The sequence below is a fragment of the Nicotiana tomentosiformis genome, chromosome 5, assembly GCF_000390325.3.
Source record: "Nicotiana tomentosiformis chromosome 5, ASM39032v3, whole genome shotgun sequence".
Taxonomy (NCBI): domain Eukaryota; kingdom Viridiplantae; phylum Streptophyta; class Magnoliopsida; order Solanales; family Solanaceae; genus Nicotiana; species Nicotiana tomentosiformis.
This window is the reverse complement of record NC_090816.1, coordinates 106,659,121-106,731,209: the sequence shown is the minus strand read 5'-3', so window position 1 is coordinate 106,731,209 and position 72,089 is coordinate 106,659,121. Positions and strand designations below refer to the sequence as shown.

The 72,089-nt window shown below is 39.4% G+C and overlaps 2 protein-coding genes across 2 annotated transcripts; both read left to right on the top strand.

Moving 5' to 3' along the window:
* The first annotated feature begins 13,449 nt into the window (after positions 1-13,449).
* On the top strand, positions 13,450-14,193 carry LOC138892951 (uncharacterized). The gene has a single exon (XM_070176712.1). It carries the CDS (start codon positions 13,450-13,452, stop codon positions 14,191-14,193), a length of 744 nt encoding a protein of 247 aa, XP_070032813.1.
* A 32,844-nt stretch (positions 14,194-47,037) lies between these two features.
* LOC138892950 (uncharacterized) lies at positions 47,038-48,419 on the top strand. The gene is made up of 3 exons (XM_070176711.1): positions 47,038-47,131; positions 47,308-48,141; positions 48,253-48,419. The coding sequence occupies exons 1-3, from the start codon at positions 47,038-47,040 to the stop codon at positions 48,417-48,419; spliced, it is 1,095 nt and encodes a 364-aa protein (XP_070032812.1).
* The last annotated feature ends 23,670 nt before the right edge of the window (positions 48,420-72,089 follow it).

Below are 72,089 nucleotides of genomic sequence, written 5' to 3'. Positions count from 1 at the left end.
TGGCTGCACCGCGTGGATGTCTTCGGCCTCTACTCCAGACCCGACCTCTCGCGGCTCTAATAGGGAGCGCGGGTGTTCGGTCATTTGATCTAGTTGTACGTGTCCTCACCATTTATGAGAGAATAGAAATACAAAAAATTGGAATCCGAAGTCAAAATCTCGCACGATAAGGAATCAAAGGAGTGAAGCTTTTCCTAACAGTTTCATTGCCTCCCGAAGATAAGTACATACGTCTCCGTATCGATCCGCGAGACTCTACTAAACCTGCTTGTGACTCATAACACCTATGAACCTAGAGCTCTGATACTAACCTGTCACGACCCCAATTTCCCTCCGTAGGATGTCGTGATGGCACCTAGTCTCTAAGACTAGGTAAGCCTAACAATTTGTGGAATAACTGAATAATAAACTGAACTCCAATCTCAAAACATGATATAAATAGAAACTGCAAATAAGTCACAAGCTTCTAAGAGAAAATACTAAGTCTCTCTATCCATCAAAGTCTAAGAGAATAAGGGAAACAACATAATAAGGATAGAGGGGGACTCTGAGGTCTGCGGACGCTGGCAGATATACCTTGAAGTCTCCATATACGGTCCAGCTCACTGATACCTGGTCTGGTAGGAAGAATCTGGATCTACACAAAAAGATGTGCAGAAGTGTAGTATGAGTACACCACAGCGGTATCCAGTAAGTGCCAAGCCTAACCTCGTTAGAGTAGTGACGAGGACAGGTCAGGGCCCAACTAGTTTAAAAGATAAGCAAGGCAGAAAATATAATAATATTTTGAGATGACTGAGAATTTAAACAACGAGAAGTTTCAGAAAATAACCGCACAACAAATAGAGGTAAACAACAGGGGCGCTCCCGAGGTATCACCTCATAAATCCAAATGTAAATGCTCAACAAAGGGATCTCCCGAGGTACCGCCTCGTAGTCCCAAAAGTAAATATGCAAGCAGGGGGATCTCCCGAGGTATCGCCTCGTAGTCCCAAAGTATATATGCAAGAAGAGAGATCTCCCGAGGTACCGCCTCGTAGTCCCAAAGTAAATATGGAAGCATGGGGATCTCCCAATTTATCGCCTCGTAGTCCCAAAGTAAATATGCAACTCATAAATTATGGAACCATGAATTTACGGCAAGGAATCCTACAGTTAAATACCGAATACGATAATAAAGGAAACATGTAATTCAACTAAGCATGTTGCACGAATTTCAAGTAAGGTTAAGACACGTAGACATGCGATACTACGCTAAACATGATAGCTACACATGTTAAGTCAACTTAGTTAAAGGGTTTAAAACAAATCTACTCAGCAAGAATAGGGATTTTAACAATTAGCCCGTATACGCACTCGTCACCTCGCGTACACGACGCTCACATAACACAAATTGTTACAACAATACCAAATCCTAAGGGAATTTTCCCCGCATAAGGTTAGACAAGTCACTTACCTCAAACCTTGCTTAATCAATCGATAAGGATGCCTTTTTCTCAATTTTCCGACTCCGAATGGCCCAAATCTAGCCAAAAGCAATTACATAAGATGAAAACAACTACAAGAAACTTATTTAAATCATAAATCTTTGACTTTAGCAAGGAATCGAAAAATCACCCCAAAACGTCAACCCGAGCCCACGTCTCGGAATCAAGTAAAAGTCACAAAACACGAACACCCATTCGATATCGAGTTCACCAATACCAAAATTACCAAAATTCGACACCAAGTCGCCACTCAAATCCCCAAATTAAACTCTCCAAATCACTAGCCTCAAACTCCCAAATTCCACCTTAAATACACACAAACTAGATGGGAAAATCAATGGGGAATCAAGATTATTGATCAAACCTGAGTACAAGAGACTTACCCCAAGAAATCCCTCGAAAATGCTCTCCAAAATTGCCAAGACCCCATCTCAAAATGTTTAAAATGAAGCAAAATTGTGAACCCTTGTATTTAAGTGTTCTGTCCAGCACTTCTGCTTCTGCGGAAACTTAGCCGCATCTGCGGCGTCGCATAAGCGACAACTTATCCATTTCTGTGGTTTCCCTCGCCCCTGCGGTCTCCTCATCCGCTCCAGTGGACTTGCTTCTGCGGGTCTCCCAGCTGCTTCTGTGGTCCCAGCTTCCTCATCAATTTCCACTTTTGCGGTTCAAAGACCGCTTCTGCGAGTGCGCATCTGCGCAAACTCGTCCGCTTCTACAGAAAGGCCTCCCAAGCACTCGTTCGCTTCTGGGATCACTCTTCCGCAGAAGAGACTCCGCTTTGGTGGCCTTCATGTCGCATCTGTGACCACTGGCCATTTCCCCCATCCCCACATCTGCGCCCTTTTGCTCGCTTCTGCGGGCTCGCACCTGCTGTCAATCTTGCGCGGGTGCGATTACACCTGAACTAGTGCCTTCCGCCATTCTCACAAGTCCAAACTAGATTCGTTAACCTTCCGGAATACATCCGAGGCCCCCAAGACCTCAACCAAACATACCAAAAAGTCCTAAAATATCATACGAATTTAGTCGAGCCTTTAGATCACATCAAATAACGCTAAAATCTCGAATAGCACATCGATTCAAACCTAATGAACTTTAAAATATCAACCTTCTATATCCGATGCGGAAACCTACAAATCAAATCCGATTGACCTCAAATTTTTCACACAAGTCATAATTAACATTGCGGACTTACTCCAACTTCCGGAATCGAAATTCGACCCCGATATGAAAAAATCCACTCTCGGTCAAACTTCCCAAAAATCATCCAATTTTCCCACTTTCGCCAATTGACGCTGAAATGACTTACGGGCCTCTAATTCAACATCCAAACATGCTCCAAAGACCAAAATCACCCTACGGATCTATTGGAACCATCAAAACTCCATTCTAGAATCGTCTTCACATAGTTCAAACTACGGCCAAATCCTACGACTTAAACTTCCATTTTAGGACTATGTGTCCCATTTCACTCCGAAACCAAAAATAAATCCTCCCGGCAAGTTACGTAACCACAAAAATGAAATAGAGGGAGCAACAAATAAAGGTTCGGGGCTAATACTCTCAAAATGACCGGTCGTGTCATTACAACAACTCTACACGAATGCGATCTCTAGGTCGCGAACGCGATGAAGACTGCACCAGATACTAGATCAGCATTTCTATAAGGCCAAAATGAAGCCGAACTTCATCTAAATCACCCCCGAGGCCCCCAGGACCCCGTTCGAATATACCAACATGTCTTAAAATACGATACGAACTTATTCAAAGCCTCAAATCACTTCAAATAATATCAAAATCATGAATCGCACCCAATTCATGCCTAATGAACTTTTGAACTTCCAACTTCTAAAATCGATGTCGAAACCTATCAAACCAACTCCGATTAACCTCAAATTTTGCACACAAGTCATAAATAACACAATAGGCCTACTCTAACTCCCGGAACCAAAATCCGAGCCTAGTATCAACAAAGTCAACACTCGATCAAACTTCTAAGCCTTCCAAACTTTCAAGTTTTTAACTTTCGCCAATTCAAGCCAAAATGACCTACGAACCTCCAAATCCATATCTGGACATATTCCTAAGTCCAAATCACCATACGAAGATATCAAAACCATCAAAATTCCATTCCAGATCCATTTACACATAAGTCAACCTCCGGTCAACTCTTTCAACTTAAGCTTCCAACCTTGGGACTAAGTGTCCTAATTCATTTTGAAATATTCCCGAAACCTAACCAACAACCCCGGCAAGTCAAGTAACCACAATTGAACATAGAATAAGTAATAAATAGGGGAACGATGCTACAATACATAAGACGACCGGCCGGGTCATCACATATTTGCTATCATAAACCAAAGTACCTCTGAACAATCTCGTCCATCAATCATGCCAATATTGAATAAAGGAGGATTTTATTACATTTATTGTAGCTAAACATTCCTTGATCAAGAAGTCCAATATAACCAAATGACATAGATCAAATATGAATGTGTAGCATGAAAATTACATACAATGTGATCCGAGCATGCCTATTTCTAACTGGTCCAACTGAAAAATAAATCAGAGTGAAATTAAACTAAATACTTTATTTCTGCAGAAATAACCTCAAATATGCTTAAACTAAAACCATAACTTGAAACCTTAAATTGAAAGCTAAATTGTGTCTGTGAAGAACATTTAAATGGTTACAAACTCCCACTAAAACTCCATATTCTTAAATGACATGAAACCTATATGAGCAGTGTGCCCATGCAAGACCTTGGGTGGTAGTCCCTTAGTAAGTGGATCCATAACTATGGAGTTTGTACCAATATGTTCTATAAACACCTAATCACTCCTAACTCTTTTAACAAATAGGAACTTCACGTCTATGTGATTTGAATTTACTTAACTCTTGTTGTTATTGGAATACAAGACTGCTACCTTATGGTCACAAAATAATAGAAGTGTCCTTTCAACTTTATCCATAGATTCGCAGCTAGTGACAAAACTCTGCAGTCATATTCCATAATCAGACTCTACATAATATGTTATAAATTAACTGCCATGGTGAAAAGATCTATGAGTGTTTGTTTAACACTCTTCCTTATATAGCTCATCAACCAAGTATGTCATATTATATCAGCATCTAGTGAAGTCGATATCCAAATACCGGATTATCTTTTACTTTTTGACTTTCTTTATGTGAGCATAAAATATTTGTTCTCTGTAATTATCTTCTGAACCTTTAAGGTGCTTTTAAACATAAGTTTATAAATTATTCAAATATCTAACAGTATCCCTAAATTAAATGAGATATTCAAACGCATACAAAGCTGATCATACATTAGACAATAAAAGATATACTTACTCCCACTAAACTTGTGATATACACAATAATTAACAAGATTTATCTCGAAATCAAATGAGACAATAACTTGATGAATTTAGTAATATTACTAATAAGACACTTTCTTTAGTACATAGATGATTTTCTTTATTGAAATCTATTCTTGTAGTTGTAGAGTTTGTTCTTTGAAAATTACTTCTTGAAGGACGGGTTGAATGATATTGTCTTTGATCTGAATTTACTTCTTGAATAATGTCAGGTATAAAAAGGCATTCCTGAGCAATGACAATAACAATTAGAGGAATATAAATATGTTCCTCTTCAAAGACAAGGTCTTGGACTCTCCCTCCCCTCCCCCCCCCCCCCCCACAAACTCAACATCCTCAAAAAATATCATATTATTGGAATAAGTGGTCTTAGTTGTCTTATTATTGGATAGAAGTCTCTTAATTTTCCTTTAGAGATATGACCTAATATTTGGTGCAATAGAAGTTGACTACTGGATGGTTAATTTACCCTTATTACCAGTTATGTTAATATGTAAGGTTCATTGAACGAAGCAATCATATCAAGTAAGTATAGATTATTGTAACCTGATAAAGAACTGAGACCAACTAATTTTGAATTACGAAAGAGACTAATTGTTTTATTTCCAAATAAATAAAAATAACCAAACTTGTGAAATACAAAAGTAGCAATCAAATTCCATCTAAACAGTGGTGCAACCTTAGTCTCGTTCAAATTCAAATAAAGTTGGTTCTTAACAATAATCTAAAAGTTTTAATTGTTTCAACTTACACCGATTTGTTGTCACCATCATAGATGTATCTTTCACCATCATTAGGCTTTCGATAGTTCAGGCAACCTTGCACAGACACAATGATGTAAATTGTTATACCGAAATCTATACACCATCTGTGTCTTGGTACCAAAGTCAAATTAACCTTAGAAAAAATAAAATTAAGAGGTTTACCTTTCTTTGCACGACATGTGTGATAGTTGGTACAATCCTTTTTCTTACGTCTGGACAACTCACTGAATCTGATGGCATACTCTGACACTGTTATAGTACCCTAGCGCAGCGGCCCAAACTCCGCGCGCCATGCATCGCGAAGAGTCCGGGAAACAAACTCTATCAAGAAATCTCTAAAAACTGAGTCCATATAAGTGAAGTTGCATCGGATGGGCTATCCTCTTCGTAAGCCCGTCACTACTGATATGCTACTCCCGACAGCTGGAATGTATTTAAAGCAATTTCTCTCATCTCCACAATACCCATGGTGCGGAGAATATGGTGTCACTTCTCTAGAAAACCATGTGCATCCTTTGTAGCTAGGCCGCTATAAGTACGAGGATGATACTTCTTGAACCTTTTAAGTCTAAGTTGCTCCTCCACAGATGCCACTGCCCTAACCTCGGGCTGAACTAGAACAATAGGTTATGCTGGCATAACCTCTGGGACCTGATCGACACGGACTCATTGCGCTGAAGTACGGGCCGCGGGAGTCTGAGCTACTCCCCCAGCCTGAGATGTGGCTAGTGTAAGTGGAATCAACCCCGCCTGAGCTAGAGTACCGAACATGCCCATGAACTGTGCTAGGGTCTCCTGAAGTGCAGGGGTGACAACAGGCACCTTGGGTGCCTGCCCCCCAACTGGAGCTACCGGTGGCTCCTCAGTCGCTGCTCAGGCAGGTACTCTAGCTGCACCACGTGCCCCTCCTCATCCACTGCCCCAGCCCCGACCTCTCGCTCTAGTAGGGGGTGTGACTGTCTGATCCAGCAGTGCATGTCCTTATCTTCTGTGAGAGATTTAGAAAGACAAAGATTCAGATTTTGAAGTCAATAAATTCGCATGATAAGGAATAAAAGAAGTGGAGTTTTCCTAACAGTTTCGTAGTCTCTCGAAGATAAGTATATATGTCTCTGTACCGATCCACAAGACTCTACTAAATCTGCTTATGACTTGTAACATCTATGAACCTAGAGCTATGATATCAACTTGTCACGACCCCAATTTCCTATCTTAGGATGTTGTGATGGCACCTAGTCTCTAAGACTAGGTAAGCCTAACGTTTAATAATAACTTAATAGAAATAACCAAACTGATATACTAACATAAAATAGATATACTCATATTAACCTCCAAAATAGAACCTCAACAACATAATTCTCAACACCGGTGGAACTGAGTCATAAGCTCTACAGAATTTTCTAAAAATGTCTACTACAACACTTCCTGATAAAGGAAACAACAATAATGAGAAAATAACGGAAGGTGACTCTGCGACCTGCAGACGCCAAGCAGGTATACCAAGTCTCTGGAAAGCAGCTAACAAGTCAATCACCAACGTCCATCACGGGCAGACGTACCTGGATTTGCACAGAAGATATACAGAAGCGTAGCATGAGTACACTACAAAGGTACCCAGTAAGTATCAAGTCTAACCTCTGTAGAGTAGTGACGAGGCCAGGTCAAGACACCTACTAGGACATGATAACAAAACAAAAATATAATAGCGAGAAGTAATAGAAAATGGAGAATAAATGATGACGAAGCAGTTTAGTAAAGTAAACTAATGACAGGATTATAAGCATAAAGGTAACAAGAAGAAAGCAATTAATGAGAACCACAAATTGTCAAACACAAACAAAACTGGTAAGACAAGGATGAAATAAAATTAACAAGATATGTTCAACCAATAACTCTTTTCAATATGAAATACACTACAAGAATCACAACCGAGGTACCCTGTTGTATTCACATTTCATAATTTCAATCACAATCTTTCCTTATACCGCCGTGTGAGCCTTACATTTAGATAGTTTTGAAATTATTTTTTTTCGAAATAGCTATACGCACTTTAGCCCAACTTATATCATCATGTAGCTTCAAGTAGTTCCCTTACTAGCAACACATATATAAATCCCACCTTATGCCACCACATGCACATTAACCCTTATTCATATACCGCCACATGCGCATCAATATCACAACACGATAATAACTCGCACCACAAGTGCCCATATGCCACAACTTGCCAAAAATCAACAATATCAAAGTTTCCACTACAATAGCCTATGTCTCAACCACAATGTGCACAAGAATCCCAACAATAACAAAATAAATGTGAATTGCTCAACATGAAAGATATCTCAATAATTAAAAACTCCACCTCAATATGATAATGGCTTTCACATCTTCAACACCAATAACTCAACAAGAAGATATTTCACGAAATAACAACTTCAAGTAAAGGTGAGTCAACAATTAAAGATGCAACAAGGCAATAAGGAAAGCAATAACTTCAACTAAAGCATATAAGAGAAAAATAACTAGTAAGAGGTACAACAAATGTTAACAATGTCAAATAAGCATGTAAGGATAGTTTAACATGTAATAGTTGATTAACAATAAGGAATATAACATGCTATGACCATTAAATTAAAGGCATGGAAAGAGTCTACATAACCTAAACCGGTCAAACACCACATATAACCCGTGTACCCACTCGTCTCCTTGTGTACAAAGCTTTCACATAACATAAATAGCACAATCAATCCCAAATCCTAAGGGTAGTTCCCCTACACAAAGTTAGGCAAGAAACTTACCTCAATTAGGCCAACTCAACCCTTGGAAATAGTTTTTCCCTTAAAATTTGAATCCACATGGCTCAAATCTAACCAAAAGTGACTTAATATCATCAACCAATGCAAGGGAAAACAATTACTATAGATAAAGCTTTGATCTTTATAAAATTCTCAAAATGTCGACAAAGGTCAACCCATGGCCCATCCACTCAAAACCTAGGTCCAAGGGTAGATTTTGACTACCCATAACCATATGAGTCCGGGTACATGATTTGTTTTCAAATATGAGTCCAAATCACCTCTCAAAACTCAAGTTCTCATTTTTCAAAAACTTGCCAAAATTTCGTAATTTTTCCTCTTTGGTTCACATAACTTTGATGTTAAATCTAAGATATAATCATGAAATACAGTTGGTAATTAATTAGAATCACTTACCCATTGTTTGTAGATGAACATTCCCTCTCTAAATCATCTCGTACCGAGCCCAAGGTTCTAAAATATGATAAAATGATATGAAATACCGACTTTCTAACCTTTTGTTCAGTTGCAGATTTCGCAATTGTGACACTGGGTTTGCAATTGCGACCTAGGAATCACAATTGTGGTACCTGCTATCTCCCTACTAAGGTCGCAATTGTGACCCTGGTGTTTGCAAATGCGATACCAGAGGCATCAGCACACTGGCATTTCAGATTCAGTCCAAAATCATTCTGTGACGCATCTGAAACTCATTTGAGCCCCCGGGGCTCCAAACTAGACATCTAAACAAGTCTAAAAACATCATACGAACTCGCTCGCATGACCAAAACATAAAAATAACATCTAGAACTACAAATCAGACACCAAAACACATGAATTTCAAAGTAAACTTCTAGAACTTCTATAATTGCAACCAAGCATCTGAATCCTATCATCGGACACCAAAACGCATTAATTTCAAGGTAAACTTCTAGAACTTCTATAATTATAACCAAGCGTCTGAATCCTATCAAATCAACTCCAAATGATACCAAATTTTGTAGACAAGTTCTAAATAGCATAACAGACCTATTCCAAGTCTCAAAATTCAATTTTGAACTCGATAGCCAAACATTAACCTACGGTCAAACTTCTAAACCTCAAATGGCCAATGTTTGGCAAAACAACTCAAATCAACCAACAGACCTCCGCATTCGATTCCAGCCATACGCCCAAGTCCAAAATCACGATACAAAACTATTAGAGGTAACAAAACACCGTTCTGGGGTCATTTTTACCAAAGTCAAAGTTTGGTTAACATTTTTGACTTAAGCTTCTAAGTCATAAATCAAAGGGTCGAAATTAACCCGAAATCATCCCGAAATGAAATTCATGAACCTCGCAAGTCATAAAACCTAAATTATACATGTGTGAAGAATCAAAAGAGAAAACGGGGGCACAATAACATAAAATGACCAGTCGGGTCGTTATATTCTCCCCCTCTTAAAACTAACGTTCATCCTCGAACGTGCATAAAGACATACCTAAAATGATGAAAAAATGAGGATAATGAATCAGCATGTCGTGCTCCATCTCACTGGTCGCCTCCTCAATCGGATGACCCCTCTATTTAACCTTCACTGAAGCAATATTCTTTGATCTCAACTTCCGGACCTATCTGTCCAAGATAGCCATTGGGTCCTCAATATAAGTCAAATCCTTGTCCAATTGGACTAAACTGAAGTCTAATACATGGGACAAATCACCATAATACTTCTGGAGCATAAAAACATGGAACACCGAGTGACCAACCGATAGGCTGGGTGGCAATGCGAGCTTGTAGGCCACCTCCCCCACTCTCTCAAGGATCTTATACCTAGGGCTCAACTTGCTCTTCTTTCCGAACCTTATATGTGATGAAAATAAGTTGTTTTGAGATTTATCCTTCATTTCTATGTTCTGAGACTTCGAATAGCTCTGTTTATCACTTCTCAATTTTCGTGCACAGTCCGTGTCTTTTTTTGAAAAGTGTTTCTGCAAAAAATTAAAGAAAATATGAATTTTAACCTTTAAAATGATTTGATTTAACTACGATCAAAATTTTGAGTAAACTAACTCGGATCAGTATTTTAACAGTCCCTGTGGGTCCGTATCATGATTTGGAACTTGGGCGTATACCCGGAATCGATTTCGGAAGTCTCTAACTTGATTTATCGTGATTTGTTGAAAACTAGTAATTTGAAGGTCTAAAGAATTTCTAAGTGTGACTGTAGGTTGACTTTGCTGCTACGGGGTTTGGATTTCAGTTCTGGAACTTGTAATAGGTTCGCTTTGCCATTTATGACTTGTCTGCAAAATTTGGTGCAAAACGGAGTTGATTTGACTTGATTCGGACGTCCAGTTGTAAATATGTATGTTCTTGAGTTTCTTTGAAAATTTCATATATTTTGACATCTGATTCATAGTTCTAGGTGTTATTTTGGTGTTTTGATCATATGAGCAAGTTCATATGATATTCTTATACTTGTGTTGATGTTTGGTTTGGAGCCCCAAGGGCTCGGGTGAGTTTCGGATAGGCTACAGAGTGATTTTGGACTTAGAAGAATAACTGATGACCCTCTGTTGCTGGTGTGGTCTGCAGACCTCGCAGTTGTGAGGTGGGGGGTCATATTTGCCATGTTTGGCCAAGTCTGTAATGTTCGCATTTGCAAATATTTTGTTCACAATTGCGAATAGGGCCTGGGAACAACAGAGATCGCAATTGACATCATTTGATCGTTTTTGCGAAGTTCCAGTGCTTGCATTTGCAAACAGATTATCACAATTACGATGATAGCAGAGATGTGAGTTTCTTCGCATTTGCAGAGTTCATATTTGCGAACCCCAGGTCGTATTTGCGACATCTGCGCCTGGACAAAAAGCTGAGAAAACGGGATTTAGCTCATTTCTCACAAACTCTCAACCCCAAATACCTTAGAGGCATTTTTATAAGAGGAGTTTCTTCCCAAAAACATTGGTAAGAAACTTTAATCTATTTCTTTTCAATTACCCATTACTTTCCAAGTGTTTTCAATATCAAATCTAGGATTTTCATGGTAGAAATTAGGGATTTGGGTAGAAATTGGGAATTTTGTAAAATTGAGATTTAGACCTCAAATTGAGGTCGAATTTTGAAACTAATCACATAATAGGATCGGGGGTATTGGGGTTTGGTTCGAATCTCGGGTTTTGACCAAGCAAGTTTGGGGCTGACTTTTGTTGACTTTTTGGAAAAAGTGTAAAGATCTTTGCTTTATCTATTGTAATTGATTTCCCTAGCATTATCTGATGTTATTAAGTCGATTTTGGTTAGATTTGGTTTTGAGCAAATTTTAGAGGAAAAACACCAATTGAGCTTTGATTTGATTGCGGAGCGAGGTAAGTGTTGGGTCTAACCTTGATTTGAGAGAATTAGGAACCCTTGAACTATATATTATGTGAATTGTGTGTGTAACAGTGTTTATGCGAGGTGACGACTGTGTATGCGCGGTCTAAATAACAGAGTTTTCTCGTATTTCATGAATTAACTTATTCAATGTCTTAACTGTTAGATGCTTTAATTGCTTTTCATGATGTAACTTGTTACTTCTCATTAATTATTCTAGTATTGAAATGTTCATTCCTTTCATGACTCTGTGATTAATTACTACTTGCCTTAATTGTCTTACCTATACACTTTAACTGTCATATATTTGGCTTGTCTTGTTGCTTTTGTATTAATTATAGTATTCCTTGATTTGGTACGGGATTCCTTTATTACTTTGCTTTCATATTATTTAATCGTAGAGATTCTTGTGAATTGAGCTGTTAGATTGATTAGATTATTGAATTTGTTTATGGATCGGGTTGCACGCCGCAACGGTTATGATATGGAGGAATAGGGGAGGATTTTGATATTGATACGGTGGGATCGGGTTCCGCGCCATATATGATTACGATATTGATATGGTGGAATAAGGGAGGATTTTGATATTGATACGGTGGGATCAGGTTGCACGCCGCAATGGATTTTATATGTGATTTTGATATTGATGTGGTGAAATAAGGGAGGATTGTGTGTGTACAGTGGGATCGGGTTTCATGACGCAATGGATTGTGTGTTCTATATTCATTGTCATTATTGTGTTGAATTCCAGTGTTGTTACATGAAATTATGAGATCGGTTATTCCGGGTTCTCTGATTTCAAGAATTGAGTTCTTTTCATAAGTTAACTACCTTACTTTTCCAGTGTTTATTTTCTATTTTTATTATTATACCGCGTTCAGGTTATTGTAAGTGACCCCCCCTTAGCTTGTTCACTACTTTGTCGAGGTTAGTCTCGGCACTTACAAAGTACATGAGGTTATTCTTGTTCTCTGTAGCCGGCGAGAACACGCACAACTTCTGTAGCCGGATAGGAGCTAGAGCCCCCAGTGGCAGCTACTACTAGGGGCAGAGGTCGAGGCCGAGGCAGAGGCAGAGCTCAACCTAGAGCTCGAGCAGCAGCACCCGCAATGTAGCCTCAGATTGATCCTAAGGAGGAGGTTCCAGCTCAGACTGTACCCGTCGAACTAGCTCAGGTCCCAGAGGGGTTCATAGCCACTCTAGTGCTTCACCGCTACTCACACCTCAGAGCAGGAGGCTCATCTGTATTAGACTCCAGCAGCCCCGCCAGTTGGGATGGTTCAGTCGGTTGTTGTGGCATAGGCCGGTGATAGGACCACCATATCTTCTGAGGCATTGTTTAGGCTGGACAAGTTTACCAAGCTCTTCCCTATTTATTTCAGCGGTGCATCTTCTAAGGACCCTCAGGATTACCTGGACCATTGCCACGGGGTGTTGTGCAACATAGGTATAGTTGAGACCAATGGGGTCGATTTTGTAGTGTTTCAGATGAATGGTTCCGCCAAGAGATGGTGGAGGGATTATATGTTGACTAGACCAGCTGGTTCACCTGCACTTACCTGGGATCAATTCTCACAGCTATTTCTTGAGAAGTTCATTCCTGTCACTCTGAGAGAGGATTACCGCAGGTAGTTTGAGTGTCTTCAATAGGGTATATGACTGTTACTCAGTATGAGACTCAATTTATGGACCTAGCTCGCCATGCCATTATCTTGCTCCTTACTGAGAGGGAGAGAGTGAGGAGATTTATTGATGGGCTCACTTTCACTATCAGGCTACAGATGGACAAGGAGACGGGAGATGATATTACTTTCCAGAGGGCCGTAGATATTGCTAGATGGATCGAGATGGTTCGTGGTCAGGAGAGGGGGCCGATGTCTGATAAGAGGCCTCGTCATTCCAGTGGTTTTGGTGGTGCCTTATCTGGAGGCAGGGGTACTTTTGGTAGAGGCCATCCTCCTAGGCCATTTCAGTTAGCGCTTCAAGCATCTCACAGTGCTTTGGGGAGTCATGGTCCTTATGTATCGCATTCTGGGCAGCCATCCTACAGCGCACCATCAACTGTTATCAGTGTGCCTCCGATCCAGAGTTGTCACCGTGGTTATTCAGCCCGTTCGGGCCAGCTTCAGCTTCATCAGCCACAACAGCAGGATGGGTGTTTTGAGTGTGGGGGTACTGGTCACATCAGGAGGTTATGTCCGAGATTGTTGAACGGCATACTACATCAGAGTTCTCGTGCCATGGTCTCGGCACCGGTTGCTTCACCTCTCGCACAACCAGCTAGAGGCAGGGGCAAGGCAGCTAGAGGTGGAGGTCAGGCCATTAAAGGTGAAGGCCAGGCCATTAGAGGTGGAGGCCGTCCCATAGACGTAGGTCAGATTAGTGGGGCCCACCCCTAATTATATGCTTTCCCATCTAGACCTAAGGCCGAGTCATCTGACACCGTTATCACAGGTATTGTTCTAGTTTGCCATATGGATGCTTCAGTTCTATTTGATCCGGGCTCTACTTATTCCTACGTGTCATCCTATTTTGCTTCATATATGGTTCTGCCTCGTGATTCTTTGAGTGCTCATGTGTATGTGTCCACGCCTGTGGGAGATTCTATTATTGTAGATCGTCTTTATCGCTCGTGTGTAGTTTCTATCAGGAGCCTTGAGACTAAAGTAGATTTTATACTTTTTGATATGGTGGACTTAGATGTTATTTTGGGCATTGATTGGATGTCACCTTATCATGCTATATTAGATTGTCACGCCATAATGGTAACCTTAGCCTTGCTGGGGTTGCCTCAATTAGAGTGGAGGGGGACTCCTGGCCATTCTACCGGTAGGGTTATTTCTTATGTGAAGGCTCGGCGTATGGTCAAAAAGGGATGTCTAGCATATTTGGCATATGTTCGTGATTTGAGTGCGGAGGTTCCTTCCATGGATTCGGTACCAGTTGTGCGTGAAATTCCAGAGGTGTTTCCTACAGATCTGCCGGGATTCCACCCGATAGAGACATTGACTTCTGTATTGATATGGCTCTGCACACACAACCCATTTCTATTCCACCATACCGTATGGCTCCGCCGGAATTGAAGGAATTAAAGAAGCAGTTGCAAGATTTGCTTGATAATGGATTCATTAGACCTAGTGTCGCGCCTTGGGGTGTGCCCGTGTTGTTCGGGAAGAAGAAGGATGGCTTTATGATGATGTGTATTGACTATTGGAAGTTGAACAAAGTCACTATTAAGAACAAGTATCCATTGTCGAGGATTGATGACTTATTTGATTAGCTTCTGGGTACCTAGGTATTTTCGAAGATTGATTTGAGGTCTGACTATCATCAGTTGAAGATTAGGGCATCGGATGTCCCTAAGAAGGCTTTTCCGACTCGGTATGGGCATTTTGAGTTCTTAGTGATGTCATTTGGGTTGACAAATACCCCAGCAGCATTTATGGATTTGATGAATCGGGTATTCAAGCCCTATTTGGATTCTTTTGTGATCGTATTCATTGATGATATCTTGATCTACTCTCGCGGTCGAGAGGAGCATGAGCAGCATCTTTGGATCGTACTTCAGACTCTGAAAGATAGTCATTTATATGCCAAGTTTTCAAAGGGTGAGTTTTGGTTAGACTCGGTCGCCTTTTGGGGGCATGTTATATCGGCAGAGGGCATAAAAGGGCATCCAAAGAAGATTGAGGCAGTTCAGAACTGGCCTAGAAACCCCTTTAACATTGCCGTGTTGTATCGAGTCATTAAGGATAAGCAAATGGGGGTCGTCACACTAACGCTCTCTGATGCGATCATATAAAGAAGACCAAGAAACAATGCAAGAAAGAACCCGATTGGCTCCGAAACATCCAATCTCACAAACTGATTAGCCAAGGCCTGAACATCCAAGGCTAGTGACCTCTCTACTGCCAATAGATATGCCAAACTACCCAAACTCTCCGCCTTTAGACTCATGGCATCGGCCACCACATAGGCCTTTTCGAGATGACATAAAATAGAGATATCATAGTCTTTAAGAAACTGTAACCATCTCCACTGCCGCAAGTTAAGTTCTTTCTGTTTGAACAGATGCTAGAGACTCCGGTGGTTGGTATAAACCTCACATAGGACACCGTACAGATAATGCTTCCAAATCTTCAATGCATAAACATTAGCTTCAAATTCCAAGTCATGGATCGGATAATTATTCTCATAGACCTTCAACTGCCGAGACAAGTAGGCAATCACCGTACCATCTTACATCAACATTGCACCGAGCCCAACAAGCGACGCATCATAATATACAGTGTACGACCCTAAATCTATAGTCAACACCAACACTAGGGTTGTAGTCAAAATAGTTTTGAGCTTTTGGAAGTTCCCCTTACACTCCTCTCACCATCTGAAAGGACCACCCTTTTGGGTCAATCTAGTCATAGGTGCAGCAATGGATGAGAAACCCTCTACAAAACAATGACAATACCCGGCCAAACCAAGGAGACACTGAATCTCAGTAGCTGAAGACGGTCTGGGCCAACTCTGAGCTACTTCAACCTTCTTAGGATCTACCTCGATCTCCTTACTCGACACCACTTGACCTAAAAACGCCACTGAATCAATCCAGAATTCACACTTTGAGAATTTTTCATACAACCTCTTCTCCCTCAAGTTTTGGAGCACGATCCTTATATATTGCTCATCATCTTCTCGACTGCGGGAGTACACTAAGATGTTTTCAATAAACACAATGATGAATGAATCAAGATAGGGCTGGAATACACTGTTCATCGGGTCTATAAATGATGTTGGGGCATTGGTCAGCCCAAATGACATCACAAGGAACTCGTAGTGACCATACTGAGTCCTAAAAGTAGTCTTCGGGATATCCTTATCCCGAATCTTCAGTTGATGATACCCTGACCTCAAATCAATCTTTGAGAACACTCTAGCACCATATAGCTTGTCAAATAAGTCATCAATGCACGATAATGGATACATTTTCTTCACTATAACCTTGTTTAACTGCCGATAGTCAATACACATACGCATATAACCATCCTTCTTCTTCACAAACAGGACCTGAGCACCCCACGGCAAAACACTAGGCCGGATGAAACCCTTATCAAGCAAGTCTTGCATATGCTCCTTCAACTCTGTTGGTGCCATACAAAAGGTGGGATATAAATGGGCTGAGTGCCCGGCAACAAGTCAATACCAAAATAGATATCCCTATCGGGCGGCATGCTCGGAAGATCTGCTAAAACAATCTGAGAAGTCTCTCATAAAGGCTAGATATGCATCAGACACCTTCTCATCTATTCGATGAGCCTTTAGAAAGGACACAGTCCTGTTAGGAACATAATCCAATATACCCCTCCACTCTAACCGCAACAAACCTGGCATAACCAGTGTCACATTCTTGGCGTGACAATCCAGAATAGCATGATAAGGAGACAACCAGTCCATGCCCAAGATCACATCAAAGTCTACCATAATGAGTAGAAATAGATCACTCTGGTCTCAAAACCACCAATAACAACTAAACATGACTAATACATACGGTCCACAATAATAGAATCTCCTACAGGCGTGGACACATAAATAGGAGGATTCGAGGAATCACCAGATATATCCAAATATGAAGTAAAATAAGATACCACATATAAATAAGTGGATTTCGGATCAAATAAGACTCATGCATCCTATGATAAACCTAAACCATACTTGTGATGACTGCATCATATAAGACTGCCTCCGTCCTACCCAAAAAAGCATAGAATCTGGCCTAGCCTCCCCCTTAAGGCGACCTCTACGCGCCTGACCCCCACCTCTAGCTGGTTGTGCGGGTAGAGCGGTAACTGGAGCAACAACTATGGCCTGTGAATTCTATGAACCATGTGGAATCCGGGGAGCCTGAGTAGCCTATGGACGTACACCCCTCCTGAGCCTGGGGCAGTCCCTCACCATATGTCGGGTATCACCATACTCAAAGCAAGCTCTCAGTGGGTGTGGTTGTTAAAACTAGCTCTCACCTGGTCAGTTAGACTGACCGCTGAAGGCACCCCGTGCAGGAGGCGCACTAGATAGTGGCTGAGCAAAATGGGCAACCTGAGACCTCGGATTAGCCAGAGCATCACTAGAAGATGGAAGTTCTAAATGAACTGGACGGCTCACACAGCCTCTATGATGGGATATAGCTGCAGCGTGGCCACCAGCAAATTCTCCAGTACCTCGAGGCCTTTTGGCTTCCCTGTCCTCTCTCTTTCACGGCCCTCCATACCCTCCAACCTCCGTGCAATATCTACCACCTACTGATATAGGGTATTTGTCTCTAACTCCTGAGCCATGCTGAATCTAATACTATAGTTGAGCCCCACGATGAATCAGCGGTCTCGCTCTCTAAGTATAGAAACCAAGGCAGGTGCATGTCTAGACAACTGACTGAATCTGATGGCATACTCTAACACTATCATAGTACCAAGGTGCAGCTAATCAAACTCCGTGTACTATGCAACACGAAGGGTCTGGCAACCAACTCTCTCAAGAACATCTCTGAAAACTAGGTCCATGTAAGTGAAGTTGCATCGGCTGGGCTACCCTTCTCGTAAGCCAGTCACCATTTATATGTTTCTCCTGACAACTGGAATATACTAAATGCAACGCCACTCATCTCCACAATACCCATGGTGTGGAGAATACGGTGGCACTTCTCTAGAAAAAATTATGCATCCTCTATAGCTAGGCCGTTGTAAGTAGGGGGATGATACTTCTTGAACCTCAAGTCTAAAATGCTCCTCCATAAATGCCACTTCCCTAACGTCGGGCTGAACCGGAACAACAGGCTGTGCTAGCATAACCTCTAGGACCTGATCAATATGGACCCGCTGCTCTAGAATATGGGTCGTAGAAGTCTGAGCTCCTCCCCCAGACTGAAATGTTGTTGGTGCAAGTGGAATCAACTCCGCTTGAGCTAGAGTACGGAACATGCTCATGAACTGTGCTAGGGTCTCCTGAAGTGCAGGGGTAACAACAGGTGCCTCGGGTGCATGCCCCCCAACTGGAGCTACCAGTGGCTCCTCAGTCGCAACTTGGGCAGGTACTATAGTTGCACCACGTGCCCCTCCTTGGCCTCTACCTCGGCCATGGCCTCTTGCTCTAGTAGGGGACGTGGGTGTCTGATCGTCAAATCCACCAGTGCTTGTCCTACAAATATGTGAGATATTAGAAAGATAAACATTCAGATTTCGAAGTCAGCAAATTCACATGATAAGGAATCAAGGAAATGGAGTTTTCCTAACAATTTTGTAACCTCTCGAGGATAAGTACAAACGTCTCTATACCGATCCGAAAGACTCTACTAAACCTGCTTATGACTCGTAACACCTATTAACCTAGAGCTCGGATACCAACTTGTCTCGGCCCCAATGTCCCACCTTAGGATGTTGTGATAGCACCTAGTCTCTAAGACTAGGTAAGCCTGACATTTAAGAATAACTTTACAGAAATAACCAAACTATGATACTAAAGTAAAACAAATATACTCATATTAACTTCCAAAATAGAACCTCAACAAGATAATTCCCAAAACCATAAGAATTAAGTCATAAGCTCTATAGAATTTTATAAAAACGTCTACTACAACACTGTCTGATAAAGAAACAACAATAATGAGAAAATAATGGAAGGTGAATCTGAGACCTGTGAATACCAGACAGGTATCCCTTGAAGTTTACAGAAAGAAGCTAACAAGTCAATCACTAATGCCCATCACGGGGCAGACGTACCTGGATCTGCACAAAAAGCAATGTAGAAATGTAGTGTGAGTACACCACAATGGTATCCGGAAAGTATTAAGCCCAACCTCAGTAGAGTAGTGACGAGGCCAGGTCAAGACACCTACTAGGATGTGATACAAAACAAAAATATAATAGCGAGAAGTAACAGAAAATGGAGAATGAATGATAACGAAGAAATTTAGTAACGTAAACTAATGACAGAATTGTAAGCATAAAGATAATAAGAAGGAAGAAATTAATAACAAAACACAAATTGTCAAGTACAGACAAAACTGATATGACAAGGTAGAAATAAAAATAACAAGATCTATTCAACCAATAACTCTTTTCAATATAAAATGCACAACAAGAATCACAACTGAGATACCGCCTTGTATTCACATTTCACAATTTCAATCACAATCTTTCCTTATACCGTGCCATGAGTCTTATATTTATATAGTTTTAAAAATATTTTTCCCGAAATAGCTACACGCACTTTAGCCTACCTTATGTCGTCGCGTGGCTTCAAGTAATTCCCTTACTAGTAACACGCACAAAAATTCCACCTTATCCCACTGCATGCACATTAACCCCTTATCCTTATACCGCCGCATGTGCATCAATATCACATCAATATAACAACTCGTACCACAACTACCCATATGCCACAACTTACCAAAAATCAACAATATCAATGTTTTCACTACAATAGCCCATGGCTCAATCATTGTAACGACCCGACCAGTCGTTTTGAGCTCAAGCATGTCATACAGTGGTTTGAGACCCTGAGCAGCTTCACTTCCGATATTATGACTTATACGCGTGGTCGGAATTTAATTTCGGGAAGTTCAGAGTTGATGTGGAAGAAAATTCTAATTTCGGAAGCTTTAACTTGGAAGAATTAACTAAGGTTTGATTTTTGAGTAAACGATCTCGGAATCGGGATTTGAAGGTTCCAACAGGTTCGTATGATAATTTTTGACTTAGGCGTATATCCGAATCGGGGTTTGGATGACCCGGGAGCGTTTCGACGCCTATTGTGGAAGGTTGGCGTTTTGAAAGAATTTCATAAATTTGGGTTGAAGTGAATTTCAATGTTATCGATGTCCGTTTGGGATTCCGAGACTGGGAATAGCTCCGTATGGAAATTCTGGTATTGGGAGCGCGTCCGCAAGTGGATTCGGAGGTCCGTAGGTCATTTTGGGGTCATTTGGCGAAAGTTAGAAACTTGAAGGTCTATGAGAAGTTTGACCGGAAGTAGATTTGTTGATATCAGGGGCGGATTCTAATTCTGGAAGTTGGAGTAGGCCCATAATGTCAATTATGACTTGTGTGCAAAATTTGAGGTCAATCGGACGTGATTTGATAGGTTTCGGCTTCGATTGTAGAAGTTTGAAGTTTCAAAGTTCATTAAGTTTGAATTGGAGGGTGATTCATGTTTTTAACGTTTTTTTATGTGAATTAGAGGCTCGACTAAGTTTGTAATGTAATTTGGGACATGTTGGTATATTTGGTTAAGGTTCCGGGGGCCTCGGGTGGGTCTCGGAGGGTTAACGGAGCAAGTTTTGGACTTAGGGAATGGCTGAAGTGCACCAGTTCTAATGTAACCGCACCTGCGAGGTTAGGGCCGCAGGTGCAGAGCCGCAAAAGCGAGCATGAGGGTCACAGAAGTGGCTTAGGCTAGGAAGGCTGGGATCGCAGATGCGGTTGAGTTCTGCAGAAGCGGGACTGCACCTGCGCACGTGGAGCCGCTGAAGCGGATGTAGGCCGCAGATGTGGAGTTGAGGGGTATGAAGGAGGACCGCAGAAGCGGTAATTTGATAGCACCTACGAAACCGCAGAAGCAGTGAAGTGACCGCAGGTGCGAGAGGTCGCTGGGCAAATTGTTTTAAAGAGCGAGATTTGACTCTTCTTCTCTACTTTTCCACTTGGTTGAGGCTATTTTCGAGAGCTTCAAGGAGGGATTTTCATCAACCAACACAAGGTAAGTGATTCCCACCTGTTGCAAGTTAAATACTTGGATTATATATGGATTTAGACTTGACAATTTGTAGAAATTTAGGATTTTGGTCGAAAACCTAGAAATTGATATTTTTGAATTTTGACCACGAAATTGGACATCGAATTTGGAATAAATTATATAATTGAGTTCGTGGTGTCATGGGTAAAGTTTATCTTTGAAAAGTTTCAGAATCCGGGCACGTGGGCCCGATGGTGATTTTTATCGACTTTTCAAGCGAAGTTAGGAATTGTTGTAAACTAAATTATAATGAGTATTAGAGTATATATTTATGGGTTTACACATTTATTGACTAGTTTTGGAGCGTTGGGCATTGGTTTGAGTTGTTGGAAGGGCTTGGGAGCCGGTTATGGAATTTCGGAGCGAGGTAAGTCTCTTTTCTAACCTTATAAGATGGAACTTACCTCATAGGTGAACTTAATTAATATGTGTTGTTATTTCTGGGTGGGGCTATGTACGCACGAAGTGACGAGAGTCCGTACGTAGCTACTATTCATGTTTGTGTTCGGGTAGTTTTAGGTTTATACCATGCTTGTGGACACCATTATTTTATTATATTTGTTAACTGTATCAAATGGAAATGAGTTGAGGATTTTTAAGAATTTAAAAGCTTCGAGTCGAATTGTCTTTATTTTGAAAAGAATCAAGAAAGGGTTATGATCTGTTGATAAATATATATTGGACCGCATCGCATGTATCATTCGCGAGCGGGGTAATAGATGCATCTATGGTTCACGCCGTTCAACCCTCGGTAGTGTACAGTTTACATTTATGTTAGATCGGGCAGAACGTCCTCGGTGGTATTCGTGTGTGATAATAGAACTGGAAGTTCCTTTTATAATTGGTATAAATTCATTATTTGAAAGATTATTTGTTTTAAATGAAGGAAGTGATTTGAGTCCTTAAATAGGGTGATGAATTGTTCAGTTATTTCTTGTTCTGAGTTTTATTGATATATATATCATGCTTAATTAGAATTTCATATTATCATATTGTTGGCCCTTAGTAAGTGTCGAAGTCGACCCCTCGTCACTACTTCTTCGAGGTTAGGCAGGATACTTACTGGGTACGTGTTGATTTACGTACTCATGCTACACTTGCGGCACATTTTTGTGTAGGTGCATATATATATCTAGTGGCCTTAAGGGCGCAGAGGCGCGGTTATTGCGGGAACTTAGGTGAGCTGCATTCCACGTTACGAGTCCGCAGCCAACAGAGTCTCCTTCAGAGTATTTATATTTTCCTATCCAATTTGTATTCCGGACAGATGTTGTATATTATTTTATATTCTTAGTTGATGCTCATACACTTATGACACCGGGTTTGGGGCGATTATGGGTTGCACTATATTGAAATTTTTAAAGATATTATTATTTATTTTGTAAACTTCATCTTTTACTATTTATTTGAAGGAAATATGATTTCAGAAATATTAAAAATGAGAACCAAATTAAGTACTTATTTTTGGCTTGCCTGACAGCGGTATCCGACGCCATCACGACCTTTAATGGATTTTAGGTCGTGACACCTTGGTATCAGAGCACTAGGTTCACTTAGGTCTCACGAGTCATGAGTGAGTCTAGTAGAGTCTTGCAGATCGGTATGGAGACGTCTGTACTTATCTTCGAGAGGCTACAGGGTTGTTAGGAGCACTTCCCTTCTTGATTCCTCGTCGTGCGATTTGATCCCTGTGAGGCTTATGCCTTCATTTCCTTCCTATTCAATCTTACGCAGCATGAAGCGCTTGTTATAAATTGGGAATCGAGGAATTTGAATGGTACTAAAGATGTGGTGCCTGTTTCTCCCTGCATATTTGCTTTGGGTTATTGTCGTCGCCTTGAGAAAGGTCTTTCTGTCGTTTTAGCTCAGCATTAGTATTACCTAAGGTTTTGAGACTTGGCATTGATTGTTATGACAATTCGCGCGCTGCTATCGCATAGTGTTTGTGTAATGGTAGGATGCTTGTCTACGCGTCGAAGCAGTGAATGACTTGGAAAGGAGGTTTACTCAGTGCATGATTCAGAGATCTAGTATTTTATTTTCGGCGAAGGAAAGGTAATCGGACTATGAATGTTCAGGTTTGGATTGACGGAGTAATGAGGCTTGGTATTTTGAGCGTGGTAGAATCTCCATCTGTGATGTGGTGTAGTCCCCCTGGATTGAATGTGTTAAGTTGGCCGGTGTTATGGTCTTCATCAATTTGCCTTCGGGCAGGGTGGTATGAAACAGTGTCGGGGAAGCGGCTGTCAGAGATCGCAGTGTGTGGTGGTTCAGGACTTAATCGGTGGTCCGGGTGTTGAGGGCTCAAGGAAGATAATCTTCGGAAAGGTTTAAAGTTGGTAGCGATCTATTGGTTCAAGTGCTACAGATATAGATATTGAGTTAAGGCAACAACTAGGCAGTGAAGGATGAGGAAGGACATGTGGGGGGTGTCTTACGGTGGTTAAATTTCTAGAAGGTCAATGTGAGAAACAGAAGTTGGGTAGTTGCTTAAAGGAGAGGGTTTGACCAAAGTGGGAAAGTGGCAGAGTGGCATATGAGTTCTGTGGTAGGATGACTAAACGCCTTGGGAAAAGTTTAGAGTGATTTGGAACTCATGGTGGACAGTGACTAAGTCTACAAACTGAATTTGGAATATTGGCTGCTATACGGAGAAGGGTTGGATACGACGGAAAAGAATTGCATGATATGAAGAAGGATACAACATGACTTTGGATTGGAATGTATCGCCGCACGTTTAGTTGATGTCAATAGGGAGTGAACGGGCTTGTAAGGCTGGTGAATAAGAATAGTCTCAAGATGGTTTAAGGATTTCATAGTAATTGTACTCGGTGCAGTATTGTTGGAAGATGTCGGCATGGAATTTCCACAGGTGGGTTATTTCTAGTGAGCAGATTAACTGTTGCGTGGTTTTGATGAAACTTCTACGAAGAATTTTACTGGCTATCCGGTAAGAGGTCGAATATGTAAATGTGGCTAGTGATTCAAGGCATTCATGAAATGATTAACAGGAAGATTTCGAGAAATTTGGCGGGTCGATTACGCAAGGTCATGTCAGTAAGGAAGAAGGAATCTTAGTAGGTTCCAGAGTTATACAATGGTAGCTTCAAGCTAAGTGGGAGAGCCCCACCATTTATGATTAGATTGCATGGGTATCTACTTGTGAGGTTTCTGGTTATCAGCATGTTGGTGGGTTATTACGACTAAAGAAAGAGGACATCAGTGGTGATTTGAGCCAAGGATTTGAGGAATGTGTGCTATAATTTGTCTTATCGATTCATGTTCAGGCTTTGGGAAGACTCAGAGTTTATGCTTTGCGTAGATGTGATTTACAAGGAAAGTGATTGAGCCGGGTGCTTCTTTGAGATGGTGTTCATGTGCTAGTAGAGCCTTGGGGTTTGATTATATTCGGGACCAAGTCAGAGTGGGTGACTCTCAACAACGGTCCTAGCGGATTCAAAAGTTAAAGTTGGTGCCTAAAGATTTCGAGTCCGTAGTATGGTTAAGTATTGAGTTGTTGTAGCGGATTATAAAGGGGGCTTGAAGTGTTCTATATTATCTTCAGTATGCGGTGTAGCAGTGGAAGAATAGGAGAAATAACTTCGGAATCATAGGGAAATTATCAGAATGAGTGTACCCGTTGAAGATGCGAATATGCGCACAAGGAAAGTATGAGATGGTTCGTGGGTTTTGGAGACAACGTCGTCTCGTGAAATAAGGTCACTCAGGATAAATGCGGATTTGGGTTCATGATGTTTTGAATTGAGCTATCATTATTTCTAGGGCAAGTCCCAAGTAAATTAGAAGAAGTGGCTCGGTTGGTAATGGTTGAATCAGCACGGTTATGGCAGTGGCCAGTTTCTCCAGCATGAAGTTATACATGTAGTTTATGGCTGTGCACTTGGGCTTGAACGCCACCACAACTTGGGTGATTTGGGAGGTATTTGATTCGTATGGCTTTGTTATGTAGAGGGATTTCCAGAAGAGTTATGACATCTTAGATTACGACATGAGGTTGTATTTTGTGCGGTTTGGGAATTCAGTCACGTGTGGCAATGGTCCTCCTGCAATGAGTTGAGTAAAAGGTTTCTATATGATGAAATGTTTATCCTATTAGTGGATCAGGGGTTATTATGGAATTCTGGTACTCTCACGTATTGGCATGTTAGGTGCAGCGAGCGGCATGGGAAATTGGAAGCTGGGGATCAAGGTTGCGGTTCGGTGTTGACAAGAATGTCACGAGCTCGGATGATCAGGGAAGAATTTGAATGTTTAGAGTAAGCGTTTATTGTCTTTAGCGTCACATGAGATCGGTGTCCTGTGCAAGAGGCTTTGTGTACTGATTGGGGCTTCTTGATTTGCTTTACAGCATTAGTGTGACCGATGGTATGGATGTGCAGACTTGTTACCTAGTACGGAGGGTCGTGGGGGTGTATCCCACAGAAGATTGTATAATTGTGACATGTAATCACTTGATTGATTAAATATTTAAAACCAAGTATGGAGATTGTAGTACTATCGCTAATGTGAGAATTTATGCCTGAAGGGCGCTCGGTTCATTTGGTTGTGGAATGTGGAAGTTTATTCCGGATTTGACGGCTGTTCTTATGTGTCGTGAATAGGTTGTTGTGGGTCCTTGAGAGGCTATTCAGCCAAGCATGGTATGATCAGAATCGGTTGAGGTCCGTGGATGGATCTATATGTGAATGTGGGCTTTATATCAGGCTGGATGTGCTCATCTCAGCATAGCGTTGTCTTCGGAAGGGTCTTCGAGCCTTGGATGTTATTCCTGTCATCAGGTATCCCGTGTAATCTATATCATACCAAGTGGATTGTTAGGTGGTTTGGTTATTCGCACTCGTATTAAGATCCCGTATAGTTTGTGGTCTTATGTGAGCAGGATGGCTCTCGAGATGCAGATCGTATATCGCACCTTAGTCATGCTTGAGTTTTATAGTGTATAACGCTACCCGTCTCCCCGGGATTTGTATTATTCACTTGGCGTGCTTATGGTTGATATTTGGGCATTTCGTGAGTATAAGCATTACGACTCGATGTGTGTTTTCCTTAGATTATTATGTGTGGATCGGGTGGCACGCCGCCACGGATATGTTGGTTGGATTGGGTTGCACGCCTCAACAGTGTGTTATTGAGTACAGTTTCCCATATCTATTATTGCGTGTTTTGCTTCACATTTCCTGAGGAAGGTTCATAACATCCTTTCGGTTATTTAATTAGTTATGTGGGTTGAGTAGTTCTTTCCAGAGTTTGTTTTTCCTTATGTATCACATTCGAATTTGTGGATTTTTGGCACATGGTGGCGTCATATTAGACCTTTGGTAGTGTTTGTGGTGGCTTATTACCGGAATGACTTGTATTGGGTGAGACGAGATTTTTGGACCTGAGATCAGTGCGATCGGATTTATATGAGGCATATTTAAGAGCAAATATTGTTATTCAGTCCAGAGTGAGGTAGTGGTTCTTGTCGGGAGGAGAGACTCCATAAATTGTGATTCGGCATGTGGTTATGAGTTCTACACATCTTCTCTGTCGTGGCAATATTGCAAGAGTTGGAACAGGACTTATATGGGTCATGAGGTGTGTTGTGAGCACCGGATTCGGGGAATTTCGGCTGTTGTTATCAGGGGATGTTATTATGGTCATGTGAATTATGCGGTGCATGGCGTGGATTCTGCGGAGGTATGCAAACATGTATTGGTGCATCTTGTAGTGATTAATACGATGTTCGTATGTTGGAAACAGACCTGGTAGAGAATTTCAGATGTTGGAATTTGGCTATAAGGCTAATTTGACTAAAAAAAGGAGGATTTTCAGGTTTGCTCGAGCAAATGTGCTCAATTGGGTTGTGGTAGCACGGGTAGGTGCACGAGGTATTAAACAGGGATTTCAGGAAACTCCAGAAGCAGTTCTTAGCACGTTCGCGAATGAGCGTATGATTAAGTAGGAGAGAATGTAACGACCCGACCGGACATTTTGAGCTCTAGTGCGTCATACAGCGGTTTGAGACCCTGAGCAGCTTCACTTTAGGTATTATGACTTGTACGCATGGTCGAAATTTAATTTCAGGAAGTTCGAAGTTGATTTGGAAGAAAATTCTAATTTCGAAAGCTTTAAGTTGGAAGAATTGACTAAGGTTTGATTTTTGAGTAAACGACCTCAGAATCGGGATTGAAAGGTTCCAACAGGTTTGTATGATGATTTTGGACATAGGCGTATGTCCGGATCGGGTTTTGGATGACCCGGGAGCATTTCGGCGCCTATTATGGAAGTTTGGCGTTTTGAAAGAATTTCATAAATTTGGGTTGAAGTGCATTTCAATATTATCGATGTCTGTTTGGGATTCTGAGACTGGGAATAGCTCCGTATGGCAATTCTGTTATTGGAAGCGCGTCCGGAAATGGATTCAGAGGTCCGTAGGTCATTTTGGGGTCATTTGGAGAAAGTTAGAAACTTTAAGGTTTTTGAGAAGTTTGACTGGAAGTGTACTTTTAGATATCGGGGGCATATTTCGATTCTGGAAGTTGGAGTAGGTTCGTAATGTTAATTATGACTTGTGTGCAAAATTTGAGGTCAATCAGACGTGATTTGATGGGTTTCGGCATCGATTGTAGAAGTTTGAAGTTTCAAAGTTCATTAAGTTTGAACTGGAGGGTGATTCATGTTTTTAACGTTGTTTGATGTGAATTGGAGGCTCGACTAAATTCGTAATATAATTTGGGACATGTTGGTATATTTGGTTAAGGTTCCGGGGGCCTCGGGTGGATCCCGGATGGTTAACGGAATAAGTTTTGGACTTAGGGAATGGCTGAAGTGCACCGGTTCTGGTGTAACCGCACCTGCGAGGTTAGGGCCACATGTGCGGAGCTGCAGAAGCAGCCATAAGGGTCGCAGAAGTGGCTCTGGCTGGGAAGGCTGGGACCGCAGATGAGGTCGAGTTCCACAGAAGCAGGATCACACCTGCGCATGTGGAGCCGCAGGAGCGAAGGCGCAGAAGCGGATGTGGGCCGCAGATGCATAGTTGAGGGTTACGAAGGAGGACCACAGAAGCGGTAATTTGGCCACACCTGCGGAACCGCAGAAGCGGTCAAGTGACCGCAGGTGCGAGAGGTCACTAGGCAGATTGTTTTAAAGAGCGAGATTTGGTTCTTCTTCTCTCATTTTCCACTTGGTTGAGGCTATTTTGGAGAGCTTCAATGAGGGATTTTTATCAGGCAACACAAGGTAAGTGATTCCCACCTATTGCAAGTTAAATAATTGGATTATATATGGATTTAGACTTGAAAATTTGTAGAAATTTGGGATTTTGGTAGAAAACCTAGAAATTGATATTTTTGGATTTTGACCTCGAAATTGGACATGGAATTTGGAATAAATTATATATTTGAGTTCGTGGTGTTATGGGTAAAGTTTATCTTCAAATATTTTCAGAATTTGGGCACGTGGGCCTGAGGATGATTTTTATCGATTTTTCAAGCGGAGTTAGGAATTGTTTTAAACTGAATTATAATGAGTATTAGAGTATATATTTATGGGTTTACATATTTATTGACTAGTTTTGGAGTGTTGGGCATCGGTTTGAGTTGTTGGAAGGGCTTGGGAGCCGGTTCTGGAATTTCGGAGCGAGGTAAGTCTCTTTTCTAACCTTGTAAGAGGGAACCTTACCCCATATGTGAACTTAATTAATATTTGTTGTTATTTGTGGGGTGGGGGGGGCTACGTACGCACGAAGTGATGAGAGTCCGTACGTAGCTACTATTCATGTTTATGTCCTGGTAGTTTTAGGTTTATACCATGCTTGTGGACACCGTTATTTGATTATATTTGTTAACTGTATCAAATGGAACTGGGTTGAGGATTTTTAAAAATTTTAAAGTTTCAAGTCGAATTGTCTTTATTTTGAAAAGAATCAAGTAAGGGTTATGATTTATTGATAAATTTACATTGGACCGCGTCGCATGTATGATTCGCGAGCGGGGTAATAGTGCATCTATAGTTCGCGTCATTCGACCATCGACAGTGCACAATTTACATTTATGTTGGATCGGGCCGAACGTCCTCGTGGTATTCGTGTGTGATAATAGAACAGGAAGTTCCTTTTATAATTGGTATAAATTCATTATTTGAAAGATTAATTGTTTTAAATGAAGGAAGTGATTTCGGTCCTTAAATAGGGTTATGAATTGTTCAGTTATTTCTTGTTCTGAGTTTTATTGATATATATATCATGCTTAATTAGAATTTCATATTATCATATTGTTGGCCCTTAGTAAATGTCGAAGTCGACCCCTCGTCACTACTTCTTCGAGGTTAGGCGGGATACTTACTGGGTACGTGTTGATTTACGTACTCATGCTACACTTGCTGCACGTTTTTTTGCAGGTGCATATTTGTCTAGTGGCCTTGTGGGCGTAGAGGCGCGGTTAATGCGGGGAATTAAGTGAGTTGCATTCCGCGTTATGGGTCCGCAGCCAGCAGAGTCTCCTTCAGAGTATTTATATTTTCCTGTCCAATTTGTATTCCGAAAAGATATTGTATATTATTTTATATTCATAGTTGACGCTCATGCACTTGTGACATCGGGTTTGGGGCGATTATGGGTTACACTGTACAGGAATTTTTAAAGATATTATTATTTATTTTGTAAACTTCATCTTTTACTATTTAATTGAAGGAAATATGATTTCAGAAATATTAAAAATGAGAACCAAATTAAGTATTTATTTTTGGCTTGCCTGACCGCCGTGTCTGGTGCCATCACGACTTTTAATGGATTTTGGGTTGCGACAATCACAATATGCACAAGAATCTCAACAATAAAAAAATGAATGTGAATTACTCAACATGAAAGATATCTCAATAATTAATAACTCCACCTCAATGTGATAACGACTTTCATAACTTCAACACCAATAACTCAACAAGAAGATATTTCATGAAATAACAACTTCAAGTAAAAGTAAGTCAACAATTAAAGATGAAAAGGCAATAAGGAAGGCAATAACTTCAACTAAAGCATATAAGAGCAAAATAACAAGTAAGAGGTACAACAAGTGTTAACACTGTCAAATAAAGCATGTAAGGGTAGTTTAACATAGGTAATAGTTGATTAAAAATGAGTAATATAACATGTTATGTCAATTCAATTAAAGGCATGGAAAGAGTCTACATAACCTAAACCAGTCAAACACCACATATAACCTATGCACCCACTCGTCACCTTGCATACACGACTTTCACATAACACAAATAACACAATCAATCCTAAGGGGTAGTTCCCCCACACAAAGTTAGGCAAGTTACTTACCTCAACTAGGCCAACTCAACCCTCAAAAATAGCTTTTCCTTTAAAATTTGTCTCCACACAACTCAAATCTAACCAAAAGTGATTTAATATCATCAACCAATGCAAGGGAAAACAATTACAATAGATAAAGCTTTGATCTTTATAAAATTCTCAAAAATTCAACAAACGTCAACCCCGGGCTTGCCCGATCAAAACCCGGGACCAAGGATATATTTCGACTACCCATAACCCCACGAGTCCATATATATGATTAGTTTTCAAATACGAGTCTGAATCAGTTCTCAAAACTCAAATTCTCATTTTTCAAAAACTTGCCAAAATTCTCCAATTTTTCCTATTTCATTCTTATAAATTTGATGTTAAATCTAAAAATATTCTTGAAATATAGTTGAAAATTTATTAGAATCACTTGCCCAATATTTATAGATGAAAATCCCCTCTCCAAATCGCCTCCTACCGAGCCTAGGGTTCTAAAATATGATAAAATGATATGAAACACCGACTTTCTAACCTTTTGTTCAATTGCAGATGTTGCAATTGTGAAGAAAAGCTCGCAATTGCGGCACTAACAGTTCTAAGGGAAACCTCGTAAATGCAAAAACGAGTTCGCAAATACGAGCCCTGTTCCCTCGCAAAAGCGACACTATTATAACAAATGCGAACCTAGCCCAGCCCAGGTCATTTTCGCAGTTGTGACCCAGGCATTGCAATTACAATACATGTGATCCCCCTACTAAGGTTGCAATTGGGACCCTGGTGTTCGCAAATATGAGACCAGAGGCATCAGCATACCAGCAGCTCAGATTCAGTCCAAAACCATTCTACGACGTGTCTAAAACTCATCTGAGCCCTCGGGGCTCCAAACCAGGCATCTTCACGAGTCTAAAAACATCATACGAACTCGCTCGCGTGATCAAAATACAAAAATAACATCTAGAACTATAAATCAGACACCAAAATGCATGAATTTCAAAGTAAGCTTCAAGAACTTCTAGAATTGCAACCAAGCGTCCAAATCCTATCAACTAACCTCCAAATGATACCAAATTTTGCAGACAAGTTCTAAATAGCATAACGGACCTATTCCAAGTCTAAAAATCCAATTCTGAACCCGATAGCTTAAAGTTAACCTACTGTCAAATGTCTAAACCTCAAATTGCCAATTTTTGATGAAACAACACAAATCAACCTACGGACCTCCGAATTCGATTTCGGGCATACGCCCAAGTCCAAACGATATGAAACTATCGGAGCCAACAAAAAACCATTTAGGGGTTGTTTTCACAAAAATCAAAGTTTGATAAATATTTCTAACTTAAGCTTCCAAGTCAAGAACCAAAGGGTCTAAATCAACCCAAAATCTTCCCGGAACTAAATCAATCAACCCCGCAAATCATAAAACCAAAATTACACATGTGTGAAGCATCAAAAGGGGAAACGAGGGCACAATTACATAAAATGATCGGTCGGGTCGTTACATTCTCCCCTCATAAAATAATTGTTCGACCTCGAATGTGCATAAATACATACCTGAAGTGATGAAAAGATGAGGATAACGAATCCGCATGTCATGCTCGGTTTCCCAGGTCACTTCCTAGACCGGATGACCGCTCCATTGAACCTTCACTGAAGCAATGTTCTTTGATCTCAACTTCTGGACCTGTCTGTCCAAGATAGCCACTGGATCCTCAATATAAGTCAAATCCTTGTCCAATTGGACTGAAATGAAGTCTAATACATGGGACAGATCACCATAATACTTTCGGAGCATAGAAATATGGAACACTAGGTGAACCGCCGATAGTCTGGGTGGCAATGCAAGCTTGTAAGCCACCTCCCTCACTCTCTCGAGGATCTCAAAAGGACCAATATACCTAGGGATCAACTTGCCCTTCTCCCCGAACCTCATCACACCCTTCATGGGTGAAACCTAGAGAAAAATCTGCTCTCCAACCATAAATGCTACATCACAAACATTTTGATCAGCATAACTCTTTTGCCTAGACTGTGTTGTACGAAGCCGATCCTGAATTATCTTAACTTTCTAATGCATCTCGAACCAAATTTGTGCCCAACAATCTAGCCTCACCCAGCTCAAACCAACCAACTGGAGAGCAGCATTGTCTCCCATACAGGGCCTCATAAGGAGCCATCTGAATACTCGATTGGTAGTTGTTATTGTAGGGAAACTCTGCAACTGGCAAGAACTGATCCCAAGGACTCCCTAATTCCATCACACAAGCATGAACCATATTCTCCAATATCTTAATAGTGCGCTCGGGTTGTCCGTCCGTCTGGATGGAATGTTGTACTCAACTCAACTTGTGTAACTAACTCACGCTGCACAGCTCTCCAGAAAAGTGACGTAAAATGCATGCCCCGTTCAAAGATAATGGATACCAGCACGCCATGAAGCCGAAAAATCTCGCGAATGTAGATCTGAGCCAGCTGCTCTGAAGAATAGGTAATCACCACCGAAATGAAATGAGCCGACTTGGTCAACCTGTCCACAATCACCCATACTGCATCAAATTTCTTCAAAGTTCCTAGGAGTCCAACAACGAAGTCTATGGTAACATGCTCCCATTTCCAATCGGTAATATCAAGTCTCTAAAGCAACCGCCCGATATCTGATTCTCATATTTCATTTGCTGACAATTTATGCACCGAGTCACATACTTCACTATATCTTTCTTCATTCTCTCCACCAGTAGTGCTGCCTCAAATACTGATACATCTTAGTGGCACCCAAATAATGGAATACCATGAACTGTGTGCCTCCTCAAGGATCAACTAACGGAACCCATCCACATTGGGCACACATAATCGGCTCTGCATCTGTAACACCCCGTCATCTTCGATAGAAACCTCTTTGGCATCACCATGTTACACTGTGTCCTTAAGGACAAGCAAATGGGGGGTCATCATATTGTTGCTTTCTGATGCGATCATATAAATAAGGCCGAGAACCACGCAAGAAAGAACCCGGTTGGGCTCCAAAGCATCTAATCTCACAAACTGATTAGCCAAGGCCTGAACATCCAGGGCTAGTGGCCTCTATACTGCCGATAGATATGTCAAACTACCCAAACTCTTCGCCTTTCGACTCAAGGCATCGACCACCATATTGGCCTTCCCGGGATGATATAGGATATTGATATCATAGTCTTTAAGCAACGCTAACCATCTACGCTTCCGCAAGTTAAGATCTTTCTATTTGAACAGATGCTGGAGACTTCAGTAGTCGGCATAGACCTCACATGGGACACCGTACAGATAATGCCTCCAAATCTTAAATGCATGAACATTATATGCCAATTCCAAGCCATGGATCGTATAATTCTTCTTATGGACCTTCAACTGCCGAGACACGTAGGCAATCAACCTACCGTCTTACATCAATACCGCATCGAGCCCAACACATGACGCATCACAATATACAGTGTAAGACCCCGAACCTGTAGGCAATACTAACACTAGGGCTGCAGTCAAAGCAGTCTTGAGCTTTTGAAAGCTCGCCTCACACTTCTCAGACCATCTGAAAGGAGCATCCTTATGGGTCAATGTAGTCATAGGTGCAGTAATGGATGAGAAATCCTCTACGAAATAGCGATAATACCCGACCAGAACAAGGAAACTCCGAATTTTAGTAGCTGAAGACGGTATGGGCCAACTCTGAACTTCTCCAATCTTCTTCGTATCTACCTTGATCCCCTCGCTTGACACCATATGACCCAAAAATGCCACTGAATCAAGCCAAAATTCACACTTTTAGAATTTTGCATACAACTTCTTCTCCTTCAAGGTCTAGAGCACGATCATCAGATGTTGCTCATGATCTACCTGACTGGGGGAGCACACCAAGATGTCGTCAATAAACACAATAACAAAAAAATCAAGATATGGCTAGAATACACTATTCATCAGGTGCATAAATGTTGCTAGGGCATTGGTCAGCCTAAATAACATCACAAAGAACTCGTAGTGACCATACTGTGTCCTGAAAGCAGTCCTCGGGATATCCTTATCCCAAATCTTCAGCTAATGATACCATGACCTCAAATCAATCTTTGAGAACACTCTAGCACCTTGTAGCTGGTCGAATAAATCATCAATGTGCGGTAATGGATACCTGTTCTTTACTGTAACCTTGTTCAACTGCCGATAGTCAATACACATGGGCATAGAACCATCCTTCTTCTTGACAAATAGGACTGGAGCACCCCCACAGCGAAATACTAGGAATGATGAAACCCTTATCAAACAACTCTTGCAATTGCTTTTTCAACTTCTTCAACTTTGTTGGTGCCATACGATAGGGTGGGATAGAAATGGGTTGAGTGCCCGGCGACATGTCAATACCAAAATCGATATCCCTATCGGGTGACATGCCCGGAAGATCTACTAGAAATACATCTAGGAAGTCTCTCAGTACCGGAACTAACTCAACGATAGGAGTATCAATGCTAACACCTCTCATAAAGGATAGATATGTATCACACCCCTTCTCAACCATTCACTAAGCCTTTAGAAAGGACACAACCCTTCTAGGAATATAATCCAATGTACCCATCCACTCTAACTGCGGAAAACCTGACATAGCCAGTGTCACAGTCTTGGCGTGATAATCCAAAATAGCATGATCGGGTGACAAACAGTCCATGCCTAATATCACATCAAAGTCTACCATATTGAGTAGTAATAGATCAACTTTGGTCTCAAAACCACCAATAACAGATAAATGCGACCGATACAAACAGTCCACTATAATAGAATTTCCCATAAGCATGGACACATAAATAGGAGAACATAAGGAATAACGAAATATATCCAAATACAGATCAAAGTAAGATGACATATATGAATAAGTGGATCCCTTATCAAATAAGACTGATGTATCACTATGATAAACCAGAACTATATATGTGATGACTGTGTCTGATGCGACTGCCTCTGTGCTACCCGAAAAAGCATAAAATCTGGCTTGGCCTCCCCTTCTATGGTGACCTCTACCCACTTGACCCCCACCCCTAGATGGTTGCGCGGGTGGAGCGAAAACTAGAGCAGCAACCATGGTCTGTAAAGTCTATGAACCAGGTGGAATCCGGGGAGCCTGAGTAGCCTGTGGAGGTGCACCCCTCCTAAATCTGGGGTAGCCCCTCACCATATGTTGGGTATCACCACACTCAAAGCAAGCCCTAGGTGGGTGTGTCTACAGAAATTAGCTCTGGCCTGGTCAGCTAGACTGACCGTTAAAGGCACCTCGTACAGGAGGTGCACTAGATAGTGGCTGAGAAAAATGGGCAACCTGAGACCTTAGAGTAGCCGGAGCACCACTAAAAGTTGGAAGTGCTGAATGAACTGGATAGCTCACATAGCCTCTATCATGATGGGCTGTAGCTGTAGCGTGGCCACCACCAAGTCTTCCAATACCTCGAGGCCTTTTGGCCTCCCTGTCCTTTCTCTCACGGCCTCGCATACCCTCCAACCTCTGTGTGATATATACCACCTACTAATATAGGGTATCTGTCTCCAACTCCTGAGCCATGCTGAATCTAATACCATAGTTGAGCCCCTCGATGAATCGGAGGACTCACTCTCTAATCGTAGAAACCAAGGTAGGTGCATGTCTGGAAAACTCACTGAATCTAATGGCATAATCTAACACTATCATAGTACCAACACGCAGCTGCTCAAATTCTGCGTGCCATGCTTTACGAAGGGTCTGGGAACAAACTCTTTCAAGAACATATCTGACACCTAAGTCCATGTAAGTGAAGCTGCATCGGCTGGGCTACCCTCCTTGTAAGCCTTCCACCACTAATACACTACTTCTGACAGCTGGAATGTAGTAAAAGCAACTCTGCTCATCTCCACAATACCCATGGTGTGGAGAATACGGTGGCACTTCTCTACAAAACCATGTGCATCCTCTGTAGCTAGGCCGTTGTAAGTAGGAGGATGATACTTCTTGAACCTCTCAAGTCTAAGCTTCTCCTCCTCAGATGCCACTGCCCTAACCTCGGGCTGAACAAGAACAACAGTATCGACATGGACTACTGCTCTATAGTATGTGTTGCGGGAGTCTGAGCTCCTCCCCTAGCCTGAGATGTGGCTGGTGCAAGTGGAATCAACCCCACCTGAGCTAGAGTACCGAACATGCTCATGAACTATGCTAGAGTCTCCTGAAGTGCAGGGGTGACAACAGGTGCCTCGAGTGCCTGCTCCCCAACTGGAGCTACCGGTGGCTCCTCAATTGGAGCTCGGGAAGGTACTCTAGCTGCACCATGTGCCCCTCTTCAGCCTATGCCCCGGCTACGGCCTCTCACTCTAGTAGGGGAGCGGGTGTCTGATTGTCGGCTACAACAGTCGTGTCCTCACCATCTGTGAGAGATTAGAAATACAAAGATTCAGGTTTCGAAGTCAACAAATTCGCACGATAAGGAATCAAAGAAGTGGAGTTTTCTAACAGTTCTGTAAATTCTCGAAGATAAGTACATACGTCTCCGTATCGATCTGCAAAACAATACTAAACCTACTTATGACTCGTAATACCTATAAACCTAGATCTCTGAAACACACTTGTCACGACCTCAATTTTCCACCTTAGGATGTTGTGATGGTACCTAATCTCTAAGACTAGGTAAGCCTAACATTTAATAATAACTTAATAGAAATAATCAAACTGAGATACTAAAGTAAAATAGATATACTCATATTTGTCACGCCCTGACCTCGGGGAGCGCGACCGGTACTCAACCAAGATAACCCGGCCGAGCAAGCCTGCTAGATTGCCTTCTACCCAACTCACCCATAAATAAAGAGAAGATAGATTTCATTAATTAAAAACTGAGAGGATTTCATGAACAACACCAATTCCATTACCATTAGTTACTCCATTTTTAAGTCTCAAAATACATACACTTTCATAGTTGAAGTGAAACAAGTGATTCAAATACAACAAAACTAGTTTGACTTTTCCAACACCAATATACACCCCACACTATGTCTACGGAGCTTTTAATAGATACAAACGAGTACTATGATAATGCCGGCAATAAGGCCCCGGCTATACCTTAAACACAATACACGAGGAACAAAAGATAGACGACCCCGAAATAAAGTGGGGCTCACCAAATCTGTTGGGAAGTGGGTGTACCACTATCACTAATTAATACAACATGTTGCAGAACCACCTGCATCTATTAAAGATGCAGTGCCCCCAGCAAAAAGGGACGTTAGTACATATAGAATAGTACTAGTATGCATGACTAAACACCCTCTCAATAGAACGAGTAATAACACAAGGAAGAACAATCATAGAATCAATGGGAGCCTCAAACAATACCAAAGCATCAAGTTAGGAACAAGACAAGTTTTCATGTAAATTTTCATATTTTAGGTTGGGAGATCTTTAGTACCGATATACCACCGTGTCTTTAGCATAGAGTCCGATCACAGCCCGATCGGCTAGACTATCTCACCCAAGACATTCAATCACAATCACAATCTTAATCTCAATCACTATCTCAATCACACTTTCAAACACAATCACCACCATGCGTGCGGCATGGCATCCGATCACGACCCGACTGGCTAGGCCATCTCACCATAATGCGTGTGGATCGACATCGCCCTTTTCTAGCAATCATCTTATCCCAATAAAGGGGAATAATCTCATCACATCAATCTCATCCCAAATAAGGAAAATAAAAATAATCACAATCCACTCATACACTAGCACGTGTAGTTTCGGGGTTAGGTTATTTCAACCTACCCTTCCTCGGTGACTAACGATACTCCCAAAGTGTTTATTATTTAAAGGACTTTCAGCTCATTTCAATGTCTTTTACACTAGTGGCCCAAATGTGATATCATTCTTGGCACGTTGGCCGTATTTCATATTTCATGCTCACCTATTTCACTTTCAAATATCATCATGAATTATAAACAACAAGGCATTTCTATTCAAGTCTTTAAGTCCACATGTGAGCAAATAAGAGTCTTAGGAACATTAAGATTTCTTACACAATTTGACTTAATTACTTTCATTTGAAACACGGCTTGAAGTCCTAACATGTTAATACATAGCCCATACTTAGATCACATTCCCGAAGGAAAACACAATTAGATAAGAGCATTCAGAACACATTTTGAACATACATCTTTCGACACAGAGCTTATTCGAAATAGTCAAATTTATAATGAACAACTTGGGACTTACAAGGACATAATGGGATTCAATTCTAAGAGAGAAGTTTAGCCAACATACCTTGTTTGAGCTTCCTTAAATTACTACAATGATCCGGGATCCTAGCAACCTCGATCTATTTAATAATATAACAAAAATTGAACAAAAATTAGGAAGATATTCATTGTTCCAGCACTCTTGAGCATTTTATCAAGCACTAGGTGGGCATTATTATTTCAAGGTCCTCCTATGGTGGATTCCTTCATCTCACAACACAAAGTCTACCCATTTGAGCTCAACAACCTTCCCACAAACCTTGATAGTACATGCATGCATAAATAACACTCTCACACACAAGAATCACACTCCCCATTAACCATCTTCTACCCCAAATTCCAAATTGAAACTAGGGTATGGAACCTTACCTCTTGGATGAAGAACTTGTGAGTTTTCCTTGTGAATTCTCTAACTTTTGAGCAAGGATTGATGAACAATTAGCTTAGGAATCCCTCTCTCACTCTAGAGCACTTCCTCACTCTAAAAATATCAGATTTTCCCTTCAAAAATGGTCCCTCAAGTCGAATTATAAAAATAGGGTCGGGTTATAAAATAGAAAATGGACCCTCCGATTTCAACTCTGCGGTCGCAGAGTGGACCGCAGAATAGGTATGTTGTCCCCATAAGGGACCGCAAAATTACTCACCAAAACTGAACTGCTCGGGTTAGGTCTGCGGTCGCATAATGCACCACAGAATCCCCCTCTGGAAATCTTCATGCTGGATATGAGATGGAGTGTACGGTCCGTAAAATGGTTATGCGGCCACATAATGGTCCTCAAACTTGGCTCAATTTCTGCTTCACTCCGCGATCGATCTACGGCCTACAAAATGGTTCTCCGATCGCATAGTGGACCGCAGAAATGCCATGTTCTGCCTTCAACTCCCTGATGCACTGTACAACCCAAAAAGTTTGTACCACGGCAAAGAATTTTTACAATCCTCAAAAACATTAGCTTACCTCGGCACAACGAAACCCCGGGTTTTAGGTGAAATTTTATGGGGCCTTACAATATTAACATACAAAATAGAACCTCAACAAGATAATTCCCAAATTCGGTGGAACTGAATCATAAGCTCTACCGAATTTTCTAAAAATGTATATTACAACATTGTCTGATAAAGGAAACAACAATAATAAGAAAAATAATGGAAGGTGACAAAGTGGCATGTGGACGCCAAACAAGTATACCTTGAAGTCTCCGAAAAGTAGCTAACAAGTAATTCACTAACGTCCATCACGGGCAGACATACCTGATTCTGCACAAACAAATGTGCGGAAGCATAATATGAGTACAACACAACGGTACCTAGTAAGTATCAAGACTAACCTCGGTAGAATAGTGATGAGGCCAGGTCAAGATACCTACTAGGACATGATAACATAACAACAATATAATAGCGAGAAGTAATGGAAAACGGAGAATGAATGATAACGACGCAATTTAGTAACGTAAACTAATGACAGAATTATAAGCATAAAGATAACAAGGAGGAAGCAATTAATGAGAACCAAAAATAGTCAAATACGGAATAAACTAGTAAGACAAGGAAGAAATAAAAATAACAAGATTTGTTCAACCAATAAATCTTTTCAATATGAAATGCACAACAAGAATCACAACTGAGGTACCGCCTCGTATTCACATTTCACAATTTCAATCGCAATTTTTCCTTATACAACTGCGTGAGCCTTACATTTATATAGCTTTGAAAATATTTTTTCCAAAATAGCAACATGCACTTTATCCCACCTTATGTCACCGCGTGGCTTCAAGTAATTCCCTTACTAGCAACACGCACATAAATCCCACCTTATGTCGTCGCATGCACATTAACCCATATTCTTATACCGCCACATGCGCATCAATATCACACCATAATAACAATATCAATGTTTACACTACAATAGCCCATGGCGCAACCAAAATGTGCACAAGAATCTCAACAATAATAAAATGAATTTGAATTGCTCAACATGAAAGATATCTCAACAATTAACAACTCCACCTCAATGTGATAACGGCTTTCACAGCTTCAACACCAATAACTCAACAAGAAGATATTTCGTAAAATAACAACTTCAAGAAAAAGTAAGTCAACAATTAAGATGCAACAAGGCAATAAGGAAGGAAATAACTTCAACTAAAGCATATAAGAGCAAAATAACAAGTAAAAGGTACAACAAGTGTTAACAATGTCAAATAAAGCATGTAAGGGTAGTTTAACACATGTAATGGTTGATTAACAATGAGGAATACAACATGTTATGACAATTCAATTAAAGGCATGGAAAGAGTCTACATAACCAAAACCGGTCAAACACCACATATAACTCGTGTACCCATTCGTCACCTTCCATACACAACTTTCATAGTACACAAGTAATACAATCAATCCCAAATACTAAGTGGTAGTTCCCCCATACAAATTCAAGCAAGATATTTACCTCAACTAAGCCAACTTAACCCTCAGAAATAGCTTTTCCCTTGAAATTTACCTCCACACGGCTCAAATTTAACCAAAAGTGACTTAATATCATCAACCAATGCAAGGGAAAACAATTACAATAGATAAAGCTTTGATCTTTATAAAATTCTCAAAAAGTCAATCACGGGCTTGGCCGGTCAAAACCTGGGTCCAAGGGTAGATTTCAACTACCCATAACCCCACGAGTTTATATATATGATTAGTTTACAAATTCGAATCCAAATCGACTCTCAAAACCCAAATTCTCATTTTTCAAAAACTTGCCAAACTTTCCCAATTTTTCCTCTTTGATTAACATAAATTTGATGTTAAATGTAAAATATATTCATGAAATATAGTTGAAATTTTATTAGAATCACTTACCCAATGTTTGTAGATGAAAATCACCTTTTCAAATCGCCTCTTACCTAGCCTAGGGTTCTGAAATATGATAAAATGATACGAAATTTTGACTTTCTAACCTCTTGTTCAGTTGCAGATGTCGAAATTATGACACTAAGTTTGCAATTGCGAAGAAAAGCTTGCAATTGTGGCACTGACAGTCCTAAGGGAAACCTCGCAAATGCGAAAATGATGTTCCCTTTGCAAAAGTGACACTTTTATAGAAAATGCTAACCTAGCCTAACTCAGGTCAACTTCGCAATTGCGACCCAAGCATCGGAATTACGATACATGTGATCCCCCTGCTAAGGTCATAATTGCGACTCTGGTGATCGCAAATGTGACACCAAAGGCATCAACACACCAGCAGCTCAGATTCAGTCCAAAACCATTCGGCCACGCATCCGAAACTCATCTGAACCCTCGGAACTAAAAACCATACATCTACATAAGTCTAGAAATATCATACGAACTTGCTCGCGTGATCAAAATATAAAAATAACATCAAGAACTACAAATCAGACACCAAAATGCATGAATTTCAAAGTAAACTTCAAGAGCTTCTAGAATTACAACCAAGCGTTTGAATCCTATCAAATCAACTTCAAATGATACCAAATTTTGCAGACAAGTTCTAAATAGCATAACGGACCTATTCCAAGTCTTAAAATCCAATTCCGAACCCGACAGCTAAAAGTCAACCTACGGTCAAACTTCTAAACCTCTAATGCCAATTTTCTGCAAAACAACACAAATCAATCTACGGACCTCCGAATTTGATTTCGGACATACGTCCAAGTCCAAAATTATGATACAAGCTATCAAAACCAATAAAACATCGTTACAGAGTCGTTTTTACAAAACACAAAGTTTGGTCAACATTTCTAACTTAAGCTTCTAAGTCAAGAACCAAATGGAGAAATCAACGTGAAATCTTTCCGGAATAAAACCAATGAACCCCGCAAGTATTAAAACCTAATTTACACATGTGCGAAGCATCAAAAAAGAAAACAAGGGTGCAATTAAACAAAACGACCGGTCGGGTCATTACAAAGGGATATCAAAACCAAATTCACCAGCAAGTCCTCAGAGAGGTCTAACTTAAGTGCTTTCAACTGAAAAGCAAGATGAAACATTTGCATGATGTACTCCCTAATATTACCTTTGCCTTGATACCTCAATGAAATCAGACTCGTCAAGAGTGTACCAATCTCAATGTAATGACCCGACCGGTCGTTTTGCTTTTTTTAGAATCTCATTCCCCTAAATAAGACTCCCCATATGTGCTTTTACTGTTTTATGACTTACGGGGATGGCTAGTTTGGGATTTGGAAGAGTTCGGGTTTAAATCGGAACACTTGGTTCCTTAAGTTAGCCTTAAAAGGCTAAGTTTGACTTCGGTCAACGTTTTGAGTAAACGACATTGGAATTGAGATTTGATGGTTCCAATATGTTTTTATTATTCTTTCGGACATGGGCATATGCTCGGATCGGGTTTTGGATGATCCGGGAGCATTTCGGCGCCTAATAGTGAAAGATGGTTCTTTGAAGTTTTTGAAGTTCTTTAAATTTGGTTTGGAGTAGATTTTGGTGTTATCGAGGTCCAAATGGAGTTCCGAGATCGAGAATAGTTCTGTAATTTCATTTAACACTTGCACGCAAAATTTGGCATCATCCCGAGTTGATTTGATAGGAATCGGATGCGCGAAAGTATTTTTAGAAGTTTTTGAGTTCATGAGTTAATCCGTGCATTTTGGCATCCAATTCGTGGTTTTTGGAAGTTATTTCAGTGTTTTGATCGCTCAAGCGAGTTTGCATGATGTTGTTAGACTTGTGTGGGTGTTTGGTGTGGAGCCCCGAGGGCTCGGGTGAGTTTCGGACGTTCGGGAGGATGAGAAAAACTTTAGTTTTTCTAGTGTTTCTTGGCAGCTGTTGCAGGTCTCACAAATGCGAGAATTTGTTCGCATTTGCGAGGAAGACTTCTCAATTTCGAAGAATCCTGAGCTGGGCAGTGTTCGCATTTGCGGCCTTGGCAGTGTTCGCATTTGCGACCTTGGCAGTGTTCGCATTTGCGACCCCTTGGTCGCATTTGTGACCTTGACAATGGGAGCCCAGGCTCGCAATTGCAATGAGTTTTTCGCATTTGCGAACCAGGTGTCGCAAATACGACATCTGCGACCTGTACACAGCCTTATTAAATGCGGGACTTGGGCCATTTAGCTCATTTTCTTTCATCTCTTGGGCGATTTTTGGAGCTCTTGGAAGGGGGTTTTCACCTAGCACTTTGAGGTGAGTAATTTCTATACAACATGAGTTAAATACATAGATTATGGGTAGATTAACATGTAGAAATTGGTGAAATCAAGGGTTAGATGAAAAACTTAGGTTTTGACAAAAATGGGATTTAACCATGAAATTGGTTATGGAATTTAGTGAAAATCATATATTTGAGTTCATAAGATTATGGGTAACAATTATCTTCAAAGTTTTCCGGAATTCGGGCATGTGAGCCCGGGGTGAATTTTAGGAATCTTACATTTAGGGTTGGGTAATCACTTTAATAGTTGGAATATGAACTTTTGAACATGTATTGATTAGTTTATATACTATTTGATTAGTTTTGGATTGTTCGGCACCAAATTGAGGGTTTGAGCATAATCTTGGACCGAAAAGTAGGCTTTGAGGCGAGGTAAGTCTCTTTTTTAACCTTGTAAGAGGGAATTAACCCCATAGATGAATTGAATTAAAATGTGCTTCTATTTGTGGGGGATACGTATGCACGAGGTGATGAGAGTCCGTATGTAGCTACTAATTATGCTATTTTTCGGGTAGTCTAGGACCCATATCATGCTATACTTACAATGTTTGTACCCTACTTGTTAACTTAATTGCTTAAGTCTTTTGAAACCTAATAAAAGAATTAAATTTCACTCACTTAAAGTTGTGAATGGAACACTTGACTGTTATTGAGAATTTATTTTTTCCTTAAAATATTTTCTATTTGTGGAGCAGGCTGAATGCCTCAGTAGCAGATAGATGCATCTATGGTTCGTCTCGTTCGACTCTCGGCAATGCACAGTTTAAATATTATGTTGGATCGGGTCGTACGACCTCGGCATAATTTGCGCATGATAAATCTTTGGAACCAATTATAATTGATATTGCTTCTTTGGCTTGAGATATAAATTGTTAAATGATAAAAAATAAACTTGGGACTTAACATTGGTGAAGGGATTATTTACTGTTTCCTGTTATTGGGTTTTCAGTATTCTTCATGTAATCCATGCTTAATTAAATATTTTGACATATTATTGTTAGCCCATAGTAAGTGTCAAAGTCGACCCCTCGTCACTACTTCTTCAAGGTTAGACTAGATACTTACTGGGTACATGTTGTTTATGTACTCACGTTACACTTCTGCACTTAAATATGCAGGATTTGAGGCAGGTGCATCTGGATATCAGTCTGGCGCGCACACTTGATTACCACTTCGAGGCTTCATGGTGAGCTGCCTTCTGAGCCCGTTCTACAGTAGTCAAAGTCTTTCTTTTGATTGTATTTTCTATCTATTTCACTTCGGACAGTAGACTAGTATTCTTTTGTATATTCTACTAGATGATCATACACTTGTGACACCCTGTCTTGGCACACACTAGTAGACTTGCGGTTTTGGTTTTATTCTATGATTATGATTGCACATAGTTGCTTTCGTGTTATTTATTTTAGATCTGTTATTTATCAAATTCATTTTAATTTAAGGAAAGTTTAATTACTTGGAAAAGAATTTGTTAAAAAGAGGAAATCACGGGACTAGTTCACAGTTTGCTTGCCTGGCAGCGGCGTTAGGCGCCATCACGGCCTATTATGAAATTGAGTCGTGACAACATGGTATCAGAGCACTAGGTTCACGTAGGTCTCACAAGTTATGGGCAATCCTAATAGAGTCTTGCGGATCGGTGCGGAGACGCCCGCACTTATCTTCGAGAGGCTATAGGGTGTTAGAAACTACTCTTCCTATCGTGCAGTTGATGGTGTACTAAGTTTCTTCTCTTATTCTCTCATAGATGGTGAGAACACGCACGGCGGACGTTACAAACCCGGGAGGGGCTGCTCCCCCTATTGCTAGAGGCCGAGGCAGAGGTCGGGGGAGGGAACCTGCCCGAGGTAGGGGACGAGGACGTCCTAGAGTTGCCCCAGTTGCACCACCAACGGATCCAGTGGAGGATCCAATATTGAAGAGCAGGGTGAGGTGCCCGCAGCAGAGCCAGCCCTAATCGATTTCATGTCATCACCAGGCTTTCAGGAGGTCATGGGTTATATGCTATGGTTCATAGATTCTATGACCCATGCTAGTTTATTTTCGGCAGACCCAGCCCCATATCAGGCGGAAGGAGGAGCACAGACCCCTACTGCCCAGACTCCAGGACATGCGGCTATCGTATATCAGACCCCGGGTGCACTACCCGTTGGCGGTGCCCAGCTAGTTGCATCAGCAGCACCTGAGCCTAGACCAGCTGCGGCCAATGAGCCGTAGAAGCTATTGGATAGATGGACTAGGCTACACCCTCCTGTCTTCGGAGGTGAGCGAAATGAGGATCCTCAGGACTTCATTGATCGGTGCAGGGACAAACTGCACAACATGAGGATATTGGATTCCCATGGGGTGGATTTCACTACTTTCCAGGTGGAGGGCAGGGCCCGTAGATGGTTGCAATCTTATCTTCTTGGCAGGCCGACAGGTTCTCCATTTATGACTTGGAACCAGTTTACACGCCTATTCTTGGACAGGTATATTCCACCCTCTCAGAGGGGAAAGCTGCAGTTTCAGTTTGAGTAGATCCAGCAGGGTCAGATGTTAGTGACCGATTATGAGGTGAGATTCTCTGAGTTGTCTCGCCATGCACTTATGATACTTCCTACTGAGGCTGAGCGAGTGCGGAGGTTTGTTGCGGGGTTGCACTCAGGTATTCAGTCTACTATAGCCCGGGAGGATGAGATGAGGACTTCTTTTTAGCTAGTAATGGAGATAGCTCAGAGGATTGAGGGTTACCGTCAGAGAGGTAGAGAGCATATGCAGAGGGACAAGAGGGTCCGTTACTCTGGGGAGTTTAGAGGTGCCTTGATAGGGGGCCGAGGCCATTTTGGGAGGGGTCAGCCTAGCAGGCCCACATATCCAGCACCACCACCTCCTTGAGGTGCTCCAGTTTGACCCTATTTCAGTGCCATGCCGAAGAGTTCTTACCGCCCACTAGCTATTCAGGGTTCTTCCAATGGCTACTCAGTCTATCAGGGTTCTTCCAGCGCTTACTTTATGCCATGCCAGAGAGTTCATACCGCCCACCAGCCATTCAGGTTTCTTCCAGTGGGTATTCAGGCCATCAAGGTCAAACTTCAGGGCAGAAGATCACTGTACCGAGAGGTTGTTTCGAGTGTGGGAATTTCAGTCATGTGCAGAGATTCTACCCCAAGCTTCAGGGCAAGGCAGTGCAGCAGGGCCAGCAGCCCATGATTACAGCACCAGCTATCCGGCCGCCTAGAGGCAGAGGACAGGCAGGTAGGGGCCATCCTAGAGGTGGAGTCCAGGCAGGTGGAGGACAGCCAGCTGCAGCCCAGACAGGTGGGGGCCAGCCAGTCGGTGCCCCAGCTAGGTTCTATGCTTTTCCGGCTAGACCAGATGTAGTGGCCTCAGATGCCGTGATCACAAGTATTATTTCTGTCTATGGTAGGGATGCTTTGGTATTATTTTATCCAGGGTATAGCTATTCATATGTTTCATCTCTATTTGCTCACTTTCTGGGTATTCCTCGTGAGTCCTTGGGCACTCCTGTTTATGTATCCACTCTTGTGGGTGATTCTGTTATTGTGAATCGGATCTATCAGTCCTGTGTGGTCATATTCTATGGATACAAGACTAGATCGGATCTTCTATTGCTTGATATGACCGACTTTGAGGTCATCCTAGGCATGGACTGGCTATCCCAATATCACGCCATCTTTGATTGCCATGCCAAGACTGTTACCTTGGCGATGCCAGAGTTGCCTAGATTGGAGTGGAAGGGTTCGTCTGTCAGTGCATTTAGTCGGGTTCTCTATTTTCTGAAGGCTCCACATATGGTCGAGAAGGGTTGTTTGGCTTAACTAGCTTATGTTCGGGATACCACCGCAGAGACTCCGACGATTGATTTGGTACCAGTAGTCTGGGAGTTCTCCGATGTGTTTCCTTCTGATCTTCCAGGCATGCCACCAGATCATGAAATTGATTTCTGTATTGACTTAGCTCAAGGTACCCAGTCTATATCTATCCCACCATACCGTATGGATCCGAAAGAGTTGAAGGAGTTTAAGGAACAGCTTGAGGAGTTGCTAGCAAAGGGGCTCGTCAGACCAAGTATATCTCCTTGAGGTGCACCAATTTTATTTGTGAAGAAGAAAGATGGGACTATGCGGATGTGCATAGATTACTGCCAGTTGAACAAGGTCACCATCAAGAACAAGTATCCGTTGCCGCGTATTGATAATTTGTTTGACCAGTTGCAGGGTGCTAGGGTGTTCTCTAAGATCGACTTGAGATCAGGGTACCATCAGTTGAAGATTCGGGACCCCGATGTTCCGAATACTGCTTTCCATACTAGATATGGCCATTAAGAGTTTCTAGTGATGTCCTTCGGCTTGATTAACGCCCCGTTTATGGATTTGATGAACAGGGTGTCCAAGCCATATATTGATTCGTTTATTATTGTCTTCATTGATCACATTTTGATCTACTCGCGTAGAATAGAGGAGCACGAACAACGTTTGAGAGTGGTGCTTCAGATCTTGCGGGAACAAAAGCTATATGCTCAGTTCTCCAAGTGTGAATTTTGGATAGATTCTATAGAATTCTTGGGGCATGTTGTATTAGATGAGGGTTTAAGGTGGATCCAAGAAGATTGAGGCAGTTCAGAGTTTGCCTCGTCCTACTACGGCGACTGAGATCAGGAGTTTCTTGGGGTTAGCAGGTTATTATTATCGGTTTGTGGAGGGCTTCTCATCCATTGCAGCACCTTTGACTAGACTAACACAGAAGGGTGCTCCGTTCCGTTGGTCCGATGATTGTGAGGCGAGCTTAATGTGAAGAACCCTTCAAAAATCTCCCAAATCTGAGGCCTCTAGCTCAAAAGATGAAAAATGAAACAAAACCCTTGATTTTGGAAATTATATTATGCTACCCAGGTAACATGAATCACGATCGCGAAGATTTGTATGTGATCGCGAAAAAGGAAAACAACAGCTACCAATTATGAGCTACGCGAATGCGAGCAGGAAATTACGAACGCGGAGAAGAAACATCATTGCCCCATAAAAGTCACTACGCGAATGCGGAAATAAGCATGTGATCACATAGAAGAAATAGCAATGCCACCACAAAACACTGCGTGATTGCGGAGCTAGGGGTGCGAATGCGAAGAAGTAGAACCCACATGTACGCGATCGCGAAGCTCTCACTGCGAACGTGAAGAAGGAAAAATGGTCAGTTACAAAACAGCCAACGCGATCGCAACTGTAACTTTGCGATCGCGAACAAGGGAATCAAGCACTAGCAACAGCAGTCCAATAACATGGAGAAATGGCTCGTAGCCCATCTGAAACACACCCGAGGCCCCCGGGACCCCATCGAAATATACCAACAAGTTCCAAAACATAACGCGTAATTGCTCGAGGCCCCAAATCATATCAAACAACATCAAAACTACGAATCTCACCTTAAATCAAACTTGATGAATTTACGAACTTCCAAATTACAAAACGCATGTTGAAACATATCAAATCAACCCGGAATGACGTCAAATTTTGCATGCAAGTTCCAAATGACATAACGGAGCTAATCCAACTCTCAGAATCACATTCCGGCCCCGATATACCCAAAGTTAACTCCCGTTCAAACCTCTCAACCTTCCAAAACTTCAACTTTCCAATATTCGCCGAAATGCTTCAAATTACCCTACGGACCTCCAAGTCCAAATCCGGACGCATGCCTAAGTCCAAAATTACCATAAGAAGCTATTGGAATCATCAAAATGCCATTTCGGAGTCGTCTACACAAAAGTCAAATCCCGGTCAACTCTTATCGTTTAAGCTCCTAAAACAAGAATCCTTCCTCTAAATTGACCCCGAATCATCCGAAAACCAAACTCGACCACACATGCAAGTCATAACACATAATGTGAAGCTGCTCGAGACCTTAAGCCACCGAACGGGACGCTAATTCCCAAAACGACCGGTCGGGTCGTTACATTCTCCCCCTCTTAAACAAACGTTCGTCCTCGAGCGTGCCAAGAACCGTTCCGAAGTCATCAAATCACTGAGTGTACTCACCATACATATACTCGTGGGGTGATCCCACGTCACCCCAATCGACATAGGCTCGACGACACCATCCCAACTGAAAATTATTCCTTCCACCCACACGGATTACCTTAGAACCGAATTTCTCACAGTCCGATCATTTCCAAAGGACCCGATTTCCACCTCCACACAAGGTATCAGCCTCAACCAACTACAACAACTCATGCCTACACCCACATGGTACAACCACACGACGTAATACCTCACACATATGCGCTTAACAATAACTCTGGTCACACTAGCTGCCTATAATCAAATACAGCACTGATGGATAACCTCATCACAGCTAAAACCTCATCCCAGACCTTCACAACGTGACAAAGATGCAAGAAACATGAGGATCTCATAACTATTTACTCGAATCAACAAGTCAAATCTAACGCCACCTAGCACACACCCCGCAAGCTAAAACCCAATAAGCACAACGTGATTATGACTAACTATGCAAAGAGAAACACATGAGAGAACAATCGAACAAGCCCAACAGGCACAACTCCCTATCAGTACCATACTACGACTCAATTCCACAATTAGAATCAAAACATATGAATTAATCACAAGGATCTCATCCTGATATAACTTCCACCGCGGCACATAGCCCGGTTCAAACATATCAAACCACATGGAACGCGAGGATCCCATCCTTAGCTCTTAATCACAAGTAGTATACACATCATACCATCCGAAACCTTCCACTAATTGAATTTCGCTAAATAAAATCACAACGCATAATGAACCCCCATATTGGTAGAACATCTAAACCACAAATCGTAACCAACCATCCATAAATCACATCAAAGCTACGGTAATGAGTAACAGAAATTCACTTCTAGTATCATAGCTCTCAATAATGAATAAAAACAAAATGATAGACACGGTCTACCACTATATAATCTCCTAACAGGGGTAAACACATAAGCAAAGTATAAAAATCACGAAACTCACCCATATGTGAAGCAAAATAGGAGGACTCACCCCAATAAGCATAACCGAAACAAAATACGAATGATGCTCCTCTATAACAAATAGAAACCATACTTGTATGACATCATCTGGTGCAGCGGCCTCAGCCCTACCTAGAAAGCACATCAATGGGTCAGGCCTCCCCCTTTAGGGCGCCCTCTACTCGCCTGACTTGTACCCCAAGCTGGCGGTGCAGGGATATCAGCAACTGTAACAGAACTCATAGCCTGAATACCCCGCTGCGACATATCTGTCCGGGGTCTGGGATAATATCTTACCCTGTGGCTGGTATCTCCACACTAAAAGCAACATCTCCGCTTACGTGGCTGTGGAAGTTGTCTGGTACGGGTACCTTGAGACCCATGGGTACCTGAAACACCATGCGATACCTGAAGTGAAAACTGAACTGGCTTAACCACAAAACCTCTACCATGTCGTACCCTGCCTCCAAAATAGAGACCAATAGATCTCTCCGGTCTATGAGGCCTCTTTGCCTCCCTGACCTCTCCCTCCCAATCCCACATGCCATCTAATCAGCGAGCAATCTCTACCACCTGCTGAAATGGTACATCCGACTCCAACTCTCGAGCCATGCTGAACCGGATATCATGACTGAGCTCCTCAATGAATCTACGGACTCGCTCTCTAACTGTAAAAATCAAAGCAGGTGCATGTCTGGACAAATCACTGAATCTAACGGCATACTCTGACACTGACATAGTACCCTGGTGCAACTGCTCAAACTCCACGCACCATGCATCCCGAAGGGTCTGAGGAACAAACTCTCTCAAGAACATCTTTGAAAATTGAGTCCATGAAAGTGAAGTTGCATCGGCCGGGCTACCCAACTCGTATGCTCGTCACCACTGATATGCCGCTCCCTTAAGCTGGAACGTAGTAAAAGCAACCCCACTCATCTCCACAGTACCCATTGTGCAGAGAATACAGTGGCACTACTCTAGAAAACCATTTGCATCCTCTGAAGCCAAACCACTTAAAGTAGGAGGGTGATACTTCTTAAACCTCGCAAGTCTAAATTGTTCTTCCTCAGATGTCGCTGCCCTAATCATGGGCTGAATTGGAATAACAGTTTGTGTCGGTATGACACCTGGAACCTGACTAATGTGGACTTACTGCTCTGGAGTACGGGCGACGGGAGTCTGAACTCCTCCCCCGGTCTGTGAAGAAGCGAGTGCAACCGGAATCAACCCCGCCTGAGCCAATGTACCAAATGTGCTCAGGAACTACGCTAAAATCTCTTGAAGTTTCGGGGTAACAACAGGTGACTCCGGTACCTGTCCCCCAATCAGAGCTACTGGCGGCTCCCCAACTGCTGCTCTGATAGGTGCTCTAGTTATGACACATGCTCCTCCTCGATATCTGCCTATGTCTTTGCCCCCGGCCCCTAGCAACACTGGCTTTGGGGGCAGCGTCGTCGGTAACTGCAGCTCATGTCCTCACCATCTATGAGAGAATAGAATGACAAAGGTTCAAACTCCGAGATCAATAAACTCGCACGATAGGAATGAAAGAAGTGAAACTGTCTTAATAGTTTTGTAGCCTCTCGAAGATAAGTACAGACGTCTCCGTACCAATCCGCAAGACTCTACAAAACTCGCTTATGACTCATAACACCTATAAACCTAGAGCCCTAACACCAACTTGTCACGATCCCAATTTTTCCTCCCTAGGATGTCATGATGGCACCTAGTCTCTACTACTAGGTAAGCCTAACACTTACTAAATTAATTAATAGAAATTAACCAACAGATCTAATAAGTAGAAACAAGATATTTCTAAATGAAACCAACATTTCCAACATGAAATAATATCCCAAAACTGATAGTACAAGTCATAAGCTCTACTAAGTTTACTAGAATAGTCTAAGTACAATTGTTCCGGAAAAGAAATAGACAATATAAGTACAATATTAGAAGGTGACTCTGAGGCCTTCGAACGTGATAGCAAGTTTACCTTGAGTCTTCACAACAACCCGAATAGCTAGCTAGTGATCAACCAACTCTGAAATACCTGGATCTGCACAAAAATATGCAGAAAGCATAGCATGAGTACACCACAGCGGTATCCAGTAAGTATCAAGACTAACCTCGGTGGAGTAGTGACGAGGGACAGTCAAGACACCTACTGGACTAAACAACCTGAACAATTATGAAGGTAAACTAGCAGGGAAACAATGTTAATATAAAGCTAAGCATGGTAAGGAAGGCAAAATAATACTCGCAATGAAACGCTAGAAATAACAATTAGCAACAGGAAGCAAACAGATAATAATGTTGTAGAGTAAAATGAACACAGTTTAAGTCCGGTGAAACCAAATAAAGGAAAGCAAGTAACAACTCGATAAGAATAACCGCTTGTATGCCAGATTTATTCAAGAATTCCCCAAGGTACCAAACCTCATGATCACAATTCACGGGTCCCAATTCATGAACCCTAATCACTTGGCATCTTGTGACCACATTACAATTCATAACTGCACGGACGACTCACGTGCCAATAGAATAACTCTCCCATAGAAGGCAAGTAAACAAGAGTACATGTAAATTGCCAATAACATCAGGATTTATCTTCTTAACCAAAATGGGTGATTAATTACGTATATGCTTGTGCAAGTGCTCTATCACAATTCAAGTCAACAAGTAAGAGTAGAGACAATGAATGGAACATAAGAATCGATCACCATAAAATGTATAATGGTACAACTCACACAAGGTAGGCACACCACTACACAAGCATCAACAATAACAATGCCCCCAGGCCATCACAAGTTATCACAAATTATTTTCCAACATAGCCCACCTTGTCCCGCCATGTGCGCAATAATAAAGTAAATGCCCGCTTGTCTTGCCGCACGCGCACAAATATATTCCCACCTTGTCTCGCCACATGCGCAAAGCCACATATATTGTCCGTCTTATCACACCGCATGTGCAAATATCAAAAGTAACAACAGCACGGACAAATCACGTGCGAACACCTCGACAATCCTCTCAACAATACCACGTGTGCCAAAATATAACAAACACAATAAAATGACTTTCACAATGTGTGCCCATATACCACAATATTTCCTCAAACAATTTCAATACCATAACCACACATAGACCTCAGCTCAACAACACTGAATACAACAGCAACAACAATAATAACCAGAGAATACGACAAGTAAATCAATAGAAGAACTTCAGAACACAAAACAAATGGAAGAACGAACTCACAAAGAAAGACACAACAGGGAATAATGGTCTCAACAAGAATAGCTCAACAGGGGAGAGATAATATGCTGCAGTGATTCCACAAAAAGAATAAGTCAACAGTGAAAAGGGATAACAAAACTTCATTTAAGGTTGAGCAATTACAGGAGAGATAACCACAAATTCAATTAAGGATAAGCAATTACGAAAAAGATAATAATAACTTCAATTAAGGATAAGCAATTACGAAAAAGATAGTATGGCAATAAAAGAGGCAACAACTTCAATTAAAGCACTTAAGAGTTCAATTAGCAACAAGGGTAAAATATGAATCAATTAACTCCAAATAAGACACGTAAGGGTAAGTTTAGTAAATGGAGGATTTAACATGATAAAACAACTTCATATCTAATGAGCATAAGAATCTAAGAGCCCTAAACGGTCAAAGTTTTACAATTACGCCCAAGTACGTACTCGTCACCTCGCGTACACGGTCTTAACATGACACAATTAGCACAATTAACTCAAATCCTAAGGGGTAGTTTCCCCTCACAAAGTTAGGCAAAATACTTACCTCAAAGAAGCTAGATTGATACTCTAAAATGACCTTCTCGAGTGAAACAACCTCTGGACGGCTCAAATCTAGCCAAAATAACTTTAAATCATAAATAAAACTCATAGAAAATAAATTCGGATAATAAAGTTTCGATCTTTGATTAAAACTAAAAAGTAAACCCAAAAGTCAATCCCAAGCTCGCACCTCGGAACCCAATAGAATTTATAAAACCCGAACACTCATTCCGATATGAATCCAACCATACCAAAATTATCAGATTCCGATATCAATTCGTCCTTTAAATCATAATTTTATATTTTTGAAAGTATTTTCTCAAAATCCTCATTTTTCCCAACTCAAACCACTAATGAAATGATAAAAATAAAGATGGAATCATGAAATATAATCAATTTCGGATAAATAACACAAACCCCAATCAAACACGTGAAGAACCCTTCAAAAATCGCCCAAATCCGAGGCCTCTAGCTCAAAAGATGAAAAACGGAACAAAACCCTCGATTTTGGAAAATATATTCTACTACCCAAGTAACATGAATCGCGATCGCGAAGATTTGTTTGCGACAGTGAAGAAGGAAAATAGCAGCTGGCAATTATGAGCTACGCGAACACGAGCAGGAAGGTGCGAACGCAGAAAAGAAACATCACTGTCCCCACAAAAGGCACTACGCGAATGCGGAAATAAGCATGTGATCGCGTAGAAGAAACAACACTGCCCCCACAAAACACTACGCGATCGCGGAACTAGGGTGAAAACGCGAAGAAGTAGAACCCACACGTACGCGATCACAGAGCTCTCACTGTAAACGTGAAGAAGGAAAAATGGCCAATCACAAAATAGCCAACGCGATCGCGACTGTAACTTTGCGATCGCGAACAAGGAAATAAGGCAGCAGTAACAGCAGTCCAATAACATTGAGAAATGGCCTGTAGCCCATCCGAGACATACTTGAGGCCCTCGGAACCCCATCAAAACATACCAACAAGTTCGAAACATAACGCGGACCTGCTCGACGCCCCAAATCACATCAAACAACGTCGAAACTATGAATCGCACCTTGAAACAAACTTGATGAATTTATGAACTTCCAAATAATTTTGACTAAATAACTTTTTCTAAATAATTTTGACTAAAAGGTAACGTGACTGATTTCCATTCGTTACTTACTCTATGTCATCGCATGTGAATCTCACGCACTATGATCTTTTTATTGTTTAGTCATAAGGTGTTTAATTGGCGCATATTGTATGTTCTTAAAGAGTCTAAACAAACCTTAGTTTAGATGTCTAAATGAAAAATAACTACAACTTTATGTAGTTGGCCTAAAATCTAAACAAACTAAGTTATCATAAGAGGTGGTACAAACACCTATTTATTTCTGACATTCATAGACCCATTTTTATTCACTTTAACATTTAACATAAGGCCACACTACATTTCTCTTGTAATTAAAAAGAAAGTAAGTCTGCTATGTTTCTTTGTCTAATTTCCTTCAAATCAGCCTTAAATATATCAAAGATGATGAGAGAGACCAAAGATTATTTGTCATTGGTTGATCAATCTAAAATATTACTGAAATCTTCCACACTGAAAGTCTCGTTGAGGACACTGTCATCCCATTCCCATGAATCATTCTCTTGTGTCTTTTCAACAAAATATTGATTGTTGTCCCTGATATTTGCCTATAATCACAAAACGTTCTTAAGTGAGTATTTAATTATCTGAATAGTATAGCACAATGAGTTCATAATCAAATAAAGACAGTTAATTACTCAATAATAATAATAATATCGCTTTGAACTGACCTCCAAAGCATAGCTACATCCACTAAGACCTCTTGCATCACTCTGAACTGAAGAATAATGATCATTATTTCGAATGATGTGATTGTTATTATGACTTGAAACGTTGATATCGCTTGGATATGGAAGTGTACTCCAATTTGTATGGGCATAATCCAACTCTAATTGAGAGGAATTATGTAATTGTGTACCCATAGTGGAGAGTAAACCCGAAATAGGCCTGAGAAAAAAGAGCTTATCAATCATATTAAACAATTAAGAACAACCACTACATAAAATTAATGAAATAAAATACTTATAAGTATGACATTATTACTCTTTTAACAATTTTGACATCGTATTGAGTTAATTAGATGAATTGATCATTATACTTCAAATGTGATCTCTTTTTTTTTTAAATAGATGAAGTTCGTATATTATACATTTTGCAAACAATAATTAAATGCATAACGTATTTGATCGTCATATATTGTCCAATCAAGTTTATCAAAAAATACCTCGTAGAATTGCAAAGATTGTTCCAAAAATTCATGATAGAGCTGCCACTACATTCACCAAAAGTCACTTGTGCCTGCAAAATGAATTTAATTAGGTAAACCTCAATTACAACACATTTATAACCAATGAAAAAAAGGGGCAAACTTAAAAGGAATAACATGTTCAAGAATATTAATTGTACCTCTGATTGTCCAAATGCTTGTGCTGGATTCTGCTGCACATCTACTACCATGTTTTGTTGCTCGCTCTATGAGCAGAAATAATAGTAGAAAGGTCAAATAAAATATCTCGGTGTTTTGAGGAGATTTTAATTACTGCATTTTAAAGTAGAGTTACCTGCGTTGAGATATAAGGCGATGAGTTTTGAATTTGAGGAAATGATATATTTTTACACTGTGAAGAACTTGCAAAGGGAACGTTATATGCGTAATTGCTTGAATTTCCTGCCACTCTCTTTCCTTTGTCTGTCAAATCTTGAAATTGGAATATGTTCCCTTGAATACTTGCACTGTAATAATAACGACAATAATAATAATAATAATATAAGCGGAGACGAACAATGATGACTATTTACATAACTCAACATTAAAGGAAAAAGAAGAGGATTTTTTAAAAAAAATATTATTTATAATGGTTAAAAAATGACCTGTATGGATTATTAATCCAAGTATCAAGCTGCTGTGGATCTGTTTCTTGTGCAGCAAAGTGAAATGGTATAGTGTCCATCTTGCCTTGTTTCTCCAATTCCATCTGATCAAAATTCATCTGATAATAATCAGGATTTTACTAAATATAAAAATTAATTTGACGAATAATTCTTAACAAAAATTTATTGTGGAAGAACAAACTTTTTTAGCCATGACTTTTTGCAGAGATTGTTGCAAGTTTCTCTCACACCAATAGAGTTGATGAAGAGAAGGCTCTTGGTCTGCTCCAGGTTCGTAATCTCTAAAGAAATTTAACAATTAGGAAATTAAACCATATCTATTGCATAAGATAGATAGTGAAAATTAAATAAAATAGAAACTAGGGATGTCAAATGGACGGACTGGGCTGATTGTGGGTGAGTTAAAATGGGTTGAGTCAATAATGCGAAGTCAATGACCTACCCAAAAGTTACTTGGGATGAGATAGACTGGGTCAGGATGGACTAAAATGGTCATAACCCAACCCGCTCAACTCTTATCAAACTTTAATTAATGTGTGTTGTTTTCTTATCAATTGTTTAATTATCAAATACGACTTTTTTCTTTTGTTATGATCATATAAAACAAAAAAGAAATATTTTAAAGATATTTTATCAAATGTTATTCATTGATCAATTTGGGCTAAAAATCAGCGCAACTTTAGATGGATTAAGATGGATTGAGCTGAGTTCAACAAATGACAAATTGATGACCAACCCAACCTTGGACGAGTTGTGCGAATTAAATAGGTTTGGGCTCAAATTGTCACCCATAATATAAACCAATGATGTTATAAGAAGAACCATAAAGGAAAATACATGTGATGTTAAAGCAAATCACCTTATGTTGGCATCCAAAATCTGCAACTCCAATGTGCTCTTCTTGATTTGTAGCTCCAAATTCTGCACCAAAGAATTTTAAGTTAGAAGTGAAGCAATTTATCAATTTTAAACTTGAGGCATGGAGTTGTGCCCACCTCAATCCTGTAGAATGACGCCCCAGCAACAGGTTGAAAATTGAAATATCCAAGGAGCCATGGATCATGACACAGTTTCATTAGTGAGGACAAACTTTACTTAATAAAAAGAACTCAAGTATGTACTAGCTAGGTAGTAAATTTAGAAGTGCCAAAATTAACCGATTAGTAATTTGCTTAACTCGTCTAAGTTTAAACGTTTGAGTTATGACTCGTTTGTTGACTGAAACTCACGAGTTAACTCGAAATGATGCATCTAATTTGCTTAATCCGGTCATCAAACTATTAGATGAAAATTGGTCCAAATAGTAGATGAAAACTTAAGAGAGAAAAGGCCCGTTAAATTCGTGCAGATGTTAAGAAAAATTTATACAACACTTTTCCATTTTCCATACTCCTCACCTATATTCAGAAAATAAAATGAGAAAGGACTAATGTGACACTATTCCAAAGTATAAGGGCTGGTCTACATTTTTCCCTCTTCAAATAGATGTTTGTCATGCTTTGGCTGACTTTCGGACCTTTTTGGTTCAAAATAGGAGAGGTTATTTTGTTGGTGTTTGGATAGGAATTTATTATAGTAACAAATAAATCCGATCAGGGAGAGTATTAATTTTTCTTGCGGTAAAAAATATAAATTACTTTCCATTCTATTTACTTGCCATGTTTATCAAAAATAATTGTTTCAAAATGCTTGTCATTCTAAAAACTAAGAAAGAATTAATTATTATTTTTTTCAATTTAAACTTTAGCATGATAAAGCTTGCATTAATTGGAGAGAAAATAATATAATGAAATTTTCAAAAACTAGTGTCAATCAATTAGCCAAATAACTTTTATTATTACTGCTCTCTCAAAAGCATTAGAGAAATTTATAGATGATTTGATTGTATACATGTGTAATCAAAATAAGCTCTCTCTAAGTAAAGCTTATTTTCATGGACACCATAAGTTTTGCTATTCAAATAGAGCAAAGATCAGTTTTAACCTGTGAATGAAACTATTTATATTCGGTAGTCAAAAGATTATATAAAATTTATATATTTTTTTGTATATAATATATAAAGAATATATATATATATATATATATATATATATATATATATATATATATATATATATATTATTTTTAATTAGTATTTTAAGAGCGGCTATATAATGTTATTTTTTCATTCAATAATGCGTGACAGAAAAGTTTTGAAAGCTAAGAAAATGAATAAAATATATACTAAGGTGAGACAAGAAATTAATCTGTCTTTATTTAATGGCACAAAAAATTAATCTCTCTTTATTTAATGGCACAAGAAATTAATCAAGTGAGAGAGAGAATGGAAAGAGAAACAAACTGTTTTTCAAGAAAGTGAATCTTGCTAACGTCTCCCTTGATATGGTTCAAGTGCCTCAGTTTTTCCACCTTTTCCTTCATTTATGTACAAAATGAAAAAAAGAAAAACAGAAATTAATAAATAAGTAAGTGGTGAGCAGTATTGATCCCGATAATTAAATTTTCTTAGTAGTCTTTATTAGGTGTGTACAAACCAAACCGGAAAACTGTATCAAACCAAAAAGTCAAACTGAACCGATTAAAAAATCCGATTAAGTTTGGCTTGATTTAGTTTGGTATTGAATAAAAAACTTCGAATCAAACCGACATATAAATATATATAATTTGTATATATACTTTTAAGACGTTATAAAAACTTTTCTTTAAAAAATATCTAAAAATATATGGGATTCTCTTATGGGATGTAATATTTAACAGAATATGAAGTGTTCTATTTTTATTAACTTTAAATGATGAGTTGTACGATCACTTTCTTATCAAGTGTTATTGAAATGCGTCAATCTCTTTGTTCTTCCATATTCATATGTCAAGATCTATTAAATTCGTATATCTTTTCCGAATTTGAAGTGGTATTTCGATAATTTAAAATTAAATAGAACATAATTTAGGTATCATATTAATTTTTATGTTTAATTATTAAATTCGATTAACCTTGAAAGAGTACATCAAAAATAAATAATTGTGAGACGACATAAAAATAACTATTACTATGTGTTACTAAGAAAATTCTCCCATAAAAATATTTTGATAGATCATATGTTTATTTTTTTAAATTTTTACTAAACATATATTTACTTATCAAAAATTTAAGAAAGTAAGGTTGAAATGATATTCATGTAAAAAAAAAAAAAAAAAAAAATCCGAAAATCCGAAAAATCTGACAAAACCGAACCAATTCAAACCGATATAGTTGGTTTGGTTTGGTTTTGATAGAAACCGAACCAACCCGGTTCATGTACACCCCTAGTCTCTATCACGAATTATGCTATTTTTGACTTTCAAAAGTCAAACTTGTGTTCCTTAACCAATTAAAAAACTTTTTAGATATCATTTACTATTTAATTGCATTTTTAAAGCATTTTCAGGGTCTTTTTGTTATTAATTTTTCATTTCAAAAACTCTTAATTTCTTATTCATTTTAAAATTAGTTAAATTGAGTTACATTAACGGAAACAAGAGATATTCTTTAGAAAATTGAAAATGCTGCAAATAAATATAGAGGATTCTGGCGTACAGATCCATAATAAATATATACAAGAATAAAGGAGTACCTGAACATCCGCTATGTGGCTAAGAAAAAAAAAAAAAGAAAGTCATAAGTTAGAACAAATAAGTAACTAAATAGCTATGAAATAATTGTAAACTCAAGAAAATTTAGGAGAAGTTCATGTACGTCAATCTCCTTTCAACTGGAAGATTAATATAGCGATGAATCATATCTTCAATACTACAAAGGAAAAAATTAAAAGAAAATAATCAAATAACAATAGAATAAATCAATAACTAACATAACGGAATGTCCGTACAAAATTATTTAGGATCTTAACTGTGCTACCTCTTTTGATTACAGAATTTGCTTATTCGACCAGAAGGAGAAAATGCAACAAAAAACACATCAACATCACAACAAACAGCAATTTCTTCCGCCTTCTTAATTAAACTACTACGTCGCTTGGAGAATGTGACTTGACGTTTTGTTATCTCTTCTATTTTCTTCATCTCAATTTTTCTACCCATTTTCTTATGTGAAGAGAAGGATTATAGTTTCTTCTCTCCCTTGGAAGAATTCTGAGTAGAGTTGACTGAAAGAAGAAACTGAAGGAGCAAATTTATAAGGTCAAAAAACTATTGGGGTTAAATATGAAATTAATAGAAAGTTTGGTCAACCTCGTCCACACACGCTCGTGGTGAAACCACACGACCTTTTATTAAATGCTAAATTATCATCATGAATTTGACATATAGAAATTATCACATTTAAGTATGGATTTTATCTAATTTATTATACATTTTGAAAAAAAAAAAAAATCAAAGTGACTTTCATTGACTACATTAAATCATTAGATTATCCTTACATTTACGTATATCAACTGCCCCTAGCTCATCTACTTTTTGTCCTTTTTTCTTTTTATTTTACCTTTTCTAGGTAAACCAGTGAATACAATTATTTTTTCTTGTTTGGATGATTGCCAATTGAGCTTAAACCGTACAACAATAGTTTACTTACATAAAAGGTTGTCTGATATGCTTATAAGTTAGTTAAATCAATTTATAAATACCGTTTAGTTTATTTATGCTATTTGTAATCATTAAAAGTGTTGTTAACCCAAAAACTTATGAGCCAAATTCATCAAAAAACTATAAGTTGATAACCCAACTTATAGTTTTTACCTGATTAAATGCACTTTTGGTTTGACTACAATTTTTACTCTTTTATTTGTAATTCTTTTCTAATTTCTAAAGTACTTTTCCCAAAATAAAATATCTAACTCACTCTCCATTTCATTTTCGTCACTTGTCCTTTTTCATGTAAACTACTTTAAATATGTATTTTCAATAAATATTTTTATGAACATTTCGGTAATTAACAGAAAAAATATTTATCATTATTTTTCTATTAAACTACATTAACTGCTTATTATTAGTTTTATCACTTTTATTCAAGCACATTATTAATTATTCATATAATCACTTTCATTATTTAAAAATATTAATTTCAGTACTTGATACTTACCAACTGCTATCCAGCTAGTTAAACTAAATGTGCTCATAATATTTCCTCCAAAGGTTTGACATATTTTCGCGGTCATCCACATTCAATTCCATATGCAATCTACTAAGAGACTCTTGGTTTTGAAATTCTTGAATTCAACTACTCATATTTAATGTATTTAATTTAAAATTTAACTTCATATAGGTTGGAAGTATATTTTTGTTCAACTTACTATTTTTTGTATGAGAAAAGATATACTTGTCCATCATTGGCCGTATAAGATTTTCAAAGGGGTTTAAAATAGCATGTGCAACTCTATTCATAGTCTTAAGATTTTGTATTGAATGCTCAAATTCTTTCACATAGTATCAGAGTCTAACATTATTAAGCTTGTTTATCACTCTAGACTTCTCTCTTACAACTTAACCCATGGAACCGCTCTGGCTCCTCTCCTTCAATTCAAATCATCAATCGTTAATTATGCTACAAGTACAAAATGACAAATTCTTATTCTCATTAACATTCAATTCTCTAAAGTCAAACTCATACTCAATCTACTAAGGGAGTCAACACTAAGTGGTTCAAAAAAATCTTGATGTCAAATGCTCAAGCTAGTTTAATATATTTAACTTTACACTAGTTAGTAGTAATGTTCATTCAACTTACTATTTCTCTCGTACAAAAATATGTATTGTTCATCATTCGTTTATAAGGTTCCCAAAGTATTAAGATTATTGAATGCTCAGATTATTTCACATAGTATTAGGGCCTAATTTTGCTAAGATTGTTCTCACAATCTTTATACAATATCTACATGCATGTTGTATGTCACGATCTAAATCCCATAATAGGTCGTGATGGCGCCCAACGATACTGTTAGACAAGACAACGTGTGAACCTCCACTTAATTTTCTATTTTAACATTTAAAATCAGAAATTTCAATAATTAAATAGAATTACATCTAGAACTCATGGAAGCTGTAGGCATATAAATTTTATTAAAATTAAATCCATAAAATAATTTGAATTATATTTTAAATTCAAGATATATTGGTCCAAATAAATATTATGGGCTAATATAATTGAATTAATTATATAAATCCAATATATATAGATTAAATCACTACAAAAAAACAGCGTTTAGCGACGGATTCAAGTTGGTCTCTAAAATGCTCGTAGCTAAGCTCATACCGACGAAAAATACAAAACAGTCGCAAATCTAGCGACGGATTAGCGAGGCAATATATCCGTAGCGAAGTTTAGCGACCGAAAAAACCGTCACTATTTTGCTTCGTTTCGTCGCTATTTTAACTAATTTTGTCGCTACAATTCATAATAAACTTCGTCGTTTATTCTTATTAGCAACGAAAGAATCCGTCGCTAGTTCTTCCTGCTTTTAGCGATAAAAATCTTTTGTCGCCAATCCGTCACAAGATTTAGTTTTATGCGTTAATTTTAGCTACGAAAAATATTCGTTTCTAATTTTTTAAACTTTTTATTTATTTGTTTGTTATTTTAAATGTACCATGTTCAAGCATATTATAAAAATGCTATTAAATACACTTAATTAAAAGTGACTAATATTAATATAAATTAACATTCAACAAGGTCCAAAATATATAGCATAATACTTATAACTGTATCGTTAAGTACAAAATATTCACAAGTACCAACAATAAAGTCTAAACAAAATAGGCTAAATGATCATCATAAATGCATGAACCTCAACAATGTTAGCAACAGTAGAAGAGGTAGGAACTGTAGGTGCCACATCTGATGGATGGTTGGTAAGATCAATTTTGGCGAGGGTAAAGAAACTAATTCGCGTACCCGCTCAATAATTACAGGAACTATATGATCTGTCAGTACAGGAATCAATCGTGTCACTAACTCATCCAGATTCCCTATAGGTGTTGATTGAGCATTTGAAGGTTCTGCTGAGGATATTGCATCAGATCCAAAAGAGTCACGAAGATTCGACCCGTAGTAGCATTTTGCTTGAGATCCAAGACCATATACTCTTTTTTTCTTTTCTCCTCCCGCAACTTCGTAATATGCTTTACACTGATCAATATCAGATTGACTTTATGTTTGTTGTTGTAATATTTCCTGATATTTTTCCAGTAGAAGAGTTAAAAAAGGGAGGGTGATTATTTTACAGTTACTTCAAGTCTAATCTTTAAGGTTTGACAAGTCTACACCTCGATAAGTCTTGAATTAGGGGTATTTGTAGTCATATAAATTTTATTAAAAATAAAATCATAATTTGGATTATATTTTAAATTCAAGATATATTGGTCCAAGTAAATATTATGAGCTAATATAATTGAACTAATTATATAAATCAAATATATATGGATTAGTAAATAAATCTTAATACATTGGGCTAGCCCATTTAGTTGGGCTAAAGTGAGGAGCCCACTTCATTAAGCCCAAGATGTCATCTTCTCAGAGGCCCAGTTTGGTGCCACGTGTCAAATGATTTGGCACGCTAAGTCAAACAGAAGAGCCAATGGGATCCTGCCACGTGTTAAAATGACAAGACATGCCAAGTCAAATTAAAAGGCCAATGAAATCAGTGCAAGTGACATGTTCTAACCAATCAAATGGGGTCTTGTCACTCTTCAATTTGATTGATCGGAAAGAGTTTATTCTCATCACAACTCTTCTCTCCCACAACTATAAATAAGGGTTTTCATAACTCAGAAAAGAAGCCAAAAGTTATAACAAGAAGCAATAGAGACCTCGTGGATTAAACGCCGCAAATTTCTCTACAAGTTTCAAGCTTCAAGCAATCAAGTTCAAGTTCAAAAATCAAGTTCAAGCTCAAGAACGAAGAACAAATCAAGATTCAAGGAGTACGAGTTTAAATCAAAGTTCATTGAATTCAAGATCATCGTTCGTAACAACAAATATAGATTCAAAATCAAGCTCAACGGCCCTAAAATTTATTTACTATTGGAAAGAAAATCAAATGATTCATAGAGATTGTACACTCATATTACTTAAAATCAAATACTACCATTGTTACAATTAATACTTTTCGATCTTGATTTTATTTTTTCGGCATAATTTATTGTCTACAGAAACATATATTCTTCTTTACCAAATTACCGAGTATGAATAAATCATAAAGCGAAGTGATAGTAACAATATTGGGTACAACTGTGAGTATCCACTAGAAACTCCCAAAATCCGATATCATAAGTGCACGAGCATCTACTAGAAAACTCAATACTACTACAATATCTGCTTGGAATATAAAATAGACAGGGTAAAGTTAAATATGGGGACTCTGTGTGATGCGGATCGTAATATGAAATGCAACTCACCACAATGTCTCCTCAGCAATTGCGCCTATGCGTCCAAATGACCACCAAATGTACATATCTCAGTACCTGCACAATCAGTGCAGAAGTGTAGTATGGGTACGTAAATCAACGCATGCCTAGTAAATATCTAACCTAACCCCGAAGAAGTAGTGACGAGGGGTCGATATCGACACCTTTTAGTGGTCCAATAAATCAAGCACGATCAAAGTAGACATGTATGGAGCATGGCAAGTAACAATGAAGACAAATATATGTACATAAAAGTGATCCTGAATGGATCGATGAGTAAACACAAAATCCTCGAGTACAGAATATTACCACGAATGGAATGTATGTCCGGTCAATAACCACTAAAATCTCACATCTTAAGTCAGATAAAATCATAGATACGCTAACTCCTTATAGAATACTACGCACAAGTATGCGGAGGAGAACAACCCGATCCCATAAGAGTGATGGTATGATATCCCACCGTGACGTACGGCCCCATCCCATAAGAATAGTGTACTTTTCCGAGTCGAACGGCCCTATCTCATAAGATTATTCTCACAATCTTTATGCTGTATCTACATGCATGTTATATCACTCTAATCTTCTCTCTCTCTCAACTTAATCCATTACATTGCTCTAGGCTTTTCCTAAAAATCCTCATTATCAGCTATATTCAATTATTCTAAGTCAATCTCAAACGTAATCTACTAAGAGAGTAAATACTCAATGGTTTTGAAATTCTTCAATTCAAATGCTCAAATTTATGAATTTAATTTAAAGTGAACTTTATATTGTTTAAGAATATATCTTCATTCAATTTACTACTTTTTCGTGCGAGAACAAATATTTTGTCATCCATTATTAGTTGTATAAAGTTTCAAAAGGTGTTTAGGCTGATCATGTGCTACTCCGCCCATAGACTTAAGATTTTGCATTGAACTAATGCTGATATTATTTTACAGTCTCGCAACAAAATTTGATAAACTCGTTTTCTTTACTGTTTTCTATCTAAATGTCTTATCACTTCTCTCTCCCAACTTAACCATTGAACTGCTCTAGGCTTTTTTACCTTCAATTCAGTCCATCAGTTTTCTAATTATGCTACAAATGTAAAATGAGAAATTCTTGGGCATCAACCTTCAATTCTCTTAAGTCAATATTCTTGTTCTCATTTTTAATTTTTTTTTTAATTACACAAGGCTAGGGGAAGGGGAAATGTGGAGAGTATTACGACGTGGGGAACCGAATCATCACCAATAAGATGAAAGTATAGGCAGCCAACCATATGAGGCACTAAGATTCCTTATTTTCTTGTTTTCATCAGCATTTAATCCTCTTATGCCAAGCTCATATACATCTATTAAGAGAGTCTAGACTCGCATATTATTGAAATTCTTGAACACAAATGCTCAAATTTAATGTATTTAATTTTGAAAGCAATTTTATATTAGAATTAGAATTAATTCAATTTACTATTTTTCATGCGAGAGAAGATGTATTATTGTCTATCAGGAGTTATATAAAGGTTTCAAAGGGGCTTAGAATAATCATGTGCTACTTCATTTCATAGCCTTATAATATTTTGTATTAAATGCTCAAATTCTTTCATAGGTACCACGTGTCCGAAATCAAACAAAGTAGCGGAGGAAACTGGGTCAAATGGTACTGGAGGGGATCCAAACCCGGCCAAACAGTCTTTACATGATCGATCTCCCAATAAGAGGTTACTAGAATGCACAAAAGTGATCGATTTAGAAAATGACTTAAAACGCTTTATTTGAAACTTACATCAAGAATTTTGCCAAGTTCATGAATTATTTTTTCCATCATCGAGAAAATCAAATTTAGGTGTTTACACTACAAAAGTTCTTTTTCTTTTCTTTTTTAACAAAATAGATAATTTGGACTCAACAGAAAATCAATAAGATTTTGGATACTGAAATAACGAGTTCATTACTTAGATGATTACCCAACTATCCAAAATTATGGACTAAAGTCGTCTTTCTTTCGTTTGTAACAGGAAAGTCACTCAATTCTTCATATTGCACACAGATGGTCACTCAACTAGAATTATCAAACTTTTCGATGAAAATCTATGACATGGCAATCCACATGGACTTTCTATATTTTTTGACCAAATAAAATAATTAACACCCAAACAAAACATTAAAAAAATCACTCATACACCGAACCCGACCCACTAAAAATAAAAATCCACCCTTAAATAAAAACAAATGCTAAAATGCATTATTTTATTTGGTCCATATGGACTGCCACAATATATTTTTCCACCGGAAAGTTTGATAAATCTGATTGAGTGATTATTTGTGTGCAATAAAAATAGTTGGGTGACTTTCGTGTTACAAATAAAAGAAAAGTAACTTTAATCCATAATTTTGGAAAGTTGAATGTTAATCTGAGTAATGAACTCCTGAAATAACCATTAGTAAGTGTTGATATATTTCCACTAACATCTTTAGCACTACTCCATCTCTTGGGAAGTTGGCTCCTCGATAATTAACCACTGAATGTGGTTTTACGTAGTCTACGTCGTGCGTGGTTATGTAGAAAATATTTGAAAAATTGACCAATATTTAGTGATATGCCCAGCAGCTCGTGTTCAAGTAGGTAATTCAAATTCCTGGAATGCAATGAACTACTACTGAAGTTTATTAAATATTGAATATTCTTTCTTTTTTCCTTCTAGAGACTTCTATATATTGGAGGAAAAGTCAGAAAAGTTAAATAGCTCGACATAATGTCGAAAGAAAATGAAAATTCGAGAGGTTTCAGTGTGTGTGTATATATATATATATATATATATATATATATATATATATATATATAGTTAATAAAAATGAAGAATATTTAATTTAATAAACTAGAATTCAAACTGGTTTTATAGGATTCTAATTAAGAACTATTGATTAGTAAACACTCACTTGGATATGATATAATGCTTGTTATTCAGTTATAAGAGAAATCGATAATCTTGACTCAACAGAAAGTCAATAAGATTTCCGATAGTTGAGTAGCCCAGACCATTATGAGCATTGATGTTTCTACTTTCCACTTTAGCATTAATCCGATCTCTTGGGGTCTTTTGTCAATCTTGATTATTAAATTTTCTGAAAAACAAAGTGCCGTAAATGAACAAAACGTGGCTTTATATTTATAGTCTTTTTAGATTTCATGGGTATTTTGCTAGTGGAAAAAGAAATTTTCTTTTAAAGAAAAAAACATCTCATAGTTATTAGTTTACGGTTCCTAATTTTAGAGGCCTTGTCCATTAATTATTAGTTTAGTACCCACCTTTGAATTACTTTAATGTCTTAACCAGCACATGATTCGCTTGCAAAGAGTTGATTGATCCTATAGGAGGGCTAGTATGGTCCTCACAACAAGTGTTGGTAGAGATGGAGCTAAGTGTTTACCTTAAACGATACAGTTAAATTTATAACATGATTTATAAACAAGCGAATCGATTTGATCCTAAAATGATAAATAAATTAAATAAAGTACAAGACTTAGCGTAGAAATCGAGATAAGACAGCAAACAGCTTGGTCCGGGAGCAGGGCTTCCGAATACAGCAATAAAAATATCAATAGACTGAGAATAAAGTATTATTGAGCTTAGAACAATGTGTAGTATAAGTTTGTCAGAAATTTTATGTCCTACAATGGTTGTTGAAGTCACTATTTATAGCTACACCTAGGGAACAAGGTCCTAGGATCAAGCTCCTCTTAAATGATAATTTTGGGGGCCAATGATAAATGTGTAACGGCGGGCTATGACTGTCAAAATTCTCTATAATAGATTGTGTATTTAATACTGAGGAATACTCTTCATTGAATGTCATCAAGTGGAAAATATTCGTTTGTCCTCATTAGCAATATTTCCTTCGGGGTCTGCCCGGTGCCAACCGAAGTTGTTGTCCCCGGGTTGGTTTCCACTTGCCTCATTTTTAGTCTGTCTCTGATTTCACGTGTCGCTCTATTATTCGAGTATTTAATACGAACCAAATTTATCATATACAGATAGTCCCTCTGCTTTTCGGTGGCACATCTTTTTGTCATCGGGAAGTTGGTGAAGATACTTTTCTTGGCGGAAACTTTTCTGATCCCTTCTTAAAAGTTTCTGACGCTTGATTAGACGCACGTCTCTCCGCATTTAATGCCGCGAACACGCGTCACTCCATAATTTAGAAATATTTTTGCCGGTTCTTGAGGTAATCATGGCCACGATTTTAGCTGCTTATTTCTTTACGTATACGCCTAATTCTTCTTCTTTTACACTTCACAGTTCTTCAAAGTCTCTCAACTTCTTTGCATTCAACTCTTTCTTGCTTTCACTCTTCAAAGAACTCTTATTTCCTTTTGTTAACCATGGCTTCCTCCTCCAAGAACTCAAGAGGTTGCCCCTCCTACGGTGAGTACCATCATTCTCAGGAGACTCAACACAGCCAAGGACTTCGAAGAGAAGTTTTCTTATACAAGCTCTCGTACACGGGCTATTGGCGTGTACCCTTCTTCCACCCATCCTTCTAGCATTCCTGTTGTGAAGGAAGATTGTGATTGCCATAATCTGAATATCACCACTCCCGGACTGGTGGAGCGAGTAACCTTCCTAAGAAGTGCTTTACATACGTTTACACGTACCCCTTCACTTTGGGCTCATTCTCATTGCGTGGGGGACTTGACCCCGTGATCTTGGAGCTCTGCTACCGGTATCAAGTTTGCTTAGCACACGTAGACCCCTCTGTGTGGCGGATGGTAGCCTATCTACGGCAGTTGTACTAGGAAATGAAGGACGAGCTTACCTTAGCTCGCATGATGAACCTCTACTCCCTCAAGACTTTCCGTGGGGGAGTAATAAACTATAGCAAACGTGGCCACCATGCTTTGCTTACCAGCATGGATAATGACAACGACCTCGGATGGATGGAGCAGTTCGTTGTTATTGCCACCATGATTATCCTGGCCATAACTCCATCTTTCCCTGAGTCATAGACTCGTACACGTAAGTTCGACGTCTGTATTTTCTCTAAAAAAAGGTTGTTTCGTGTTAATATTGATCATTCTCTTTTCATTATTTCAGCAACTTGGTGGACACCACCAAGGGTTGATGGCTTGGACCAATGGGTTCAGAAAATTCTGGACATTACCATGCCTGAGAGCCGCCGGTGGAAAGAACTTCCCCCTCCCCCCCCCCCGCGCGCGCGCAAATACGGGTGGAAGGCCAAAAATCATGGTAAGTTGACTCGCAAAACTAATCTTGTCTTTATCTCATTTTGGTGTATAAGAAAATTGGTTAACTTCATTTCCGTTGAATTCAGGTCTTCCGTAGGGCTCTGTTATCATCCCGGGGGAGGATGTTCTGGCTGATTCTGCAGAGGCTGCGAGGTTGCTGAAGGAGGCCTTCACCCGAACAGGCATCATCGGATCCGCTTCCGGTGCAAGTGCTTCCTCTCAGAGCCGCATGCTAGAGAGGAAGCAACCAAAAAGGCGGGGCTCCTCCTCGGCCGAGAGCAAAAATAAAAAGATGAAGAATGTCGCGCCCGAGCCAGTTACAGCCGCTGTGGTGATTGATG

Excerpts from the sequence above, each read along its gene's own strand:
- LOC138892951 (XM_070176712.1), top strand. The coding sequence starts at position 13,450 with ATGACTGTTACTCAGTATGAGACTCAATTTATGGACCTAGCTCGCCAT.
- LOC138892950 (XM_070176711.1), top strand. The coding sequence starts at position 47,038 with ATGGAGATAGCTCAGAGGATTGAGGGTTACCGTCAGAGAGGTAGAGAG. Across the intron at positions 47,132-47,307 it reads TTACTCTGGGGAGTTTAGAG|GGTTCTTCCAGCGCTTACTT; the intron begins GTGCCTTGATAG and ends TCAGTCTATCAG. Across the intron at positions 48,142-48,252 it reads TCCACATATGGTCGAGAAGG|GCATGCCACCAGATCATGAA; the intron begins GTTGTTTGGCTT and ends CTGATCTTCCAG.